Raw genomic sequence first — 71,311 nt, 5'->3', positions numbered from 1 at the left:
TGGGTGCGTCATCCGAGGAAGCCCCCCTGTCCTTGTCCGCTTGGCCCCGTTCCTCTGATAGATTCTGGAACAGTGCACGGTGAAAGGGGATCGACGTGTTGGGTGCCTCCCCGTACGTGCTGGTCGACTTCTTATTCTATCCCTGAACAGATGCATGTTCCGCTCGGTCTCCATATCCTGCTTGGTGCCTAGCCGCTGATATCGCGGGTTCCTGCGCTTGGCGCTCAGCCAGCGCTTGTTGCTGTTGCTGCTCCACTATCCTTGCCGCTCGGGCTTGTATAAGCATATCGAGCTCCTCCTTTGTCAGCGTCACTGTGGTGAGTCATCCATCGTCCTTTATCTTCTCATTTCGGATGCAGGCTACGTTCCCACAGACGGTGCCAAAATAATCCTATCCAAAAATGGGAGGGTGGAAAGCTGGGGATGTGGTTGCTACGCTAACTGGCTGGATAGTCTATCGGTCGGGACTCCTCCGCTCTGTCGACTTCAGAGAGATGACAAGGGTCCCATTGCTTGGCCGAGCGAGGTAGCCGCTCGGCTGGGATCCCTCCGCTCTGTTAACCTCTGTTGCTCTTCCTGCGGTGACTGTGTAGTCGCATGCCCTCCTGTTACGGAACCGCAAGTGCACGGTTACGCCATCAGTAATATAAAAGATTATCGATCCCGCAGGGACTATTGATTAAGCACTAGTTAACTTCACACGATGAATTATTTAGACAATCTAAAGTTGTTAACAAACGCTTAAGAGAAAGAGAAGAGAAAATAGAGAGAGTAAAAGTGTAAGTGAATGAAGAGGGATGATAGATACTAGGACTTATATTTCATTGCGATGCTAGTTAATTCCCCTATACATTGTTCATTTACCTAACTCCATACTTACACTCATGTAGGAGTTTTGACTAAAGTCTGGTATAATCCCGTGAAGATTGCACAGAAAAGTTTACCCAAGTTTTACCTCCATTAAGTAGAAGAGGTAATTTAGAAAGTCCGATTATACGGAACATCCTTCTGTCACAAGGGTCCACAGTCCACATTCCTAAATTACACAGATCATTTCCTAACGGTAGATTAATGCAATTAAGTAGAAGAGGTAATTTAGGAAGTCCGATTATAGGGAACATCCTTTTCACACAAGGGCTCATAGTCCACATTCCTAGATTACACAAGTCACTTCCTAACATTAATTTGGGAGAACCCTTTAAACTCTAATTGGTTTTCCTAGTAGGGAGTCGATCCCCATTTCAAGGAACTGCCATAGAAAGTAAGGGATACCTTCTGTCACAAAAGTCACATAATCTTACATTCCAAGACTCTTCCTCTACATGGTGATCTAACCCCTACATCTACATGGATTTACCTCACATACATTTCGTCAAATGCATACAAGGCATAGCACACATAGATGACGATATAAACACTTCATTGCATAGGAAAATATCTAAATACATAGTTTATGCATTCACAATCACATCATAGCTACTTCCTACATCCTACGTCTAAAGATCTACTCCATAGCAAAGGAAATACAACCAAAGACGAAGAAAGAAGCAAACTACAACCTAATACAAAGAAGTAGAGAGAAGAGAGTACTTATCCTTGAAGCGTGGCCTCTTTGGAGACGTTCCCTTGCTCTAGAGGTGGACGGATCATCGAAGATATGGTTTTTAGGGTTCCCCCAAGGGAGAGAACCCTCCTCCAAGGAATGGGGGTGAGCTCCAAGCCAAAGATAAGTGAAAAGGGGAGAAAACCCCCTTTTATAAAGTAGGGCATGGGCACTACATGGGTCGTGCCACGGTTGTGTGGCTCTCACACGACCTCACAAGTTTTGTTCTCGGCCAAGGTGACACGGCCGCGTAGATCTACATGACCGTGTTCTGCTGCATCTCTGGTTGGCCTACACGGCCGTGTGGCTCACACGGCCAGACCATTCTTTACTTCTAGAAACCTTGCACGGTCGTGCGACACACATGGCCTGAGCTTGATTTCATTCTGGAATCATTGCACAACCATGTAGATCTACACAGCCGTGTGCTAGAAAAGCTGTTGGGATGACATGACCTCTGGAGAAATGGCACGACCGTGCCATTTAGCACGACCTTGTCTTGCTTTGCCTCTGGATTGCTGGCACGGTCGTGCCATTTGGTACAATCGTATGCTACCTGGTCACGGGGTGATTGGCACGGTCGTGTGGGTCACACGACCGTGGCATGATTTACTTCAGGATGGCCACACGGTCGTGTGGTCTACACCACCCAAGCTTGATTTCTTTCGTAATTACTCCCGTGTGTGTTTTTACTCCATTTTCACTCCAATATGCATCCTTTCAATCAATACATACAAAGAGCAGATCTCTGAATAGAATATAACGAAAGTATGACATTATAATGAAATAGGGTGTAATCAGTATACATTATATCCATGAAGTACAAGTAGATGTGCGTAAAAGTATGCATAAAAGTGTATATAATCTACGCACATCACCTCCTCGTTAGGACAAATTCTTCGGTCTCCTTAGTATCCTGCTGCTTCACACTGAGCGCCTGGCTATCTTGCCATATTATCTGAGCTAAACGGTTAGCTTGCCCGGACAATTATTACCCGACCGACCTTTGTAGTCTCTTGCCAATCAGACCTTGATTGCCCTGACCGACCGTTATAGCCGACCTCTGCTCGACCACCGTAGGCGAGCCTTTTGACACCTTGGCATTGACCACGTTGACTTTGACCTCCACCTCAACAGTTGACCCGTGCTGGGTGGGCCCCCTTTATCATTGCATCAATTCTCTTTTTAATTTGTCTTCCTCTACTATTAAATTATAATATGAGTACTCCTAAAGGTATGAATTCATAGATAATTTATATTTTTAATCTTCGATAATTTATCAAATGGCATACACGAAATTTTGAATTTATCAAAAGACATATTATGATTTTGCATTTATTAAAAGACATAGTAAAATATGTGAAGCTCCCCTTCTATACCTCCCACCAATCTCCTCTTTCACTATCTCATTTTCTAAGGCATTCGAACCATATTTTTATTCAAAAATTATTTCTATGGTTCATATGCACGTGGTCTCACCCTTTCTCTCCTTGGACCTTCTCCCTTCTCTTATAAACACGAAACCAGACCTCCTCTTGCAGTTTGGCAGGATTGCAAAAGAGTAATTAGAGTGGGATATTGTCATAAGGGTTTCAAGAGGCGACTTCAAAGGACCAAGAACAACGTCGTTGAAGAACATTACCGGTGAAGGAAAAATTTCAAGTAAGAGTGAAATTGGTAGAAGAAGACAAATATATATTTAGCGATGTACGTATCAATTTACTACTACAAAATTGGTTTGTAGTGTAATAAAAAAATAGTGTACACTTTTATAGCAAAAGGTAATTACAAAAATAGTTTTTATACTGTCAATGGATGTATGGGGAAGAATTATGGAACAACACCTACAATATGGTGTCCTCAATTACTTAATCGGTTTGTGAGGTGCTCCATTGTGATGCTAGATTTCAGCTAGATTTTGCTCGTGAACATTTGGCTAATATGGTAGATATTAGCAAGTTGGGTCTGATATGCAATTATATCAGACTCACTTTGTTCCTTGATCAATACTTTGTTTTGATATCATATCTATCTTCTTCTCGCTCAACCCTTTGTAGTGATTGAGAGTTTACATAAATCCAAATACATAGGTCAATCAGTGGGTTTTAACCAAAATCCACTGATAGACTTAGACATGTTTGATTGCACCCATTTGAAGTCTTGTAAGTTTCTGGTGTTGCAAGGACTCAAATGGTACTATCCATTATTTATTTAAAGCTCTCCAGAGGTGCTCCAACATTATGATAAATTTTAGCATGAATGTGGGTTTGATATAATCCCATATCAGGTCCACATTGGGTTTGATATCCATATCAGGCCCAACATGGTATCATTTGAGGCATATTTAATCCTTGGTTACAACTTTAGTTTTACACCATATATACTTTTTCCTCAGCCAATGAAGCGATTGAGATTTTGCTAAAATATAAAAACCGTAGGTTCATCAGTGGGATTCTGTCAAAACCACTAATAAATTATGAAAATCTAGTATGTGCACCATATCTATCGTTACTTGCTCTTTGAATTACAACACCACTTGATTATATAGTTGTAACTTTTCTAAATTAGTTTGTAATTTATTTCTCAGGGATAATCATATACCTGAATAAATTCTCTCTGAGATATGGAATACGCTTAATACAAATTATGCCATGGGACATGAAGTTAATGTAGTATATTTATCCAGAATAATATTCCATCATCTTCTAAGTATAGTGGTGTGTAGAATACAAATAGAAATATAAGCAATTTGATATTTGATCTAAATGAAGAACTATCCTAGAAGATGAGGTTTTGAATCCTTCCACAACACTTGTTGAATACTTTAAGCCTACTTGGAGTGAGGAGAAAGAGTATTATATCCGAATTGTAGAGGAATTATAATGTAATACAGATGTACAAGAATTCTTAGTTGATGATATGCAGATTGAACAATATAAATTTCCCTAAGAATAATACAATGACTTAGAGGAGGAGTTCCTAATAGCTGATGATCTATATATTTTGAATTCTAGATTGCTACAAAGGTCAATTGGAGATGCAACAGATGAGCATGAATTTTTTATTGGACAGAATGTTTCATCTCGACAAGAGTTCAAGAATGCACTTATGAAATAAATCATGGTTAAACATATGAGATATGACCCACTTGACATCCGGGCAAATAGAGTTAAAGCAATCTGCTTCAATCAACCATGTACATGGAGAGTAGTTATCCGGGGGGATGCCGAGTTCATTGTTATGAAATATATACAAGAACACTAATGTGACATTGTTAGGGAAAGTGTTGATTATCAAATATGCTCTTTCTCATTTGTAGCGTCTTTTGTTGAAGAGAAATTTGTTTATAATGAATAGTACAAATTAAATATGATTATATCAGATATAAAAGCTAAGTTTGGAGTAATCATATCATATAGAAATGCATACATAGCCCGGGAGAAAGTGATGAAGAAGGTCGTTGGAGATTATGACCAAGCATATAGAGATCTTCCACTATATCTAAGTGAGTTATGACCAAGATGACTTGTATACCTCAAGTAGAAGGAAACTTGCACTCGTGCTACAGTAAGAATTTCACAGACATATCTATATATATGTAGAGAACCATATGAAGTCTTACAGTGAGTCACTCCAATGAACTATTTACCATAACCAGCATCCACGTTTAACTCTTGATATCCCAATGTCTCCAGCCAGTAAAAAAATAGCTACGTAGCCGAACCAAGGAGTATAACCTGTGCTAGTCTTACAGAATTAATGATGTCCGAATGCATCAATTCGACGACTAGGGAAATTTGAATATATTCATAATTACACATATAGAGATAATCACTAGTTGTAATCCAATCACAAATTCTCTCATGTTATGAATTATATTACGGACATTCAATAAATGAGTTTAAAACAATCAAACATATAATATGCACTCAAATAGTGAATCTATACTTATCAAATAAATAGAAAAAAATCGTAAAGTGATTGTCTTAGGACATTCCTCAAATTCTAACACAGGGTGCCTGAACGAGCGCCTCGACACTGTCGATCAACTTCTGGGTCTATGTCAGCAATGGTCTGGGTGCCTAGAGCAGATTCGGGTGCTCAAAGATGGATAAAACATTATCACTTGGCCATTATATTACATAGCTGTTACATGGAGATTGAGTTTTCCCATGCTATGGGTGCCCGGAGAGTGTACGGGTGCCCAGATCATGCCACATTATCAAATAGTCAAATTCGACCAGTGAGTTATACATAGAGCCATGATCTTCTTCATTTTGAATAACACACTTGTATACTTCGAAATTCGTTCTATTTTTCATTTCTAAGCTTCATTTTCATATATTAGGCTTCTCCACCTCCGACATTTTGTTCGAGAAGGAGATCTTCATAGTGAGCCTACTTTTCTTCGAGTAGTAATCCTCTGATTGTAAACCAAGTAAAATTATTTGTCTCATACTCTTTTGTTTTTATTATCTCTTTATTAAATGTGTAATTGTTTAAGCCCAAGAGTTTGAGAAAGGTATACTTGTTTTTATTGTGCAGGGAAATTCACCCCCTCTTGCCAGCCGCACAGGACCTATAATTGGTACTAGAGCTCAACTGCTTCAGAAGGATTAACTATTGACCGAAGCACCAAAGACGATGGCCGAAGCAAGTGTCCACCCGCCTAAGTTTGAGGGAGACTTCATCCACTGGAAAAAGAAAATATAGGTATATTTCAAAATCGATTTCGATATCTTTCTTATTTTAAAAATTATAGTACCTGCCAATAGCAACGATGAGCTAAAGAAAGAGGAAAACTGGATAAAGAAGGAACAAGCCAAATTTATGGTCAATGGAAAAGTAAAATTCTATCTGCTAAGTGCGCTGCCACGACAAGAGGTCAACAGGATCGAACTCTACAAGTCTGCAAAAGATCTTTGGGAAACATTCCTAGAGCTTCATGAAGGAACCTCCACCACCAAGCTCGCAAGAAAGATCTACTTCAGAACTAACTAACAAATCTTTGATTAAGGGAGGTGAAACAGTCCCTCAACTGTACGCTAAGCTAAAGGAATTGATCATCGAACTCACGAATCTTGAAGAAAAGGTAATCAACTGAGATTCACTAAGGTATGCACTTAACGCTTTTCCAAGAACACCAGAATAGTCAACTCTAATAGATGCATATTACATCTCTAGGGACTTAGAGGTAGTAAGTAATTTAGAAGAATTATTTTTTACCTTTAAAATTCATGAATCTAGATGTGCAGATCTAAAGAAGGTGTAGAAATAAAACATTACTTTAAAGGTAAAAATGGACGAACCAGATTTTGAAACATCTCTTGAAGATGACAAAACGACATTTATAGTAAGATTTTTTTTTAAAAAAACAATCTAATAAATTCAATCAAGTGAAGCCCAAGAAAAGAAAAAGGAAAGTGAGATGCTATCACTGCAAAGAAGAAGGGCACGTCAAAGATAACTATCCAAAACTGAAGAACAATGACAAGGACAAAAGACTGGCCCAAAAAAAATATAAAAATTTAAAGGTGACGTGGGACGAAATATCGTCAAAGTCGGAGATTGAAGCCCATGCCGAACTTATGCTGATAACAAGTCACCAAGAAGATGACAAAACAAGCTCATCTGAAATGAGCATCAAGAACATCTATGAAAGGGACACAACGTTAGAGGGAAACAACACTATAGGAGGAAAGTGAGATGCTATCACTGCAAAGAAGAAGGGCACGTCAAAGATAACTGTCCAAAACTGAAGAACAATGACAAGGACAAAAGACTGGCCCAAAAAAAATATAAAAATTTAAAGGTGACGTGGGACGAAATATCGTCAAAGTCGGAGATTGAAGCCCATGCCGAACTTACGCTGATAACAAGTCACCAAGAAGATGACAAAACAAGCTCATCTGAAATGAGCATCAAGAACATCTATGAAAGGGACACAACGTTAGAGGGAAACAACACTATAGGAGGAGCATCAGATAACTAGAGTGTCAAGTACTGTCTCTACCTCATGACCAGTTATACAAGTTTATTAAAATGCTATCAAAAAATTCCTGTCACTTAGAAAATGATAAAAAAAAATTATTAAAAGAAAACAAAGAGCTAAAAGAAATTTTAGCAAAATCTTGTCGATTAGAAGATTTCGACAAGATGAAAATTGAAAATGAAAAATTGAAAGAATAAATAGAAAATTTGAAGAATTTTGCATGTTCTAATTTTTCTACTTCATATTATCATAGACTAAATTAGCATTTTAGATATCATAAGAGTCAAATTAAAAAATTATCATGAAAATTTATTGCTAGAAAGTATCTAATTAATCCAGTAGATAGAAACTTATATTGGATTCTAAAATTATGCCTAAATTAAATTTTTATGCATGTTTTATTTTTTATTTGATTTAATATATTTTTCCTTTTGTTTAAAATTGTCTAACTTTTTCAATAAATTATTTCATAATTTTATTTTTATTTAATTTTCTACAAAATTCTTATTAAAATAATAATTTTTAATATTAAAAATTCTTAAAAATTTTATTTTTTTATAGATAGACTCTCTGTTTTACCCATTGTGAAAAAGTTGTAAAAATTTTAGAGCTTAAAATTTATTTATTAAGTATTTTCCTTGTAAAATACATATCTCTATATATAATAATTAATTATTGCATATACTAATGTTGTTTATCGGTGAAATTTTTATCACTATTTTGGATATACTTGTTTAACCATTATAATTTTTTTTTAGATTTTTTCAATAATCAAATATAATTTTAAAATAATTTCTTCCAAAACTAGTTTATAAATCGCAAAAATTGAGATTTTTAAAATATAAATTTCATAATTTTTCTAAATATTAGTCACTATTTTGTATCCTTAGAATTTATTTCAAAATTATTTTTAAATAATACCCCTACTTTTAATTTATCAAAGTGGGAGAATTATAGATTAAGTTTAGGGGGAGGTACATTTTGATTAGTTTATTAATTACAAATTATTTATCTTTTATTTTACTATTTTTGTTTTATTTTACCCTAACTTAACTTGAATTGCTCACATTAAAAAGGAAAAAATTGTAAGTACCCTATGGTAGTTTTGATGTGATCAACCAAGTCAAGTTAGGTCCTGTTGTGTTTGATCCTTGTGTCTAAGTATGCAAAAACTTAGGAGTGCAGGAAGTCAAGCGAAAAATGCAGCTAGGGAGAAGGATGTCATGGGAAAGAGTTGACAAGCTCGGTGCATCCGAGGGGTAAAGTGCTGCGGAAGAGTAAGCTGGCGGACGAGAAAGAAGTGTGTGACGTTTCCAAGGGACGAGAAGGCAGAGCAAAAGACTGCTCAAGGAGAAGGCCAGAAAATGGGTTCGGGTGAGCCCAATTTCGGATGGCCGAAATCACCCAAGCAACCGAAGAAGGCGTCAGACCAGTCAACCAAAGTTAACTGATCCAGGCGCCCGGACCACCAGGGTACCCGAATGGGCACCTCGACGCTGCGGATCAACTTCTGGGTCCACGTTAGCAATGTGTTAGTTGCTACTCAGAATGTCGTTCTAGTTCCCCTGTACAAAAATTTGTACAAGCATAGAGCTATCCTAGCTACCCATGTGCTCTACTGAAGTTAAATTTGGATTGCAAATGATGCCTAACATTATTAATCCAAATTATCCTTCAGAAATTAAACTTGGATTGGAAACGATACTTAATATTTTTACTCCAAGTTTAACCGATGTGTTCTTCATAAGTTAAACCATATTACAGAAGTTAATTAAATATCTATTTCAAATATCGGTTTCTAGGTTAAACATGGTGAGGCACTAGGCCTTCTTGGGTATGAGATTATCCACCACTTCCTAGACAAAGTCTTTCAAAAAAATCAAATATTTAACTTCTTACAGTAAACTAGGTTTAACTACAGAGACCTCAATAGAAGCACAATATCAAAAACATGAAATCAAAAAATAAAATCGATAACAAAACGATAGCCTAAAACTAATAACCTCTTATGTTTGGTTTTTCAAGATCTATACAAAAGGATGAGCTAGTCATGATGCGAAAACAAATAACTAGTTATACCTTTTGTAGCTTATAGACCTCTTGATCTTCTGTTGTATTCCTCTCCTTCTCTTGGACGTTGTGTGGCGACGATCTACCAAGATGAAATCCACCCAAGCTTCTTCTTTTGTTTCCAAGTTTTGGCCACCTTCCACCAAAGGATTCTAGGATGCAATACCTCCTTCACTTCTTTCTTCTTCTTCTCCAAGCAATCGGCCACCAATGTCTCTCTTGATGCCGCCGGCCACAAAGAAGAGGAAAGGGAGAAGAGAGAGAGAGCCGACCATAAGGAATAGAGAAGAGGAATAAGAGATGTGTGTTAAATCATAAGGCACCACCTCCTCTTCTTTTATAATCCTTGGTGATTGCAAAAAAAGGAAAGTTTTATAACAAAAAATAAAACTTCCTTTTCTATCATGGCATGGCCGGCCACAAGCTTGTGCTCTAAGCAAGGAAAGATTTTAAACAAAATTAAAATCTCTCTTCTAAAATCCTTTTTGTGGATAGCTATAAAAGAAATGTTTTATAAATTAAAATTTCTCTCTTTTAAAACCTTTTATGGATATCTATAAAAGAAAAGATTTTAAATAAAACTTCTCTTTTAAAACATGGTTACAAAAAAGAAAAGTTTTATCAAAAAAATAAAATCTTTCTTTCACATTATAGATAACTACAAATAAGGAAAGACTTCAAATCTCTCTTTTTAATTCTTTGTAGAAAAACTATAAAAGGAAAGATTTTAAAATTTAAAATTCTCATTTAAAATCATGTGGATGACATCATAAAAGGAAAGACTTTATCAAAATTTATTTTTTTTAATAAAACTTCCTTTTCTCTTATGATATGGTCGGCCCCTTGCTTGGGCACCCAGCAAGGCTTGGCCGGCCCTAGCTTGAGCTCCAAGCTTGGCTTGGCCGGCCCCTTGTTTGGGCTCCAAGCAAGGATGTGGTCGGCCCTTAAGCTTGGTTAAGAAGCTGGGCTTTGTGTAGATATAAGGCTTTATAAATAAGAGACTACAACAGGGACCGAGAGGAGGAATTGGTTTTGGTCTCTCGATGAGCTTGAGCTTCCCATGTTCACCCCGAATACCCAACTCAAGTTCATCAATAATAACTCATACCACTAAAGAGTTATTATTACACTACCGCACCAATCCATATTACAATATGGGCTCTTTCTTATTGTGAGTGCGTTAGTCTCCCTATGTTTAAGATATCGAATGCCCACTAATTAAATGAGTTACTGACAACTCACTTAATTAATATTTATCTCCAAGAGTAATACCACTCAACCTTATTGTCATGTCGGACTAAGTCCACCTGCAGAGTTTACATGACAATTCTTATGAGCTCCTCAAGGGGACATCATCAACCTAGATCACTAGAACACAGTTTCATTCTATAATCAACAACACACCATATAAATAATATCATTTCCCAACTTATCGGGCCTATTGATTTAACGAACTAAATATCACCCTTTGATAAATTAAAGAAATAAATATTAAGTATACGTGCTTGTTATTATATCATGATTAAGAGTACGCACATCCATAATAACAGAGGTCTTGTTCCTTTTTACAGTCAGTATAAAAAGAACAACCTCAAATGGTCCTGCTCAATACACTCAGAGTGTACTAGTATAATTTTATAGTCAAGATAAACTAATACCAAATTATACTACAATCATTTCAATGGTTTGTTCCATTCAATCTTGGTTGTGAGCAACTATTTATAATTTAGAAGGAATTGATAACATGATCTTCTGTGTGACACCACACACCATGTTATCTTCAATATAAATTAAATGAATAACTACATTTAGTATATAAATGTAGACATTTGACCAATGTGATTCTTATTTCAAAATAAATATTTATACAAAAAGCTAGACTTTTAGTATACATTCTAACACAATGGTCCGGGCTTCCAGAGATGGATAAAACTTTATCACTTGGTCGTTGCATGGAGATAGAGTTTTTCCATGCTGGGGCTCCTGAAGAGGGTCTGAACACCCGGATCATGCCACGTCAGCCAACTATTAGATTCGACCAGTGAGCTATAAATATAGCCCTGATATTCTTCATTTTGATAAACACACTTCTGTACTATGAAATTCGTTCTATTTTTCATTTCCAAACTTCATTTTCGTGTATGAGGCTTCTCCACCTCCGATGTTTTGTTCGAGAAGGAGATATTAATAGTGAGCCTAGTTTCCTTATAGTATCAATTCTCTGATTGCAAACCAAGTAAAATTATTTGTCTAGTACTCTTTTGATTTCATTATCTTTTTGTTAAGTGTGTAATTGTTTAAGCCCAAGAGTTTGAAAAAGGTATACTTATTTTTATTGTGCAGGGCAATTCACCCCCTCTTATCGGCCACACGGGACCTACATACACAACCTACACGACTGTGAAAAATACAATCATACAAGATAAATTGACAAGATTGTGTACCAATACAACTTACCACATCAAGTACAAAATCAAATAAAAGGGCACCATAAGTCCAAAAATCCACACAGAAGATACATATTACATGTACAAGTTCAAAACTAATAAAGCGAGTGAAAGCAATAATGGAAGAAGACACTTAATGCGACATGGGACGGCAGACAGGATCTCCAGATGACTCTATAAATCCTCTCCCCGCTCTCTAGTGAAAGGAAACTAGTAAAATGTATGGTGAGTGTGGGTGACTCAGCGGGTAATAAACATAGACAGTGCATACTCCTGAGTCGTGCAAGTGGATAGTTTGCATAGTAGCTAACTAGCTACATAGCAACAGGGTCCCTATTGCTTACCACTGCAGCTACCACTACCCTTAAGTAAAGTGAGTGGAGCACGACAGGACAAGCTGCACTCACTCCAGGCACACTACCCCAAGCATCCAAATGAGCAGCAATGACCGACAACTCACTCAACCACAAGGGAGACATAGTTATCAACATGCATACAATGTTATGATGTGCAAGATGAAAATAATCATCACCACATATATATATAGCAACCAACTATGCAATAGTAATACCAACATGCTTAACAGAGTACATGTATAAAATGCAATCAATGCAGATAAATAAGATATCATGTATCTACCACATATCTTGGATGACAACAAGAGACAGTATAGATAACAAATCGATCATCTCAAAGATCAAGAAGACAAGTATTAGACTCAGGAAGAATATGAATAGAGTCAAGGTAAATACAACAACTATTCGAAATATAGTTCATGTACTAAGATTAAAGTACTAAAGAAACACGACAAGAAGTACCCGCCTTAATGTGGATCACGCTAAAACTATCCTCACATCATAATGCTTATCTCATATTAGTGTCCTGCATCACATGATATATATTATAACTAAGTTATACATAGACGCATTAGATAACCCTAATCCTAAACCAAGTAGCACTGGATCATTTATCCAATTAAGCTCAATTAACCAATTCATTAATCCAATTAATTATGGATTATCCACATACTCACCGAATCCATCAATTAATCAATTCAAACAAAACATGAATCAATGGTTCACAAAAACTCTCAACTAATAGATCATCCAAAATGGAAATCAAGGAGGGGAAAACACCGAAAGAAACTTACCTGATGGATGGAACAATGATTGGGTGCCTATGTCTTAATAAGACTTAAATTCGTGGATACCCCCAACCTATCAATCAATCAATCAATTACATCCAAAGGTTAATTCAGATTCTATTTCACTAATAGAAGCAACCAGATTTACAGAACCCTAGAAGTCGAGGTCAGAATTTACCCCTTTCTGACCACTCCTCCGACGATGGATCCCTGTGTTGGTCCCTGGGCGGCCTACAAAACAGGGGTGAATTGCCTGAAATTATAAAAATATTCTTTCCCGATCTTTGGGCTAAGTTAGACAAACACTTATTAAGAAAACAAAAGTTAAATGCATAAAATAAAGAAAGAGGCAAGAATATTTACTTGGTTTGCAATAAGAAGATTGCTAATCCAAGGTAAATGTAGTTCACTAAAATCTCCTTCTGCCAAAGGCGGAGTAGCCTCTTACAATGTTGAATACTCAGAAAAGTAAAAACAAAATAGAACTAGAAACTAAAGTACAGAACTCGTTTACAAGTATTGTGTTAAACTACTGAGACAAGGGCTTTATTTATAACTTGCTGGTCGAATCTAACCATTTGCTGATGTGGCTTGGTCCGGACCCCCGAACGACCGAACCCTATCCGGATGCCCCCAGTGTGGCAAACTATATCTCCATGCAACGACCTTCGCAATGGTGCGAAGATAATTTTTTATCCACTCTCGGGCGCCTGAACCCTCTCCAGGCGCCTGGACCATTGCTGACGTGGACCCAAAGTTGGTCCACTATATTGAGGCACCCTTTCGGCACCAAAGTGGTCCGGGCGCTCGGATCAGTCAGCCATGTGTAGCCATCCGACGCCTTCTTCGGTCACTGCCTTCTTCTCCGGTCACTTGGGTGATCCTCTGGCCTTCTAGAATCGAGCTCACTCGAATCCAACTCTGGCCTTTACTCCTTGCACCAACGTTTTTCACTCCTCGAAAATGTCATGCGCTTCCTTCGTGTCTGCCAGTGTATTCTTCCATAGCACCTCGTCCTTCGGACGCATTGAGCCTGTCAACTCCCTTTCTGTGCCATCCTTGTCGCTAGCAGTATTTTTCGCTCAAGTTCTTGTGTTCCTAAGATTCTGTACACTTAGACACAAGGATCAAATACACAGGATCTAACTTGACTTGATTAATCACATCAAAATCATCATGGAGTACTTACAATCTCCCTCTTTTTTATATGGATTATTAACCCAAGTTAAATTAGGGTAAAGTAAAATTAAATGAATATGCAAATTAAAGCATTAAATATGTAAATTAAAATAATAAAAAAAAATATGTCTACCCCCTAGAGTTAACCTTTATCTCTCCTCCTTTGATCATATTAAAAATAGGGATAAAATATCAAAAAATATATGGAAAAAATTTCCAAGGATTACACCAACAATGATGAATACTTAGAAAATTATGGGATATATTTTTTGAAAATCTAAATTTCTACTATTTAAAAACTCATTTTTTGAAAAAAAAATAAATAAAATTGTTTTCATTCTTTAAAAAATTCTAAAAACGTTTATCACCATTAAAGATAGATAATCCAAATATAATAAAATTTTCATAAATAACGGTAATAGATATAAGTAATAATAAATCATTTTATATAAATATATGTATTTTTTAAAAAATAGTTTAAAAATAAATTTTGAGCTTGAAAAATATTATAAATTTTTCTATGTATATAAAATTGAAATCATATATGTAGAAAAAATAAATAAATTTTTAAAATTGAATGTTAGAGAATTTTTAATATTAAAAATTAGTATTTTGATAAAAAAAAATTCATGAAAAAATAAATATTATTCAAAAAAATTATTTTATAGAAAACATGATCTTTTATCACAGAAAAATAAAATTTTTAAAAATAACTTTATAAAATAATTTTAATTTTAAAAAAATATTTTTTGTTAAAAAATTTATAAAAAATAATATATCGATAAAAAAAATTTAAAATTTTTCCTACAAATAAGTAATAAAATATTTTTTCACGGAAAAATTAAGATCTAATTAATTTCGAATATAAAGGATTCAAAAAAAATTTATTTAACAAAGTTAGACAATTTTAAGTATGTATTGAAAATATTAAAGAAAATAAAATTAGAACATGCATGAAAATTTAACCTAAGCATGATTTTGGAATCCAATATAGGTTTCTACCTACTTGATTAATCAGAAATTTTCTTGGTATATATTTTCTTGTTACATTTCTGATTTTCCCTTATGGAATCTATAATACCAATTTAGCCCTTGATAATTTCTTAAATTTGAAGTATCAAAATTTGAACATGCAGAATTTTTTAAATTTTCTATTTATTCTTTCAACTTAGCATTTTCAATTTTTAATTTATCGAAATCCTCTAATAAATATGATTTTGCTAAGATTATTTTTATTTCTTGATTTTCCTTTTTTAATTTTTTATTTTTGTTTTGAGTTTACACATTGATTTAGACATGGATTTTATTCCAAAGTATAATTAACCAGGAGGTAAGAGACATACCTCACCATGTCAGATCTGAAACTAGATTCTCCCCCTATATCACTGCATTCATATGATGTGGCTCCCCTTTCATCAATGCTAACTTTAGAGTTGGTTCTTCATAACTAACCATCAGTGCTAGTCCATCATATGCTTCTATTTTAGATTCGGATGATGAACTTTCATCCCAAGTGACCTTGAGATTCATGTGCTTGGTTCGCCTTGGCCCTTTGTCTTTCTCCTTCTTAAGCTCTAGGTAGTTCTCCTTATGTGTCATTCTTTTTGGCAATTTTAATATCAAACCTTTCTTTTGTTCTTGGATTTTTTCTAGTCTGCATTTTTAAATTTGTTAGATTTTAAAAACTTTTTAAACTTCCTTACCATATAAGCTTCTTGGTTTACATCTAGATATGAGTCTAACTCGAGTTCATCCTTCTTATTGGCTTCCAATGTCAGATTCTGACTTGACTCTTTTATTGTACCTACATCTAGTTTCATGTAATTCTAATGTTGAGAAGAGTTCTTCTAAGATACTTACCTCCATGTCTTTAGAGATGTAATAGACATCTATTAGAGGTCCACTCTAGAGTTCTGGGAAATGCATTGAGTGCATAGAGGACTGAGTCCTGCTTGGTTACTGTTTCGTTGAGATTGATCAGTCCGGTGATCAACTCCTTAATCTTTACATGTAGTTGAGCCACCTTCTCACCTTTTTCTAAGCGGAGGTTTGTTAGCTTGCTCCAAATAATATCCCGTCGTGCAAGCTTTGCTTCAGACGTGTCTTCATGGAGCTCTAGAAATTTCTCCAGAGTTCTTTGGCCGAGGTGTAGATTCTGATACAATTGACTTCTTAAAGCGGTAATACACTTAGTAAGTGATATTCTGCTCTGCTGTTGGCTACGAAGTTACTTTGTTCCTTCTTCGTCCATTGATTTTCTTCTTTCTCTTCTCCTTGTTGATCCTTGGAACTACAAAAATGTACTTTATTATTAAAAGAATTTCAAAATCTACTCTTAGAAATACCTCCATTAAGCGTTTCTAGTATGCGAACTCCCCCTCGAACTTTGGCGAATTAAGGCTTGGTCTGACAATCAATTTCTTTGCTTCGGTCAGCAGTTAGTCATTTTGAAGCATCCTTGCTCTGATATCACTTGTTGGTGGCCGACAACAGAGGTGAATTGCCTGAAATTACAAAATACCCTTTCTCAATGTTTGAACTAAGTTAGATAAACACTTGTTAAGAAACAGAAAGTTAATTGCATAAAATAAAGAAAGAGGCAAAAATATTTACTTGATTTATAATTAGAAGATTGTTAATCAAAGGAAAATGTAGCTCACTAAAATCTCCTTCTACCAAAGGTAGAGTAGCATCTTACAATGTTGAAAGCCCAGAAAAGTAAAGAGAAGAACTAGAAACTAAAGTGTAGAACTCAGTTACAAGTATTATGTTGAACTACTGAGACCAAGACTCTATTTATAACCTGCTGGTCGAATCTGATCATTTGCTGACATGGCTCAATCCGAGTGCCCGTACCCTACCTAGACGCCCCTAGCATTGCAAATTCTATCTCCACATAACAACCTTCATAACGATGCCAAGATAATTTTTTATCCACTCTCGGGTGCCCAAGCCCGGTCCTGGCGTACGAACTGCTACTGGCATGGACTGAAAGTTGATCCACTGTGTCGAGGTGCCCTTTTGACACCAAAGTGGTATAAGCAGCCAGATCGATCAACCATGTGCTGACCATTTGGTGCCTTCTCCGGTCGCTACCTTCTTCTCCAATCACTTGAGTGATCCTCTAGTCTTCCAGAATTAAGCTCACATAAAACCAACTCCGACCTTCACTCCTCGATCGCAGTCTTCCGCTCTGGCTTCTGGTCCCTTAGAAACATCGCGCACTTCCTTCTCGTCCGCTAGCGTACTCTTCCACAACACCTCATCCCTCAGATGCACCAAGCTCATTGACTCCCTTCCCATGTCATCCTTCTCACTAGCTGTGTCTTCCGCTCGACTTCTTGTATTCCTAAGCTCTTGCACACTTAAACACAAGATCAAGTACACAGGACCTAACTTGACTAGATTGATCACATCAAAATCACCATAGGGTGCTTACACCCTGGTGGCGGGTGTCCTGTAGTGGTGCAAGGAAGGGAAGCTATGGATTTGCTACTGATGACTCCTAAGATGGCAGCAACTACTGCTCCTATCCTCAAGTAAGAGGGAGGGTAGCTCTAGACCACCTCGTGTTGTTTCCCCCTTCTGACGATGGCGACACCAAGCGATCGACCAGTGATGGTAGCGATTGAGTGAAGGTGGAGGCGCTAAGATGAACAAGGGAGTCAGGACTATGAAGAGGAGGAAATGTCATTTGGAGGGGAGCAAGGAAACTTCGCCGGCAGTGGACCGTAGAACCAGGTGACGTGCGCGACAATGCCAAACAACTATGGCTGGTAGGCAAGGCACCGACAAAGGGAGGAGGAGCGCACATGTGTCGGCCGTCGGCTCATGGCAGCCGGTGGCAAGATAGCAACAGTGGTGCTCGCAATAGGAAGAAAGGGGACTCGGGAGAGTGCGATTAGGGCATGAGCAGCTGGCGCATCGATCGGCCTCTTGTCGAGACCATTGTCTAAGGAGGAGACTGTAGGACCGTTGGGTCGGCTAGAAGGGGGTTGAATAGCCCTGCAAAAATCAAAACGCAAACACCCTTCTCGAACTCTTAAACTAACACTTGTAAAATAAGAGAAATAAATAAAAGCAGAAAAGTAAAAGGCACACCGAGATTTACTTGGTTACAACCGGGAAGGTTGTTAATCCAAGAAAGCGTAGCACTAGTATCTCCTTCAGGCGGAGAAGCCTTTTACAGCAATGAAGCGCACAATAGAAACCTAAAACAGAAAAGCGTACAAGTGTAGAAAGAATGCTTGAGTTCTCAGTTGATTTACAGCTTCTGGACCAAGGCTATATTTATAGTCTTGGTCGGGGCGCCTGGAAGGGTTCCGGGCGCCCTGGGGGGATAAAACTTTATCCCCCAACGTTCAGAATGTGAAAGAGGCGTTCTGGTCAAACTTCACGTTCCGGGCGCCCCGGAGCAAAAAGTCAACTCTGGTTGACTTTTGCGTCCGGGACCTCTGCTCCGTTTTAGTCCCGCCTCGGTCCGGGTCTTCCGCTCCGGATCCGCTTACTTGGGTGATCTCTGCCATCCGGAAAAGGGCTCACCCGAACCCAACTTCCGGTCTTCTCAAGCGGGCTTCCCTCCGGCTTCTCGTCCCTCGGAATTACCGCGTGTTTCCTTCTCGTCCGCTAGCGTACTCATCCGTAGTCTTCGTCCCTCGGTCGTCGACCTTCTCGCTAACTGCGTCTCTTGCTCCCCGAGATATCTTCCGCTCCGGCTTTCGTCCCTCGGAACCACCGCGCGCTTCCTTCTCGTCCGCCGGTGTACTCTTCCGCAGCACCTCGTCCCTCGGACTGCCGTCCTTCTCGCTAGCTGCGTCTTCCGCTTGACTACCTGTGTTCCTAAGCTCCTGCACACTTAGACACAAGGTTAGAAACAACGCAGGACCTAACTTAATTTGTTGATCACACCAAAACAACCTTGGGGTTCCAACAATCTCCCCCTTTTTAGTGTGATCAACCCAAGTTAAGCTAGGGTCAAAACTAGACATAAAATTAAAACAAGTTATTGCAATAATGTGCAACTAAATTAAATTTCAAAAAAATTTTAATTTTCAATTTCTACCTCCCCTAGACTTATACTAATTCTTCTCCCCCTTTGATCACAAAAAAATGGGGTTTAAAAAGAACTAAGGGTTAAAGACTTAGAGTAAAAAAAATTTCTTAAAGACTTTAAGCAGAAATTTTCAATTTCAAAATGGTCTTTTAACTTAAACAAAATTGTCTTATGAAAATTTTTCTAAATTAACAAAAAATGAGAATTTTTCTAAGTAACTTAAGCAGAAAATTTTTCTAAGTGAAAACTTTGAGAATTTTTCTAAGTGAAAATTTGACTTTGGCAAAAAGTATTTTTCTAAGTATAAAAATTTTGAAAAAGTGTTTTTTTTTTAAACTTTGAAAGCATTAATTAATTCTAATTTTAATGCTTTTACAGAAAGTTAATTAAACATTTATTTCAATATTTTGGCTTCCAGGTCGTGGCGAGGCACTAGGCCTTCTTGGTTATTGGAGCAACAACCACTTCCTTAGACAAAACCTCATAGAGAAATTCATTGTTTAATTTTCTCACTGAAAAGCGCTAATTTTAATTTTAATTTTAAAACTTAGACTAAGCAAGATTTAGGAACCCAATAAAGGTTCCAGCCTACTAGATTGATTAAAAATTTCTTAGGGACATATTTTCTAGAGATATTCTTAATTTGTCCCGGGTGATATCTATAATACCAATTTAAATTTTTAAATTTTCTAGAATTAGATGAACATGCATGGTTTTTCAAATTATCTACTTGAATTTTCAAATCATTATTTTCAAGTTTCAATTTTTCATTTTCCAATTTTGATTTATCTAATTCTTCTAGAGGGTAGGATTTAGCTAAGATTATTTTTAAATTTTTTATTTCTTTTTCTAATTTACAGCAGTCTTTAGTTAATAACTTAACAAATTTATAAAGTTTATCGGGAGGAAGTGAACGTACCTGACTTACCTTGTCGAGTTCGTTTTCCGTGTCTCCCCCTGAACTACTGCTTTCATCTGACGAAGCTCCCCCTTCATCGATGCTCTCGATGCTCATTTCGGAAGAGCTTGACTCGCAGTCGTCGTCTTGATGACTTGCCATTAGAGCAAGTTCGGAGAATGCCTCGACTTCCGACTCCGACGACGTATCATCCCACGTCGCCTTTAGGGCTTTTCGCTTTTAGATAGGCTTCTTACCCTTTTTCTTGTTCTTGTTCTTCAGCTTGGGGCAATTGTCCTTGACGTGCCCTTCTTCGTCGCAGTGGTAGCAGCAGATCGTCCTTTTCTTCTTCCCCTGTGGATGGTTAGTAGATCTGGATTTACAAAGCTTCTTGAATCTTCTTACCATCATTACCATTTCCTCGTCATCGAGAGAGGATTCCGACTCTGGTTCGTCTCTCGAAGCTTTGAGGGCGACGTTATTATTGGGCTCCTTCATTCCTGCACATCTTGACTCATGCACTTCAAAAGTAGAAAAAAATTCTTCTAACGAGATCTTTTCTAAATCTTTAGAAATATAAAAGGCATATACTAGTGATGCCCATTTTGAATTTCTAGGAAATGAATTTAGTGCGTACCTTAGCGAATCTAGGTTACTTACCGTTTCTCCGAGATTCGATAGTCCGGTGATGATCTCTTTGATTCTCGAGTGCAAGTGCGCGACTGTCTCATCTTCCCCAAGTTGCAGGCTGGTGAGCTGATTCCGAAGCAGATCTCTTCTGGCGAGCTTAGCTTCGGAAGTCCCTTCGTGCAGCTCGAGGAACTTTTCCCAAAGTTCCTTTGCCGAGTGGTATTGTCCGATTCTGTTGACTTCTTGAGGTGGAAGAACGCTTAGCAGATGGTATTCTGCTTTGCCGTTCGCCACGAATTCAGCCTGCTCCTTTTTTGTCCATTTACATTTTTCCTTACCTTCTGGAGCTACAAAACCGGATTCCATTGTTAAAGTTAATTCAAAGTCTGTGGTAAAAAAATACCTGCATCAGATTCTTCCACGTAGCTAAATCTCCTCCATATTTCGGCGGGTGGATGCTTGGTCCGACCATTATCTTTGCTTCGATTGGCGGTTAGTCCTCCTGAAGCGTCTTGGCTCTGATACCACTTGTAGGACCTTTGGGCCGGCTAGAAGGGGGGTTGAATAGCCCTGCAAAAATCAAAACGCAAACACCCTTCTCGAACTCTTAAACTAACACTTGTAAAATAAGAGAAATAAATAAAAGCATAAAAGTAAAAGGCACACCGAGATTTACTTGGTTACAACCGGGAAGGTTGTTAATCCAAGAAAGCGTAGCACTAGTATCTCCTTCAGGTGGAGAAGCCTTTTACAGCAATGAAGCGCACAATAGAAACCTAAAACAGAAAAGCGTACAAGTGTAGAAAGAATGCTTGAGTTCTCAGTTGATTTACAGCTTCTGGACCAAGGCTATATTTATAGTCTTGGTCGGGGCGCCTGAAAGGGTTCCGGGCGCCCTGGGGGGATAAAACTTTATCCCCCAACGTCCAGAATGCGAAAGAGGCGTTCTGGTCAAACTTCACGTTCCGGGCGCCCCGGACTGTTCCTGGCGCCCCGGACAGTTCCGGGCGCCCCGGAGCAAAAAGTCAACTCTGGTTGACTTTTGCGTCCGGGACCTCTGCTCCGTTTTAGTCCCGCCTCGGTCCGGGTCTTCCGCTCCGGATCCTCTTACTTGGGTGATCTCTGCCATCCGGAAAAGGGCTCACCCGAACCCAACTTCCGGTCTTCTCAAGCGGGCTTCCCTCCGGCTTCTCGTCCCTCGGAATTGCCGCGTGTTTCCTTCTCGTCCGCCAGCGTACTCATCCGCAGTCTTCGTCCCTCGGTCGTCGACCTTCTCGCTAACTGCGTCTCTTGCTCCCCGAGCTATCTTCCGCTCCGGCTTTCGTCCCTCGGAACCACCGCGCGCTTCCTTCTCGTCCGCCGGTGTACTCTTCCGCAGCACCTCGTCCCTCGGACTGCCGTCCTTCTCGCTAGCTGCGTCTTCCGCTTGACTACCTGTGTTCCTAAGCTCCTGCACACTTAGACACAAGGTTAGAAACAACGCAGGACCTAACTTAACTTGTTGATCACACCAAAACAACCTTGGGGTTCCAACAGAGACGTCTTGCTTGAGGCTGGAGACGAGCTGGCGATGATGGGTCACGTGACGTTAAGCAGCAGCTTGAGGAGGCCAGGAGAGGAGAAATCGGGGAAGATAGGGGAAATAAGGAGATAGAACTTAAGTTTAATTTATATGCCTAGATTAATTAAATTCAACTTTATGTTAATCAATATAATCAACTCCCACTTAAATCGTGTACTCAAAACAAGCTTTCTCTAAGTCTAATCGACTTATCCCCTTAAAATGTGTCATACGACCTCTACTTAAATCTCAAAAAAATTATAAAAATTCTCAGAAAATTCTATAAGTTTATTTCTCTAATAATACTTATTATTTAATTATTGTATCTTCCAACAACAGAGATATGGTGTGAAGTTTTAGATATCGAGATCAAAATCTTACCTGTGATCAATGAATAAAGTGACCAAGGAGGAATCATATAAGGCCCACGTTGGGCCTGATATGGGATAATATCATTCCCAACATGGGCATAATATGAATGATATCAGACCCACGTTTATGCTTAAATTTATCGTCACGTTGGAGTACTTCTAGAGTGCTTTAAATAAGTAATGGAGAACATCGTTGGAGTTCTCGCAATACCAGCAACTCACAATGCTTGAAATGGGTGCAGTCAGACTTGTCTAGGTCTATTAGTGAGTCTTGACTGAAACCCACGGATGAACTTAGGGTATTTGGATTTCTTCAAATTCATAATTACTAGGAAGGGTTGAGCGAAGAGAAGCTAGATATGGTGTCAAAACTTAATTCTAACCACTAAAAATAAAGTTCTTGTGGCGTGCCAGTTGACACTGAACAGTGCACCTGATGAATTTCTATGAACAACAAACTCTATCAAATTTTATTTTACAAAAATAATAAGAACCATTTTGTTAAAATCATAACTTAATTTTAGTTCAAACTAAATTTATAAGGCTTTTTTATATTTCTAAGTTCACCTTGTAGACTTAAATCCAACGGTTAGACTTAGCCTATTTGAATTTCTGACAAAAATCGCAACCACTACCAATTTTTAGTTTACACAATAGAGATATGATGTGAAGTTTTAGATATCGAGATTAAAATTTTGATTGCGATCAATGAACAAAGCAGCTAAGGAGGAATCATATAAGGTCCATGTCGGACATGATATGAGATAATATCAGGTTTAACGCGAGCCTGATATCATTCATATCAGGTCCAACGTGAGCTTGATATCATTCATGTTAGGCCCGCGTTCATGCTAAATTTATCGTCACATTGGAGCACCTATGGAGAGTTTTAAATAAGTAATGGATAACACTATTGGAGTCCTCGTAACACCAGCAATTCATAATAATTAAAATGTGTACAATCAGACATATATAGGTCCATCAGTGGATTTGATTGAAATCCACTCATGAACCTAGGGTATTTAGATATCTTTAAATTCACAATTACTAGAAAGGGTTGAACTAGAAGAAACTAGATATGATGTCAAAACTTAGTTCTAACCATTAAAAATGAAGTTTTTGTGGTATGCCAGTTCGCACGGAACAGTGCACCCGATGGATTTTTATGAATAACAAATCCTATCAAATTTTATTTTACAAAAACAACAAAAATGATTTTATTAAAATCATAACTTAATTTTAGTTTAAATCAAATTTACAAGACTTTTTTATATTTCCAAGTGTACCCTATAGATGTAAATTTAACTATTGAATCTAGTCTATTTGAATTTTTGAAAAAAAAAATCGTAACTACTACCAAGCTTTTAATTTACCCAACATAAATATAATGTGAAGTTTTAGATATCGGGATTAAAATTTTTATTATGATCAATTAACAAAACAGCCAAGGAGGAATCATATTGTTGGGATCCTTCGTACGGAGGCTAGAGAGGGGGGTGTGAATAGCCGACACCAAATCGTTCGTTTCTACAAACTTGGTTAGCGCAGCGGAAAATAACACGTAGAAACGAAGGAAAAGAAGACAAACCTCAAACAAACCGATGTAACGAGGTTCGGAGATTAGGGCTCCTACTCCTCGGCGTGTCCGTAAGGTGGACGAGTCCAGTCAATCCGTCGGTGGATGAGTCCCCGGAAAACCGGCTAAAAATAACTCCTTATGGGTGGAGAAACCTCGCCACAATACCCTTGCAACAGCAAGATGAATGTACAAGAAATACAAGAAAGCAGAAGACAATACAAGTATAAAAACAATCTTGCCTTCTCGTCGACTGGAAGAAGCAACAGCTCCAAGCGCCTACAGCAGCAGGTGATCCAGCCGGAAGCTCACGCGAAGCTTTGGAGAAGCTCAACAAAACTCAAGCACAACAGCACTTAGGAACAGGAAGAAGGAAAAAGAAGAAGTAGCACCAAAGCCTTGATCTCCTTTTATAACCTGGGAACCTGCACAGTGAAGACAGAAGCCAGCGGAAAAGACGGAGCGACCCGTTGTGACTCAACGGTCGAACGTGGACCGATCAGGCTCCACCCTGATCGGTCCAGGACCCTTCTGATCGGTCTGGGGACCGATCAGGCCCTGGGCTGATCGGTCCCTAGACCGATCAGAATGCTTCACAGAAAGTTGCCCAACTTTCTGTTCGTTTCCTGATCGGTCTGTGGACCGATCAGGACACAGCTGGATCGGTCGTGGAGACCGATCAGGCTTCATGCTGATCGGTCCCCAGACCGATCAGTAAGCTTACAGAACTGATGCGCTTTGCCTTCTGTTTGTTATCTGATCGGTCACCAGACCGATCAGATACACAAACGTATCACTGGATCGGTCTGGAGACCGATCCAGAGCTTGGTTTTTTCCCAAACCAAGTCCCAAGTCTCCCACACCAACATCCGGTCAACCTTGACCTGTTGGTACATCATGCTTAGCATCCGGTCACTCCCTTGACCTGCTAAGACTCTCCACCAAGTGTCCGGTCAATCCCTTTGACCCACTTGGACTTTTCTCTTCGTGTCAAGTATCCGGTCACTCCCTTGACCTACTTGACCTTCTCAACACCAGATGTCCGATCATCCTTGATCCATTTGGATTCCCTTGCCCGGCTTCACTTACCAGGACTTTCACCTAGTTTCACTCACTAGGGTTTTCACCTGGCTTCACTCACCAGGATTTCCACAACTGCCTGGCTTCACTCACCAGGACTTCCGACTGCCTGGCTTCACTCACCAGGACTTTTCCCCGCGCCAAACTCCCTGTTTGGACTTTTCCCGTGCCAAGTCTCCATACTTGGACTTTTCGCGTGCCAAGCTACCTGCTTGGACTTTTCCCCGTGCCAAGTCTCCGTACTTGGACTTTTCCAGTGCCAAGTCTCCATACTTGGACTTTTCACCGAATCAGGTCAACCAGGTCAACCTTGACCTATGGTTGCACCAACAATTTCCCAAACATCTATTCTTGTCAAACATCAAGAATAGAACTTCTCTTCTCGTCAAAACATCGTCAAACATCAAAATACAACTCGAGTCAGGTCAACTCGAGTCGGGTCAACCAGGTCAACCTTGACCTAAGGTTGCACCAACAATCTCCCCCTTTTTGATGTTTGACAAAATTCATAATCAAGTTAGGTTAAATCGATAACCTAACTTAGGTTTTCCAATTCCAATGTTCTCTCTGAACATTCTCCGGGCATTCTCCCATTCTCCCCCTTGGGACATCTCTCCCCCTTTTTGACATACATCAAAAAGAGGGAATCAAAGTCAAGAGTTTCTTCCCAATGAAAGTCTCATACCTTTCATTGAAACCCTTAATTTCCCCCTTTATACTAAACACAACAATCAACTTAGTGGCAATCCCATATCACTAATCCTCAAAAAGTCTTAAGGAGTAAAAACTCTCCCTAAAAGTCAACTCCCCCTTGACAATTAGTTAAGACCCCCCCTAAAGGTCAACTCCCCCTTAACCATTGCACCAACAATGTCTTGGAGAGTTTCAAACCTTTAGAAACCCGAAACTCAACTCCCACAGCTGAAATTTCAGACCACAGTCGAAATTCAGCAAATTCAGCGCGCCTGATCGGTCACCGGACCGATCAGGACCCCTCTGGATCGGTCCCCAGACCGATCCAGCCTTCCCTGGATCGGTCCAGTGACCGATCCAAGTTCAGATCAGGCGGTTTCTGATTTCTTCTCTCCCGAAATTCAGAAACTCACAACAAATTCCAGAAAATTCGAAAAATTATGAAATTTTGAGGATACATTCCTCATACCATATACTATCAAGGAAAAATAGTTTTCTATGAAAATAACTTCCATTTTCAAATCTTGATACAAAGTTCAAAAGTCTTTGAAATAGTTCAAAGTTAACTCATCTTTGTATCAATTTGCTCAATGATGAATGCTATCACTAGAAAAGCTTCATCAAGGTTTTTCAAACCAATTTCAAAATGATTTTAAACCTTTTAATTTAGGACCACAATCTTAGGGCTATATGTACATGACTTGTACATAAGCTTTCCCTATGATCCCCAATCTCTTGAGTTAGGCTCATCTAGGTACAAGAACTATGTACCTTGATCCTAACTCATGATCCTAATATCTCACACACATCTAAAGTGTATCAAACACATCCAAGTCAATTTTGATGTGAGATATGAGTTTAGGTTATCTTAGGCTAAGTTCTCATGCATTTTCTAAACACCAATTTGATCTCAATATCAAATTGTGTTTTTATCCTTAAATCAATTTCATTGATTATTAATGCAAGAGAGGATGACTTGGCATGAAATAATATCATAAATGAAAACATGTGCCAATGTCATGATGTTATGGCATAAAGTATGAAACTTAACTAAAGCATGACATATAAAGAACCTAAGCTTTATCATGACATATCAAATGATAACATTAACCATGGTGTCATGACATGTGAGGCAAATAATCATGGCAAGATTTAGCATGAATAAGACATACCTAGATTACCTATCTAAGTATCCTTAGCCTTAGCTAATACTTAAGCTTTAACCCTTGATTGCCCTAATATGTCAAAATCCTAATTTTGACACTTCTTGAACTCTAGATTCATTCATGCCACTTAAAGATCAAATTTATCCTCAAATCTTGGCATGTTTCGTTTTTCCTCAAGAGTTCTCTAGATTTTCCCAAATTGTGCCAATTGAAATTAACATCATCATTTTCCATGATGGCACATTTTACTCTTCCAAGGAGTAAATATTCCATTTCATTTTCAAAGGTTCCCAAAAACCTTGAAAATGCTCCTTGAGTGTCAATTTCCTCAAAGTTGGGCTAACTACCCTTCTAATCGGAGTTGATACTCTCTAACCCATCTATGGGGTAGAGAAGATGCTCCTAGGAACCCAATACCTATTTGAGCTCATTGGGTTCACTAAATATTCACTAGGGATAACTTCCCTAGCAACCCTCCTAATGACCCTCTTAGGCTTTAAAGCCTTGGTCATTTGGGACTCATCAAGATCAACTCTAGGGGTGACTCCCCTTGTGACCTTGGTGGTGGTTTTCCTAGCCCTAAATTTTGTTCCATAATTGAATAGAACATTATGATAAGTGGGCTTGACCACTTGGAACTTAGGTTTGTGACCCAAACCTTTCTTGTCCTTGGACATTGGTTTTTGACCCTTAAACCCTAGAGTCAAATCCTTAAGAGCCTTTTCTAGAGAGTCAAGTCTTGACCTCAAGACTTGATTTTCTTTCTCTAATACCTCAAATTTTAATTTATCATTCTTCTTTGAGGTGTTCCTAGGCATATGTCTAGTTGTCTTGGGGTTTCTACCTAGGTTCTCCTTAGCCTTAGATGAGTTAATCCTAGGGTTGGCCTTCCTAGTGTTATCCTTATCTAGGCTTACATGTTTGGCTCCTAAGCACATATATTGATTCCTAAGATTATCATGCTTATCATTCTTGACAATTGCAATAAAACTACTAGCATGAGTCTTATTATTATTGTAAGAATGTGCCTTAAATGTTACCTTAGGGTTTGCCTTAGCTCCCCCTATCGACGTGCTCGGTCTCTTGTCCTTGTGAGATTGTCTCCCCCTCGGACATTGACTCCGATAATGTCCCCTTCACTTGCATTGAAAGCACACCACGTGCTCTTTGCCTTTGCGTATCGGGACTCCGGCTTTCTTGACCTTTGGCGCCGGTGGAGTCTTCCTAACCCTCTTTGGACACTTACTCTTGTAGTGCCCAAATTCCCTACACTCAAAGCACATTATGTGTAATTTGCTAGAAATTAAAATGCTTGAGTTACCTAGGTTTGAGGATGGATGAACGCTCTCTCCTTCATCCCTTCCGGAGGTAGAAGCTTCTTCTTCTTGCTCCGAACTTGAAGAAGAACTCTCCTCTTCTTCTATAGATGTTGAGTGGCCCTCAACTTCTAAATCCATTCCTCCATGATGTGAACTCCTTGGCTCACTTGACTCCTCTTTATGACTTGAAGTGGAGTTCTCCTCATGGAACTTTGCCAAGTTATTCCACAACTCCTTGGCATCGTTATATCCACCTATCCTACACAAAACATCATTAGGTAAAGAGAATTCAATGATTTTCGTTACCTCATCATTGATGGTTGATTGGTGGATTTGCTCCTTGGTCCACTCCTTCTTCTCTAGGGTTTCTCCTTTCTTGTCCATAGGAGGCTTGAAACCTAATTGAACACAACTCCAATTTTCAAGGTTAGTCATAAGAAAATACTTCATTCTTACCTTCCAATACGCGAAGTCGCAGCACTCGTAGAAGGGTGGAAACGTGATGTCTTCTCCGAGTCGATCCATTCTCTAGCTTGTGCTCTCACGGGTGTTAATCCGACGAAGAGCGCGCCTCGCTCTGATACCACTTGTTGGGATCCTTCGTACGGAGGCTAGAGAGGGGGGTGTGAATAGCCGACACCAAATCGTCGCGTTTCTACAAACTTGGTTAGCGCAGCGGAACATAACACGTAGAAACGAAACGAAGGAAAAGAAGACAAACCTCAAACAAACCGATGTAACGAGGTTCGGAGATTAGGGCTCCTACTCCTCGGCGTGTCCGTAAGGTGGACGAGTCCAGTCAATCCGTCGGTGGATGAGTCCCCGGAAAACCGGCTAAAAATAACTCCTTATGGGTGGAGAAACCTCGCCACAATACTCTTGCAACAGCAAGATGAATGTACAAGAAATACAAGAAAGCAGAAGACAATACAAGTATAAAAACAATCTTGCCTTCTCGTCGACTGGAAGAAGCAACAGCTCCAAGCGCCTACAACAGCAGGTGATCCAGCCGGAAGCTCACGCAAAGCTTTGGAGAAGCTCAACAAAGCTCAAGCACAGCAGCACTTAGGAACAGGAAGAAGGAAAAAGAAGAAGTAGCACCAAAGCCTTGATCTCCTTTTATAACCTGCGAACCTACACAGCGAAGACAGAAGCCAGCGGAAAAGACGGAGCGACCCGTTGTGACTCAACGGTCGAACGTGGACCGATCAAGCTCCACCCTGATCGGTCCAGGACCCTTCTGATCGATCTGGGGACCGATCAGGCCCTGGGCTGATAAGTCCCTAGACCGATCAGAATGCTTCACAGAAAGTTGCCCAACTTTCTGTTCGTTTACTGATCGGTCTGTGGACCGATCAGGACACAGCTGGATCGGTCTGTGGACCGATCAGGACACAGCTGGATCGGTCGTGGAGACTGATCAGGCTTCATGCTGATCGGTCCCCAGACCGATCAGTAAGCTTATAGAACCGATGCGCTTTGCCTTCTGTTTGTTATCTGATCGGTCACCAGACCGATCAGATACACAAACGTATCACTGGATCGGTCTGGAGACCGATCCAGAGCTTGGTTTTTGCCCAAATCAAGTCCCAAGTCTCCCACACCAACATCCGATCAACTTTGACCTGTTGGTACATCATGCTTAGCATCCGGTCACTCCCTTGACCTGCTAAGACTCTCCACCAAGTGTCCGGTCAATCCCTTTGACCCACTTGGACTTTTCTCTTCGTGTCAAGTATCCGGTCACTCCCTTGACCTACTTGACCTTCTCAACACCAGATGTCCGATCATCCTTGATCCATCTGGATTTTCCCTTGCCCGGCTTCACTTACCAGGACTTTCACCTAGTTTCACTCACTAGGGTTTTCACCTGGCTTCACTCACCAGGATTTCCACAACTGCCTGGCTTCACTCACCAGGACTTCCGACTGCCTGGCTTCACTCACCAGGACTTTTCCCCGCGCCAAACTCCCTGTTTGGACTTTTCCCGTGCCAAGTCTCCATATTTGGACTTTTCGCGTGCCAAGCTACCTGCTTGGACTTTTCGCGTGCCAAGCTACCTGCTTGGACTTTTCCCCGTGCCAAGTCTCCGTACTTGGACTTTTCCAGTGCCAAGTCTCCATACTTGGACTTTTCACCGAATCAGGTCAACAGGTCAACCTTGACCTATGGTTGCACCAACAATTTCCCAAACATCTATTCTTGTCAAACATCAAGAATAGAACTTCTCTTCTCGTCAAAACATCGTCAAACATCAAAATACAACTCAAGTCAGGTCAACTCGAGTCGGGTCAACCAGGTCAACCTTGACCTAAGGTTGCACCAACACATATAAGGTTCACGTAGAGTATGATATAGGATAATATTAGGTCCAATGTAAGTCTGATATTATTCATATTGGGCCCAACTAGGGATTATACAGTCCATCCACTGCCGGCTGCCTCCGATCGCCTGACTCTATTTAAAATTATAACCTAAGTGGAAAAGTGAATTCAGAAAAAAATCATAACCAATTTTAAAATTATATATATATATATATATATATATATATATATATATATATATATATATATATATATATATATATATAAAATATATTCGAATCCAAAAAAAAAATAATTTTCTATAAAATAATAGGATAATATTATCCTTCTCTGGGACTCCAGATGGATGCTTCGTGTGTACCGAACTATTTTTTTGCTTTTTTAATTAATTTATTTAAATATTATTTAAATTTAATTCAAATAATTGTTGAAGCCGATCTCAAATAACTACTAAATGCCATTACAGTAATTTTAAGAATTTGATTTTTTTTTAAAGTGATGTGATTAAATTCAAAAATACTAATCAAGTTATAAATAATTTTTATATAAAATTATTTTATATACAGTATATTTTGATTAAATTGAATTTAAAAATAATTTATTTTTAACTCATTATAGCAGTTATATCCTAGCAGCTATATCATAGCTGTTAAGCATATTTTTAATACAAAAATATAGTAAGATGCTCTTTTAATTTTATTTTTTTAAATGATGTGTTTTTTTACTATTGCCTTTGAACTTTTTAGGATACATAAACTAATTATGGAAAATGTAGTTCATAATTTGATAATTCATATGAGTAAATATAAAAATGGTAAAATGGGCATGGAATATTAAAATGTTCTAAATATTATTAAAAATTATTATTTGAAAACTTCATTACATTCCAAATTTCATATTAGGGAAATAGACAAAAATAGCAATAATATAATAGAAGGTCATTATATATATAATCACATAAAGGCATTAAATAAAATGTAAGGATTTTTAATTATTTGTTGCATTTAAAATGGAAATGAATGAAAAATTGAAATTAATTAATTATAATTTATGGTCAACTAATGGAAAAGGGGAAAGAAAAGGTTTTGAAAATTATTAAAAGATACGGAAAATATTTAACGATGCAATACAACAATAGAATGATAATAGGAAACTGTCAATAACAATGGAAGGATTAAAATAAAAATTAAATCAACATGTTTTTTATATATATATATATATATATATATATATATATATATATATAATTGATATGCTGCGGATAAAGCAGTGCGGACCGCTGCGGACATGCCTTCCTGATCGGTCACCAGTCCGATCAGGGAACCTCCTAATCGGTGTCTGGACCGATCAAGGAACCTCCTGATCGGTCTGTAGACCGATCAGAAAATGATCAGAGTCCCTGATCGATCAGGAGGTTCTCTGATCGTTCCAGAGACCGATCAGGAGGTTCCCTGATCAGACTGGTGACCGATCAGGAAGGCATGTTCGCAGCGATCCGTACGGCTTTGTCCGCAGCATAGCAATTATATATATATATATATATACAGAATTGATCTGCTGCGGACAAAGCCCGTGCGGACCGCTGCGGACATGCTCCTGATCGGTCTGGTGACCGATCAGGGAACCTCCTGATCGGTCTCTGGACCGATCAGGGTCCTGATCGGTCACCAGATCGATCAGGACGCATGTCCGCAGCGCTCCGCACGGGTTTTGTCCGCAGCATATCATTTCTCTATATATATATATATAAATATATAATAAAAAGTTAATTATAATTATAATAAAAATGTGGAGTCGCTGTCGATTTATTTAGATAATAATAAATATTCGAATATTTAAGGAATTCTTTACTTTACACGACAGCTTTTGGAAACTAATTATAATTATAATAAAAATGTGGAGTCGCTGTCGATTTATTTAGATAATAATAAATATTCGAATATTTAAGGAATTCTTTACTTTACACGACAGCTTTTGGAAACCGCCGCCCAGACTAGTACCCTGTAGGGCCCGCCACGGTAGGCCATCAGAATAGCTCGAAGACTTTGTGTCTGGGACGAACAGGAGGAATCTTCTGCGTTCACACCTGGTCCCATTGGCTCCGTTTCAGCCGTCGATATGGCGGAGATCGCAGTCGACGGTGGAGAAGCGACAACGGCCCCGGGTATCGTGCTCCACTCTTCGCTGTGGCTATAAAAGGGAAGAGTGATGGCAGAAGGCGATGAATCGAAGAAGCGAAGCGGCGAGATGGCGGTGAAATCGTATCCGGAAGTGAGCGAAGAGTACAAGACGGCGGTGGCGAAGGCCAAGCGGAAGCTCCGTGGCTTCATTGCGGAGAAGAGCTGCGCCCCGCTCATGCTCCGCATCGCGTAAGCTTCATTTTGATCTCTTTCTTCGTCTTCTTCGTCCTCTTCTTCTCTTGTTCGATGCTGATCTGTTGGATCTCAGATGGCACTCGGCGGGGACGTACGATGTGAGCACGAAGACAGGAGGGCCGTACGGGACGATGAAGTTCCCGGAGGAGCAAGCTCACGGCGCCAACACCGGCCTCGACATCGCCGTCAGGCTTCTCGAACCGATCAAGGAACAGTTCCCCATCCTCTCATATGCTGATTTCTACCAGGTTCTCTAGATCTGCCTTGATCCTTGTGCTGATCTCAAATAAATCGTTAGTTTTGAAAATGTTTAATTACTTGGCAGCTCGCCGGTGTTGTTTCCGTCGAGATCACTGGTGGGCCAGAAATTCCTTTCCATCCCGGACGGGAGGTGTGAATCTATCTCCCTAATTTCGTTCTCAAGTATAAAAAAAAATATCTTAGTTGTTGATCAGGTGAGACGCATAGTTATTCGATTTAGGGGTTTGGCAATGGTTTGATTTGTCTCTGTGGATTAGGGTCATTTGGCCAATGAATGAATAAATTCCATGAATAACAACATTTCCATGAATGCTAATTTTATGTCTAGCAATTGCCTACAAAACCCAATTATGGCAATATAAGATTTTCTCAATAAATATTGCTTATGAAGATTAACCAAAATATAGTACCAATAGAATGGAAGTATGGACTTTCTGCCATGCCTTTATCTCTATGCCGCGCCCATATATTTTTGTCACAATGTGCTCACTTCGAGTAATAAAACTACTATGCATATATGAGGCAGTTTTATTTCATCTTGCGTTATCGTTGGGACTTGTTTGCATAGTTAAGGTATCTCACAAAGTATGAATAAAGTTTTCTTAGAAATTAGTTGGTGAAGGCCACCATTAAGAGATTTCAATAGCAATTTGCACTAATTGTGTGCTTGTTTTTCCTATTTCAGGACAAGCCGCATCCTCCTGAGGAAGGGCGCCTCCCTGATGCCACAAAAGGTATGTAGTCCAAGGCTTGTGTAGACATTCTCAAGTCAGATACATCGTAGGTTTTGTTCACTTGTCGATGTCCGTGACTTTTAGAAAAATAAATCTGTGTCAATTTTTCTTTGGCATTTGTCTGAATGGTCTGAACAAAGTTCCTGTCTATATTTTCTTGAGCATTTTCTATTCAGACAATCTTCTCGAGTAGATTCTCTTTCAAAATTGTTCTAATGACATTTGCTCATTCAGGTTGCGACCACCTCAGGCAGGTGTTTGGTGGGCGAATGGGTCTTAATGATCAGGACATAGTTGTACTCTCTGGTGGCCACACTCTGGTACCTTTCGCCTCAATATGTCGGTGATTACATCCTATTAATCTATGAACTTTGTTTGCTAAGGCACTTTCAACTCCCTTCAGGGAAGATGCCACAAGGAGCGTTCTGGATTCGATGGACCCTGGACCACCAATCCCCTCATCTTCGACAACTCCTTCTTCAAGTAAAGACCTTTCTCCCTGAGATAAATACATATGCCTTTTCACTATGGTGTTTTTATATTTTCAATCGTAGGGAGTTGCTAACTGGCGAGAAAGAGGGTCTTCTCCAGCTGCCTTCCGATAAGGCTCTTTTAGACGATCCTGTCTTCCGTCCCCTGGTTGAGAAATATGCTGCTGTATGCCTTCTCATATTTCCGAATCCTCTTCTCTTACAGTTGATCCAACAATTTGCACTAAAACATTAAAACAACTTCCCTTCAGGATGAGGATGCTTTCTTTGCTGACTATGCCGAATCACACTTGAAGCTTTCGGAATTAGGGTGCGTGTTCTCACTCATCCATAAACAAAACTACAAATTTTGCAAACATGCTTATCGTTTAACCTTGTTTCTGATCATAGATTCGGAATTTCGGCTTGAGGAACTCGGTCAGTTATTTCTGAATGAATTGACGTATGCGCAAGGATTCAAGGTTCTTTTTAATAAACGTTTAGCAGATAGTAAATGTTCAGGTTTTGGCTTTACTTCTCTACCAAGAACAGTTGTTGATTTGATTTCGTATGAATGCCGTCCATGTTGCTTTATCATATGAATGTTTCTGGTTTGAATAAGAGCATGGGTTTTCGCTATAGCAAGAGGATTAATCTTACTTCTCTCACGTTTACTAAACAATAGTGTAGAAATGGCGCGCGATTAAAGATTCACTGACCGAAAAGGTAAAAGTAACGATACACTGAATCTTCATCTACTCGCCTACTCTTGTTCGATATCTAGACAATGATAATCCGTGTCTTCATCTGCTACCCTACTCACGTCTGATATCTGACATCCATCTGACTGATGAAACAAATAAAAGTTATGATTTGCTGCTTGTATACGTTACAGATGAAATAAAAAGTCACAATTCTCTAAAACATACCAATGACCAGCAACCATAAATAGTTAAGCCAACAGAAGGAGCTCACTGTACTATTAATATAATTACAACATACCCTAACTGATTATGTAGTAGCCGCGCAAATAAATATTGCACAATGAGAACGATATACCAGTACAAAGAACTAAAATCGGCCAACGAGAAAATGGAAAAAATCTAGAAGAGCTAAGTATGGTCATCCAGAACAGCGTACCCATCATCTCATCCATGGGCATCGGCACACATCTCGTCTGAAATAACTTCGTTCTTGTGAACTGAACAATCATGGATGATAATAAGAACACGATAAGAACAACAACGAATGATCACACAACGACCATACCTGAAAAGGTTGTGTCAGGTTCAGCTTCAGAAGGCAAGGAGTCTTTCGGTGAAAACTCTGAGGACCTGTTACTTGGATTTAACGAATTACCCTCCGAATTCATATCCGAAATTTGTTGTTCAACAGGTTGCTGCTGCTTCTTTTGCTTCTTCATTTGTTGTTCTTCGGTGTCCTGCCCATTGGATACTGATTTTTCATCCTCACTAACTGCAGTGCCTGCTGGACGCATCTCATCTGAGGAATTTTCATTTGAGACGCTATTAGTTTCTCGCATAGACTTCTTCTGTTTAAGGATAGCACTGCTGCCCCGTTTTCTACGGGTCACTTTAGATGAACTTCTACGAACTGTTTCACCATTAGGCTTCAGCATAGGAGGTGATCCCGTCATCTGCCCTGCTACCCGGCGCATCAGTTCCCCGAACTTGGACTGTTGTCTAGAACTCGAAGTCTGTGATTTGGACACGAAATCTCCTAATGCGTCGAGTTTTTTCTCCTTTCCCTTCCCTATATCATCGACATCAAAATCCTCCACTTCCAGTTTTCTGTGAGATGAACGTGAAGTACCTTTGTCATCATCTGAACCCTGAAGATCACTCTCTTCGATCAGTTTTGACACGCTCTTCCTTTTCCTACCACACTCAACTACATGTCTCTCTGTGCCAACAGAGCTCCACCGGCGTACTGACTTTGTCTTTCTCGAATCAGTATCTGGAGAGGGGTCAAAGAATCTTTTACCTGATTTTTTCAGTTTGGATGGTGGACTCTGCTCCTGTTTGCCGATCAGCTTAGAAGTTTGATTTGGGCGATCAGCAACTTCTTTGCCTGATCTTTTGTTCTTAGATTGCGAACCCTGTTTCCCTCTGTTAACTGAACCCCCATTATCTCTTGACTTTCTCTTCATAGAACCTTCATCAGAAGAAGTCGAACTTAAGAGGCCTGCAACTTCTTTACCTGATATCTTTTCCTTAGATACTGAACCAAGCTTCTCTTTGCCAACCGAGCTCCCTTTGTCGCCTGACTTACTCTTCTTCCTAGAAGCACTATCTAAAAATTTTGATAGAGAAGCCTCAATGTTATCCTCTAGTCCTGCCCCAACAACGAACACAGGAAGTTCAGAATACCCTTTTGAGCGATAGAAGGCTTTCAACTGAGATTTGAATATTACGAGCTCCAACTTGTCTACCCCTTCATTCAGTGACCGTGCCAATGCTCGGATAGAACCAATTAACCTAAGAGGATCAAAGGAGCTTGCGATCCAGGACCGGTCAACAGCATAGTTGGTAGTTCCTTCTCGTACACCAGCATTCTCAAACTTCGAGTCCCGAAGTCTAGCATAACCTTCATCCCTAAAACAGGGGCATGCCATTCCCAAATCAACACGCCGTGAAACCTCCTGAAGCGCGGCATTCTTAGCGATTAGAAACACGTCCATGCTGTTTTGGTTTGCCAACTGCGAAAAGTGTTTCTGGAAAGGCTTCAACTGTGAATCATCGCACCAAGCGAAGGTTTTGTCTCCGAAATAAGCAACTAGATAGTGATCCTTTTTCCGATTGTTCGATGCCATCTCGGAGGCATCAAAAGGATCGAATATTTGAGCCGGCCACCATGGGTGGCTCCTCACCTTACCCCAAACCAAATCAGAAACTGCAAACACAGTCTTGTTCTCATCCTGAAAGGGGCAGCAACAAGAATCATGCTCATCGAGAACCGCAGCAGATTTCCGCCGCCTTCCCTTCTTTCGCTTTGCACTGGATCTCACACTTCGGTCCTTCGATTTCTCATCGACCACATCATCGTCTGCCTCCGTATCTTCGGCTTCCACGGTAACCTTCTCGGTTTCAGCTAAACCGCCGCCTCCGGAGTCCGTCCGGTCATCGTGTTTGCCAATCGCCGCCTCAGCTTGTTCAGCTTCCTCCGCTCCGGTTAGGGTTTCCGGCTGTTCTCCAGCAGCGAAGTTGAGGTCGAGGAAGCCATCTCCGGGCTTAATCTCAGAATCCATGTGGCCTGGACAGGTAAAACCCTAAGAAAGTCTGAATTTTTTTCATCGAATCGCAAACCCTAGAAATCTTACAACATTCTCGGAGATCGAAAGACGCGATCAAACACCATGAATTCAAGAAAAAAAAAACGAATAATTGAAGAGAAATTGGACAGAAAGTCAACTTATTGCAGCTTACCTCGATCGTAATTTCTTGCTGTTTCCAGATCGAGAAAAAAATGGGGAATGGAACTCGACGAGAATAAAGGGGACGAATGGGGTTGGATTTGGGGGACGAGGTCAACTCACGGTTCGGTAAGTTCACCGGGGCGGTTTTTGAACACTGAGCGCCAAGTAGTCTCGTGTTCGAGAGCGGGCGACAGCCGGGGGTATTGTTCACTGGCCGGTGGCGGTAAGCGGCATTCAAATCCCCTGGCATACTGTAGGCCGAGACCGCCCACCGCCAACGGTTTGGGCCTCCTGTTTACTTGGAGAGAAAGTAGAGAGGAGAAAAGATTTACGAAGGAAGGGAAGAGGGGAAGATAGGTTTTATAAGTTTTGCTAATTACTCGGAGAGAAACTATGTGGGGGTGTGGAAGGTTAGAAATATTACAACACGTTCATCAATTTTCTTTCTTCAAAATCTAAAAGAAAGCGAATTTTATTCATTTTTCATTTTAGGTCTCTTTTAATTTACAGACATATGAATTCTCCTTTTAAATCTCGTTTTTTCACATGATTGAATTTGTTTGTGTTAAAATTGCATGATTGAATTGCTTATAGCAGAGTATTGACGATAGATATTAGGGCATTCTTCCCTATTTTCCATCATCCCTAGTAAACAACCCTTAAGAGTTTTTTTTCCATATTCACTATTATATAACTTGTAGGATAATCCCGATGGAACATCATATTGTATTTAAGATAGAGAAGCTATACCGTGTTCTTAGTTGGTTCGACTAGTACTTTAGACTTGCCTAGTCGAATCATATAAATATTCATATTTTTCGTTAAGCTCTAAAAATATCGATACCGGTAATAACCATGTGAAGAAAAAAATACTTGACACTTTTAAGTGAAAAAAAAAGAGACAAATCACTAAATGGAGGTGCAATACAAATCAAATTGCAAAGACTTATTTACATGTAAAATTCCAATCACCACTTGGGGCCTCATCTACTCGTAAGTCAAGTATACACTAATGTCCATTTTCGATCTAACTCTAGCCATACCTTATCTACTTAGGGTTTACCCAAATTTGTACTCATTAGTGACTAAGATTTCATCGTTTACTTTTGCATACACCTTGAAGTGAATTAGGTTGTTGTCGAGAGTGTGTTCATCCTTAGAGTTGGTGTACAGTGACAAACCCTATAATCAGAACTATAGCGCATGCACTAGGGGGGTGTGGAAGGTTGGAAAGATTACAATACATCGTCAACTTTTTTTCAGAGATTTTTACTTTTATATCTTCAACCTCTTTTAATTTTACAAACCTATGGATTCTCCTTAAACTCCCGCTTGGTTCTCCCACAGCATTGAATTTGTTCGTGCTAAAGTTAAATGATTGAATTGCTCATAGCATAGCAACTTGACGATAGATATTAGGGTCTCCTTTCCTACTTCCTATCATCCCTAGTAAACAACCCCTAAGAGCTTTCTTCTTCTCTATTATATAACTTGTAGGATAAGATCCCGATGGAACACTACCATATTGTATTTAAGGGAAAAGCTAGCAAATATATATCGTATCCTTAGTTGGTTTTGTTGGATCGTGAAAGTCAATAGAGGGGAGATAAATATCGATCGAAAATGTTCGTAGAGAGTACGCAGCAAAAAAGAATAAAAGCAATGCTAACAAGAACCAATTTACTTGGTTCGGAGCCTTAGTTGACTCATACTCCAAGTCCCGCACTCGTCGAATGCTTTCGTTAGACAATTCACTAGCAATTCGAAAAAAAATAATTACAAAATTAAAGTACAGGAATGCTAAATAGATGAAATACCGACAACAATTAAGGAAAAAGAAAGAAGCACGTTGTCGGAGAAGCTTCGCAGTGTCGCAGGAGCACAACGTTGTATAACAAGAGTTGGAAGACGTAGTTGTGAGTTGTATTTTACTTTGGGGCGAGACCTCCTTATATAAGATGCTCCGGGCGCCTGGATCCCTTCCAAGCGCCCGGACTGTGACGTAGGTCCAGCCAATCAGCGCGCTCCCCATGACGACAGGATAGAATTTTTGCCTTCGGGCTCTCGGAACAACTTCGAGCGCCCGGATCTCTTCCGGCCGCCTGGACCACCTTTCTTTAGAATGTCCTCCTGCAAGAAAGAGTTAGTCCGAGGCAAAAACAATAGTTTAAACTACCCTGCAAAACATACGTTAGCACAATAGAAAAAGAATAGTAATTAGTAATTAGATTCCATCTCACAGAGACCGGAATCTAGTCAAGATCTCAACTTAGAGTTCTGAAATGGTTTTAAGTTGAATCGGCGCCTAAGTTCCCTAATCGGGAACGCGTCCTCACTAGGTCACTCCCCTCCAGTGACTTACCTTAACTTACCTGTCAGACGTCCGGTCAGCCCGTCGACCCGTCTGAGCTTCGTGCCAGCTATCAGGTTAGCCCGTCGACCTAGCTGGACTTTTTTCCAGACATCCGGTCAGCCCGTCGACTAGTCTGGGCTTCGTGTCAACTATCAAGTCGACCCGTTAACCTAGCTGGATTTCGTGTCAGACATCCGGTCAACCCGTCAACCAGTCTGGGTTTCTCCTGCACACTTAGTTAAAGTGTTAGATCACAATGAAACTAACTTAACCTACTTTGTCATTCATCAAAATTTAGGTTAGACCATTAATGCTAACCGTACCGACAAATTCAACCAGGATGGCCCTGGAGGAGGGCCACACTAAGCGATGGCCCTGGGCCCAGAATTTGGGAGGGCCCAATTTTTTTTTTTTTAGTATTATGTATTATAGATATGCAGTTGGGGCCTTGGGTAGTTGGGCCCAAATTCATATTTCAGAACTTTTGATATTGTCTTTTCCTTTTATCCTTTTAGGTTGAAATTTCTAAGTGGTAAACAAATGAAAAATTAGGGATTAGGGGCTGCCATGAAATAATTGGAAGATATAATCTTATATTTTTAAAAAGTATAGGAATGATGGTTTTATTGCAAGTTTGACTATTTCTAAAAGTCTTACATTATATATGAACATAGAACCAATATTTACAACAAAGCATCGTATTTTTAGGAAAAATAATTTAATGAAAGAGAGGACGATGAAATTTCACTATCAGAGTCCTTTAGAATTGATTATTTTGTTGCTGTTATGAACATGACGATTGTTGCTTTAAAATGTAGATTTGAGCAAATGAAAACTTTTGAAAATATATTTAGTTTTTTATTTAATTCAAAAATGTTAAGAACTTTGGACAATGATGAATTGTGAAGATATTATGTCAATCTAAAATCTACTCTAACTCATAATAATTCATCAAATGTTAAGTTAAGATGATTTATTTACTGAATTAAAAAATATTACAAATGACTTTACCAAATGTAATAATGTCTACAATTGATATTCTTGAATTCGTTCAAAGTATAAATTATTATCCAAATGTTGCAATTACTTATAGAATCTTGTTGACTACGTTTGTGTTGGGGGCGAGCGTATTCGCCTTTTGCCATCTTGTTGACTATGCTTGTTATGGTATCTTCGATCGAAAGGAGTCTTTTAAAATTAAAATTATTGAAAATATATATGAGATCGTCAATATCTCAAGAAAAATTAAATGGATTGATAATTTTATCTATTGAGAAAAATATTTTGAAAAATTTTGAAACGGATAATATTATAGACGATTTTGTAAATAGAAATAATAAAAGAAATTGTAGATGAATTGTATATTATTAAAAAATTATTTTGGATCTCATTTTATTTTTTCATCCCGAGCCTCTTGAGTCGAAGGACCAGGGTTGGGTTCAACTAGTGCACTAGACTAATTAGCTTGATCGAACCACATAAATACTTATATTTTTGGTTAAGCTCTTAAAACATCGATACCTATAATAACCATGCGAAGAAGAGGAATTCCAAATGAAATGATGGTGGAAAAAACATTAACAACTAGTAGTACTTCTAAGTGGAAAAATAAAGAGACAAATCACTAAATGGAGGACTTCTAAATTGTCTCGTGCCATACAAATCAAATTGCAAAGACTTGTTTACATGTAAAATTCCAATCGCCACTTGGTGCTTCGTCTACTTGTAGGTCAAGTATACACTAGTGTCCATTTTCGATCTAACTCTAGCCTTACCTTATCTACTTAGGGTTTACCAAAATTTGTACTCATTAGTGACTAAGATTTTATCATTTACTACTTTCGCATGAGGGCAGATCCTCTGGACCTTTTTTTACGGTCCAAGGGATGATCCCTTAGTATGGATTGGTGAAATGAATGATCCCCATTCATAAAATAGGTGGGGACCATTCATCCCCACCAATCCATATCAAGGGACCATCCCCTGGATCGCAAAAAGCGATCTAGAGGATCTGAAATACTTTCGCATACACCTCGAGTGAATTAGGTTGTTGCCAAAAGTGTCTTCATCCTTAGAGTTGGTGTACCACGACAAACCCGATAATCGGAGATGTGACAACTAGTCATATATAGTCTTCTTCGAAGTTACATTGAGTATTGATTGAATACCATATAAATGGGAAAGGCTCCAAAAAAATAGTTTTTTTTTTTAAAAAAAAGAGAGTATTTATTAATCATTTGATTATTATGACATAAACAAATTATCCTCTGCCTCACTTAATCATGATTATCTAACTAATTAAAACGATTAATCCATAGCTAACTCTATTAGTCGTCGCAGTGATCACGTCCAAAGCGGCGCCGCTCCCTGAGCGGCACCACGGCAGGCGTCGTCGTCGTCGAGGAAGAATGAGGGCTCCTCGTCTAGGAAGCAGAGTGGAGTTGTCGCCGGCGGCGAGGCCGCGACGATGGTGGTGGTGGCCGAGTAGCGGCACGTCGTGCGCCGGCGGCGAAGGAGGGCGACGAGGTTGGCGTTGTGGGTGTGGGCGTTGATGGCCTCCGCCTGCGCGCGCGCGAGCTGAGTTCGGAGCTCGTCCACCTTCTTCTGCAGCCGGAAAACAGAGCCGGCGCTGCCGTACACCGGGTCCCGGACTCGGGCGTCGGCCTCGTACGCCATACTGCTCACGGCGTCCGCCCGTTGACTCAGGGGAATTTCCTGTCATATGATCAGTATAGAAAACATTCGACGAAAACCCAAGTTTAAAATCAAACAACAAATCTCGCGGAGCAAAAATTGTTAAAATATAAATCAATCGTTCGACTAAGAGAATAAAAACACTCGGAGCGGAAAAAGTTATAAAGAGTTGATCGATTGAAAACCTGTAAAACTTTGATGATATTGCTTGCACCAAAGATACGATGGACATTAGTGAACTTTTGAAGGTCCGAGGGCGAAAAGTAAGGGGCGAGCATACACTTGTCCGTACATCGTCGACGTAGGAGCTTACAGGCCGCGCAAGGGCTAAGCACGATCGCGGACGAAGGCGAAGGAAGGGACGACGAGGCGGAGAAGGTCTTGTGACTTGAGGCCATGAGAAGGAGTAGGCGTTACTTGGTGAATGATGATGAGGAGACAAATCGACATATATTTCAATTTTGGGTGGGGCTGCGTTTTATAGCGGCCACGTTTTCTTATTTAATCAAAAGAAACACCTTAATTTTAAATTTATCAAAAAAAGCACCAAAACAATATTATTCCCTTCCTAGCATTCATCCCAATCCCTTAAATCTCACACTACTTTTCAATGCATTGCATGGACTTGATATAAAAAAATATCAGACGATTTGATATTGGATCATATCAGATCTAACGTGAACCTCATAGGTCATCTAAGATGATAAGTGGTGGTATGCTTATCACATAAGGTCGTGGAGTCGAATCGTAGAGCTATCGGGGCATAAATCTCTGGACCCTGTGCAACTCACTCCACCACCACTTGCCCTCTCGGCTGTCGTGATTTACCCCCCTCGTGATGGCCTGGGGTCGGGTGCGATAGGGGCGCTGGGGGCGAGCGATTTCACCTTTTACCACATATCAGGCCTAGCGTGAGCTTAATATTTTTCATAGCAAACCCAACATGCATGATATGAGAAAATATTAAGCCCAGTGTGGACCTGATATGAAAAATATCAAGTCAAGACTGAGTCTGATATGAAAAATATTAGGCTCAAGCTAGACCTGAGAGTATGTCTAATATGGGAAAATATCAAATATAATTGACCGTGGGTCTGATATGAGACCTCCTTTTTAATCCTGGAGAGAGGATTGTATTGAAAAATGATGAGAAAGAGAGGGGATTTAGGAGGTTGACGGGAGGGATACTAAGAAAATAACAGTATTTTTTTGCTATGTTTTTTTTGATAATTTTAAAATTAGGATGTTTTTTTACGTAAATAAAGAAACATTACCTCTCCTTTTGGTAAAAAACTGAATTTTCAAAGATGTAAAATTAATAGTTTAGTCCTAGACTTTATGAATTTTACACCATTTATCTTTCTATTCCTAGGCTTCATGAATCTTCTTTATTATTTGTGGCTGAGAGATAACTAAATAGAATATACGAAACGAAATAATCTAAAATTAGGCTAGTGTTATGGTCATTTGCTTCGCTAATAATATCATTCGTATCTTTCTTATCACAATAAGATGTCTCCCAAACGCATCCATTAGGCCTAACGACGACTCGAACCTAAACCTAGAACAAATTAAATAATGGACATGTGATGATTAAATTAAGCTCCCTCATATTTTGTTGCCACATTCCCCAAATTGTAGTATCAAACCCTAAAAGTTTGACATCAACCTAATCAACTTGGTGGGCAATATCTCTTGAAAATCTAGGGATAAATGAACCTTAAAAGGACAACAAGGACATGTCATTTCATTTCATGGGTGTCACATCAAAAATAGAAGAAATTTTTTAGAAAGTTTAGCACTTGCATTGGGGTGGTCATGTGCTTGGATACAATTTGCAAACCTAACCAAAGAAGGTATTGGAGTGCAGTACGGAAAACAAAAAAATTAGGTTATTTTGGACCTCTTTCCCCAAATTAGGTCATTTTGGACTTCCTATACAATCCTTAGGTTTTAGTATAGGATGCCCCTACATCAAGTTCCCCAAGCTTAGATATACAGTAATTTTATTTCAAGTTGATGTTTAGTATTCTTGGAATTTAGATCCTCTGTCCTCAAATTTTTCTGTCCTCGTGTCCCCTTACCGATCGGCCGGATCAGATTATATCTCAAAGATACCTTGCATATCACGAAAATACTGCACACATCTTAAGAATGTCATGATGTCTTGAGATGTAATTTGATCCATCCAATCGGTAGGGGACACGGGGACAGAGAAATTTGAGGACAGAGGATCTGAACTGATATTCTCGAGTAAGGTCTAATAGTTAGCTCTTCCGGATGGATTATGGATTATTATAACTCTTCTCGAGTAAGGTCATCGATTGTCATGAAATCAAAGTAAACTAAATTCTAATATATATCGAATTTTCAATGCCTTACGATGAAGAAGTAAAAATAGAAGTAGACGAAGTATTATTTGGATTGTATTTTTAGGTATATCTAATATTGTCGGTTTTGCGTATAATGAATTCAAATTCGAACCGATCGAATCAAGTTTGTTAATACAATTGGGGGATCGATACGATGAATCGATACATAAGCCAGCTTGAGACACCCTAAAATTAAGCAACAACGTTAAGGCGGTTGAGGTTGGTTGGTTCATGTTTGCAACCAAATTAAACCCACCACCTTATTAAGCCGCCGCCCCGCCCTCTCCGCCGCCCCGCTTGGCCTCCTCCTCCTCCACCACCACCTCCGCCGCCGCCGCCGCCGCCAACTTCACCACCGGCTTCTCCTCCTCCTCCATCTCGAGATGGAGGCCGGAAACCAACTCGTGCCCACCGCCCCCATCCGCTCCGCCAGCGAGCCGATCCTCTGCACCCGCGTCGACTCCTCCGGCTCCGGAAGCGGCCGATGGAAGCGCGTTGTGGTCGTCGGCGGCGGAATTTCGGGATCCATCGTCGCCAAGTACCTTCAGTTCCACGCCGACGTCGTCCTCATCGACCAGTACGTCATGATTACTCTGCTTCGAGATCAGAATTATGCGTGTTCGATCGGTTGATCTTTGAATTGCTTGATGAGCAGGAAGGAGTACTTTGAGATTCCGTGGGCGACGATGAGGACGACGGTGGAGCCGGCGATCGCCGACAAGGCCGTCATCAACCACGCCGATTACCTCGTCAACGGCAATCTCGTCGTCGCGTCGGCGGTCGGCGTCACGGAGACGGAGGTCGTGACGTCGGACGGCGGGCGCGTGGGATACGACTACCTCGTCGTGGCCACCGGCCACTCCTACTCGTCTCCCGGTTGCCGGCGAGAAAGAATCGAAGAATTCAGAGAAGGCATTTTCCATTTCCACCATTTTAGTTACCGAATATGTTAATTTTGCCCACAGGAAAAATTATCATCCCCCACAAGTTTATAAAATTACCTCTTCCTCCTTTCTTTTCCTTAAACAAATCTATTTTAACTTATTTTCGCTAATACTATAATAGAATGCATAGTTAAGATTCCTAAGAGAAATGAGATACATAACTTTTTTTTCTTGCCTTTTTTTGGCCTTGTCTTGCTTCACTATCTCCTTCAATCTTTTTTCGTTGAATTTTATCATTTTTTTATTTACCCCATGAAGTGAAAGTTTTTTATAAACTCAATGTGAGAAAGGACCAAAGTGAAATTTTGCTAATATTTGAGTCGTAGTTGATTGGAATTTATCCTCTCTTTTTTTTCAGCTAACTTGAAGATGAGGTCTTCTAGCTCCGTTCTGATCATCGGCGGCGGGCCGAGCGGCGTTGAGCTCGCTTCCGACATCGCGTCGAACTACCCGGAGAAGAAGGTCACTCTGGTCCACAGCGGCTCGAGGCTTCTGGGGTTCATCGGCTGCAAGGCCGGCAACAAGGCCCTGGAGTGGCTGCGGTCCAAGAACGTTGACGTCCTCCTCGAGCAGACCATCGATCTGAACTCCCTTCCCGACTCCAACGGAATCTACATCACCTCCGCCGGCGAGGCCATCGCCGCCGACGTCCACTTCGTCTGCGTCAACAACCCGCTGGGCTCGAAGTGGCTCCAGGAATCCGTGCTCAGCGATCGTCTCGACAAGCGCGGCCAGCTCATGGTCGACGAGCACCTGCGAGTCAAAGGCCGGAGCAACATCTTCGCCGTCGGAGACATCGTCGACATTCACGTAACTCTCCGATCGCTTAGAATAGTCAATCGCTCTTCACGAACGGAAGCAATTAAATTACTAATTGACCGGTGCAATTTTTAGGAGCGGAAACAGGGGATACTGGCGCAGAGGCACGCGGCGATCGTGGCGAAGAACTTGAAGGCGATGCTGAAGGGGGAATTGGCCGGGAAGGAGGGGAAGGAGGTGAAGCTGGGCAAGTACAAGCCGTCGGTTGCTATCGCGATGGTGTCGCTGGGGAAGAAGGACGCGGTGGCGCAGCTTCCGTTCACCACCATGTCCGGCTTCCTCCCCGGGCTGATCAAAACCAGGGAGGTGTTCCTGCGCAAGACGAGGAAGTTGCTGAGCGTGTGAAGAAATTGACGGCGATTAAGTGTACATAAAGGAGTTGAAATGGGGGAAGAACAAGGATGAATCAAATGCTCTTTTATGTTGGGTTTGAATGGTAGGAATTATAATGGTTCAAATCATCGTAATGACGTTTTTTTTTAAATTTTATTTGTATCAAATGGACGTCCACCTCCGTCCCTTTGTAAAATTACATAATTATCCTTAAATATGGTATTAGGTCAGCCAATTTTAAAATTAAATTCTGAATTAATCGACTTGTTCAATAAAATTTATGTTATAGCAATTACTATAATTCACATTAGAAGAACATAGATACTCTATTTAAAAGTTTTATCTTAAATTTTAAATAGGATAATTAAAAATATTTACTTTGACTATCTTATCAATTTCTTAAATTTTGTATTTATAAACAATACAGAAATAGAAAAAATAATATATGATATATTGAAAAACAGATATCTAAATTTAATAAAGTTAATTTTTTATTCTAAATTATGTATTTTGAATAGAAAAATTGATATGAATACTCTAATAACTACGAAACTATAACTACTATAACACAAACTTGATCATGCTTTAAACTTAAAAATAGTTTGCCAAAAAGTCAAAATCTATGTAATTTTATAAGTGGTGTAGTGGGATGATGCATCCTTTTGATTAAAAAAAATTAAAGAGGACATCCTTTTATGTTTGCCCTTCTTAGTAAGATTGTATAATTCCACATTAGTGCCATTGGGCTCAGGATGTTGATACAACATCAAAACCATATTGTTCTAGGCGGGATACCCTAGCTCAAAACCGTATTTTAAACTACTGTGTGATCAAAGGATGCATGACTCGGAAAGAAAAAAAATGAAATATGGTAGCTCGAATTTTAGCCATCTAATCTCATCAAATACTCTTGCAAAACAACAATATGCAAGGAAGGCAAAGAGAATGCAACTTGTAGTTCAAAGCAAAAGTACATAATAATGAATTATCCATAGGAAATAAATAGACAAAAAAAAAATGTAGTAGGTAAAATTCGTTCCATGATCAGTGGAAATGAAATGAAATGGATGAGGGCACTTTCAATCCAAATCGATTGCAGGAGTGGACTTTCTTGGATAGTTTCAAAGTGTCAGCGAATTGTTATCAGTTTGTAAACTTTCTATAAGTTGTACTGCAATTGTCTCATCTTGTGCAAGCATTGAATGACCAAGACAAAATGTGTAACTAAAAGCTGGTTATCTACTTCTTGTGCGGTCCCTGGACGAATTAACTGATATTGGACAATCGGAGACAAAATCACAGAACTGACATTTCCATTTCTCATCTTCTGACACAAAGCTTGCTTCCCTGTGTCCCAACCAAAACTCAAGGCCCTTGTTGATCTGTGTCTTAAGCCAATTAGAATCATAGGGAAAATAGTATTCTTCTAGTAATGACTGATCGGATTGCAACTCATATCTGCATGAACAAAACAATGTACTCCTAAGTTTGTCATTTAGTTGAAAGAAAACACTTCATTGTAAGTCCATCTTGTGGTTGTTACCTCAGGAGGAGTTGTTCATCGGATTGGGATAGCAAACTGGACGTATATCGGAAATGAGATAATACATCATCAAGAGTCTGTAGGCAATAAATAAATGGGATCACAAACAAGAGTACTACGAAAAGCCAAAGCCTCAGCTTCCTATACTTTAACAAGGAAAAATAAAATCATTTAAAGAAAGTTATAGCTGAAACGCCGGTGTCTATTTAAACAATGCCATGCATCTTGTAATAAGCAATTAACATAGGAATCTGATCTAGAATACAAAACTGTAATGCATCTACCTTTAAGTCAAGTCCAAATGAATCGATGTATTTCTTGATGTCTCCAGTCAGTGTGTATTGGCGATTCAATTCAAAGCGACGAAAGAAATGTTCTGTGGGGAAGGTATTGGTCACCAAATTGTCCCAGAGGAATTTGTAGCACATCAACTGAAGCCTGAATATTACAAATAAAAAATAGGACTAGTCATGTTATGTGATTATAAGAATCTCATCGACAAAAGCATTATTATGTACCTATGAGCATATTGATTTAACAAAATATCGTATTTAATATTTTAAGATGTTCACACATATTAACCAAAGAGTTCCTAATGAGAATACATAGAAGAAATGTTGAACCAGAAATGATATTCTTGAGTATCCACTATTGGATGAATATTTCAATGGACCTGGGTAGATGCAATATTATCTTCTTGAGATATAAATTTAGGCAGTATCATTAATTCTCATCCTTCTTTTCTTCCTTCCCTAACTAAAAGGAATTGCATAAGCTTAAGCTGGCACATTATGTCTAAAAGAGCTCTGATACTGATTTATCTAGAACAACTAGAAACCAAGTGGACATTCTTCAAAGAAACAGAAAAACAAAACGTTACAAGACTCAAATTGCTAAGTATGTGGTAGATCAGTGTTTTTACATTAGCCCTTAGGACTAATGTCAGTAACATGGTAATTTTACTCTTGTATTCTCAACCTCTTTCCAGAAAAAAAAAGGAAAAAAAATTGGAGTAGGACGACAGATAGTTCTAACAACAAAATCCCTTTTTGTCCTAAAGCAGGTGACTAGATTAGAGCTTCATTATCCTCTATTGGCAACATTTCCCATGTGAATATGTGTCATGAGTTTGCAAAATCTTTTTGAAATTGGACATTTACAGAGCTAGGAACGTCTTCAAGATAAGTCAATTTTACAAATTGCAACTTGTTCATACGAATTTGATATAATAATTTACTGGACCAGTTAGATTCATGGTCCAAAGTTTGCTGCTGGATATCTAACTCACCTATCTTTGTGAGAACATAGAAATTTCACAACATTATTAACTAGACAATGACTGAAAACATGCATACACAACTTCTTCATGGGAATAGTGAAACAACCTTCTTTGAAAACTGCTGATGACAGTTACAAATGATACAGAATTCCTAATACATGTGAGATTAGTATCAGCAGATTAAAAAAACGAAGTATATACAAAAGAAAAAATTACCTTCCATTTCTCTTTTGTGCTGCGGAAGGTATTGTTGCTTTAAGACGTGTCTTTGTATCCACCAACAAAGGTAAACCAGCACCTCCATCTCTTGAGATCCTAATTTCATCAATTACTCCCACCATCCATACACCTTCAATAACTCCAACTCTGATATAAGGCAAATCATGAGTCAAATATGTTGGGACCGAAATGTAGTTAGAGAGGGGGGGTTAATAGCTCGTCGCGTGCTAGGTGCTCGTCGTTGCTTGTTTCTTCAGAAATATGCAGTGGAAAATACAGAAACAAACCACACAATGCTAACAAGGAGGGTTTACTTGGTATCCACCTCACAAGAGGTGATTAGTCCAAGGATCCACACCCACTCACGCACCCTCCACTAAGAAATCACTCCTTTTCGGTAACTACCGAAGCCGGAGAAGCCCTACAAGCTCACAGTACAAGAAGAAAGAAAGGAAAACCAATACAAGCAATAGCTTACCGGTTTTACAACTGAAAACCTTAACCCTAGCTTTCTTCTTCAGCTGTAGATCCGCCTCTTGACTTGGAAGACCTCCAAGAACCTTCAAGAACTGGCGATCTGAACTTTGTGGAGAAGCTCTGGGAGTACAATGAAGATCTGAGATGAATGCCGTGAGTTCTGCCGAAGGAATCGAACGCCTGCGGCTTTAATCGACGCTAACGGTCGGATCCCAATCGATTGGATTGCTCCCAATCGATTGGGGAGGCTTTGGATTGATTGACTGATCGATTCAGAGCGCCTTTGTGCTCTCGGGAAATGCCTGGATCGATCGGCTGATCGATCCAGGGCTTATCGCGCAGAATCGCGACTCCCAATCGATCCACTGATCGATTGGGACCTCTGGATCGATCGCCCGATCGATCCAAAGGGATTCTGTTCGCACGACACTCCTCCCCAATCGATCCACTGATCGATTGGGAGGATGCTTGTCGCGGGGACTCACCCGATCGATCAGCTGATCGATTGGGCATGAGCCAATCGATCGGCTGATCGATCCAACTCTTGGTTTTTGCCCAAAACCAATTCCCAAATCCCCCACACCAACATCTGGTCAACCATGACCTGTTGGTACATTATGCCTAGCATCCGGTCACCCTTAACCTGCTAGAACTCGCTCACCAAGTGTCCGGTCAATCCCTTGGACCCACTTGGACTTTTCTCCTCTTGCCAAGTATCCGGTCAATCCCTTTGACCTATTTGGACTTTCACCAGATGTTTGGTCAATCTTGACCCATCTGGATTTCCCCGTGCCTGGCTTCACTCATCAGGTCTTTCACCTAGCTTCACTCACTAGTGTTGGTGCAACCTTAGGTCAAGGTTGACTTGGTTGACCTGACTCGAGTTGGTCAAGGGTGACCTGACTCGAGTTGTATTTTGATGTTTGACAATGTTTGACGAGAGTAGAAAAGTTGTATTCTGATGTGTTGACAAGAATACAAACTTGGGAGATTGTTGGTGCAACCGTAGGTCAAGGTTGATCTGGTTGACTGAAACAATCTGGAGCTTGGCTGGAAAAGTCCAAGTATGGAGACTTGCATGGAAAAGTCCAGGGAGCTTGGCACGCGAAAAGTCAAGTATGGAGACTTGGCGGGAAAAGTCAAGTATGGAGACTTGGCATGAAAGTCTGAGTGAGTGAAGCCAGGCGGTGAGAAAGTCCTAACTGTTAGGCGGTTGGAAAGTCCGGTGAGTGAAGCTAGGCGGTGAAAGTCTTGCGGGATGTTGGGCGGTGTGGAAACTAGGGAGAAGGAAAGTCCCGTGAGTGAAGCCAGGCAGGAAAATCCAGATGGATCGGGGATGATCGGACATCCGGTGTAGAAAAGTCCAAGTGGGTCAAGGTTGACCGGACACTTGGTGGAGAGTCTTAGCGGTCGAGGGACCGGATGCTAGCGTGATGTACCAACAGTCAGTTGACCGGATGTTGGTTTGGGAGACTTGGGACTTGGTTTGGGCAAAACCAAGCTCTGGATCGATCTGCAGATCGATCCAGCGATACGTTGTGTATCGATCGATCGGTGACCGATCGGATAACAAAAGGGTTAAGACATCGACCGTGCAGACCGATCGGAAAGAGTTGACGAGGACACGCCCACCTCTCGTGCGAGAGGGAGGGATCGGTCCGGGGACCGATCGGGTCTGATCGGTCCCGTGACCGATCGGCGAAGCTGATCGGTCCGGGATCGATCAGTGCCTTAGAGTTGGGCGACTCGTGCTCTTACGATCGATGCAGGGACCGATCGATAGACTGATCGGTCCCCACGATCGGACCCCGATCGGGTGATGCAGATCGGTCCACACCAGCCGTTGCACAACGGCTAGATTATGTCTTCTTCGCAGTGCGGTATAAGACCTCTCAGGAAGCGAAGATAACAACTCTCTTCCTCACGACACTGCGATTTGAGTTCTTGAGCTCCTTTGAAGCTTGGCGTGAGCTTCGTCTTTGGTGTTCAGCTTGGCATCCGTGCTTTATCAACGGACTCAGGGCAGAAGGCAAGCTTGTTTGTTTACATTCGTATTGTTCTTGCTCTTCTTTGTATCTCTGTATTCTTTTGCAAAAGATTGTGGCGAGGTTTCTCCACCCATAAGGAGTTCTTGTTAGCCGGTTTTCCGGGGACTCATCCACCGACGGATTGATAGGCTTCGTCCACCGAGCCTCGTTACATCGCGAGTTATATGGTTTGCTTTCTCCTTGTCTTTCTATTGTTGTATTTCCGCTACGCTAACCTAATCGTAGGAAGAAGCGAACGATTTGGGGCGGCTATTCACACCCCCCCTCTCTGGCCGCGATCAAGGATCCTAACAAGTGGTATCAGAGCGAGGTCGCTCTTCGCCGGATTAACACCCGAGGGAGCACAAGCTAGAGATGGATCAACTCGGAGAGGACATCACGATTCCACCCTTCTACGATCGCGACGACTTCGCGTTTTGGAAGGTAAGAATGAAATATTTTCTTATGACTAATCTTGAGAATTGGAGGTGTGTGCAAGTAGGTTTCACTTCTCCGGAGGATGAAGAAGGAAAACCTCTCAAGAAGAAGAAGTGGACGAAGGAACAAATCCACCAATTCACAATCAACGATGAGGTAACGAAAGTTTTAGAATCTTCTTTACCTAATGATATTTTGTGTAGGATAGATAGATACAACAATGCCAAGGAGTTGTGGAACAACTTGGCTAAGTTCCATGAGGGGAACTCCACTTCAAGCCATGAAGAGGAGTCAAGTGAGCCAAGGAGCTCATTTCATGGAGGAATGGATTTAGAAGTTGAGGGTCACTCAACATCTAAAGAAGAAGAGGAGAAGAGTTCTTCTTCAAGTTCGGAGCAAGAAGAAGAAGCGTCTACCTCCGGAAGGGATGAAGAAGAGAGCTCTCATCCACCCTCAAACCTAGGTAAATCAAGCATTTCAATTTCAAATAAATTGCATATATTATGCTTTGAGTGTAGGGAATTTGGACATTACAAGAGTAAGTGTCCAAAGAGGGTTAGGAAGACTCCACCGGCGCCAAAGATCAAGGAAGCCGGAGTCCCGATACGCAAGGGCAAGGAGCACGTGGTGTGCTTCCAATGCAAGCAAGGGGACAATGTCCGAGGGGAGGCAATCTCACGAGGACAAGAGATCGAGCACATGTATAGGGGGAGCTAGGGCAAACCCTAAGGTAATCTCTAAGGCACATTCTTGCAATTCTAGTAGGATGCATGCTAGTAGCCTTATTGCTATTGTCAAGAATGATAAGCATGATAACATTAGAAATCGATACACATGCTTAGGTGCTAAACATGTTAGCCTAGATAAGGACAATTCTAGAAATGTTAACCCTAGAATTAACTCATCTAAGGCTAAGGAGAATCTAGGTAGAAATCCCAAATCAACTAGACACATGCCTAGGAATACCTCAAAGAAAAATGATAAATTAAAGCTTGAGGTATTAGAGAAAGAAAATCAAGTCTTGAGGTCAAGACTTGACTCTCTAGAAAAGGCTCTTGAGGATTTGACTCTAGGGTCTAGGGGTCAAAAACCCAAGTCCAAGGACAAGAAAGGTTTGGGTCACAAACCTAAGTCCCAAGTGGTCAAGCCCACTTATCATAGTGTTCCATTCGATTATGGAACAAAACCTAGGGCTAGGAAGACCACCACCAAGGTCACAAGGGGAGTCACCCCTAGAGTTGATCTTGATGAGTCCCAAATGACCAAGGCTTCAAAGCCTAGGAGGGTCATTAGGAGGGTTGCTAGGGAAGTCATCGCTAGTGAATATTTAGTGAACCCAATGAGCTCACATAGATATTGGGTTCCTAGGAGCATCTTTTCTACCCCATAGATGGGTTAGAGAGTGTCAACTCCGATTAGAAGGGTAGTTAACCCAACTTTGAGGAAATTGACACTCAAGGAGCATTTTCAAGGTTTTGAGAACTTTTGAAAATGAAATGGAATTATCATTTACTCCTTTGAAGAGTTAAATGTGCCTAAAGATTGGAAATTTTATTTTTAATCTCAATTGGCACAATTTGGGAAAATCTAGAGAACTCTCGAGGAAAAATGAAACATGCCAAGTTTTGAGGATAAATTTGATCTTTAAGTGGCATGAATTAATCGAGAGTTCAAGAAGTGTCAAAATTAGCATTTTGGCATTTTGGGGCAATCTAGGATTAAGTTTGAAGTTAGCCAAGTGGTTAAGGATACTTAGATAGGTAATCTAGGTATATTTATGTATGCTAAATCTTGTCATAATTGTTTGCCCTCACATGTCATGACATCATGTTTAGTTTTATTATCATTTGAAATGTCATGATAATGCTTAGGCTAGTTTATATGTCATGTTTATTTAAGTTTCAAACTTTATGTCATGACATCATGACATTGACACATATTTTCATTTATGATACCATTTTATGTCATGTCATCATCTCTTGCATTAATGATCAATGAAATTGATTTAAGGATGAAAAACACATTTTGATATTGAGATCAAATTTGTGTTTAGAAAATGTATGAGAACTTAGCCTAAGTTGACCTTAATCCATATCTCACATCAAATTGACTTGAATGTGGTTTGATACACCTTAGATGTGTGTGAGATATTAGGATCATGAGTTAGGATCAAGGTGCATAGTCCTTGTACCTAGATGACCCTAATTCAAGAAATTGAGGATCATAGGGAAAGCTTGTGTACAAGTCATGTACATCTAGCCCTAAGATTATGATCCCAAATTCAAATGGTTTTAAAAGCGTTTTAAAATTGATTTGAAAAACCTTGATGAAGTTTTCCTAGTGATAGCATTCATCATTGAACATTGTGATACAAAGTTGAGTTAAACTTGAACTATTTCAAAGTTTTTAAACTTTGTATCAAGATTGAAAAATGGAAGTTATTTTCATAGAAAACTATTTTTCCATGATAGTATATGTTATGAGGAATGTATCCTCAAAATTTCACAATTTTTCGAATTTTCTGGAATTTTCTAGGAGTTTCTGAATTTCGGGAAGGAAATTTCAGAAATCTGCCTATCAGAGTCTGGATCGGTCTGGGGACTGATCCGGTAAGCCTGGCACGCAGACCGATCCGAAAGCGTGGATCGGTCTGCGGACCGATCGATGAGATCGAGCGTGGATCGGTGCGGGGCCGATCGGTCGTCCGATTCGATTTTCATTTGTTGGTGCGAAATTTCAGTGGAAGTTGGGTTTTGTGAATTTCTAAAGGTTTGAAACTCTCCAAGACATTGTTGGTGCAATGGTCGAGGGGAAGTTTACCTAGTCAAGAGGGAGTTGACTTTTAGGGGAGTTTTACTCGAAATACTTTTGAGGATTAGTGATATGGGATTATCACTAAGTTGATTGTTGAGTTTAGTATCGAGGGAAATTAAGAGTTTGATGAAAGGTATGGGACTTTCATTAGGAAGAAACTCTTGACCTTGATACCCTCCTTTTTCTTTTTGATGTGTGTCAAAAAGGGGAGAGCGTTCATTGGAGAATTATTGGAGAACCCAAGTTAGGTTATCGGGTTAACCTAAGATAGGGGAAGAATGTCAAGGAATGTTCAAGGAAGAACATTGGAATTCTTTTTGATGTGTGTCAAAAAGGGGGAGAATTATTGGAGAACCCAAGTTAGGTTATCGGGTTAACCTAAGGGGAGAATGTCCAGAGAATGTTCAAGGAAAGAACATTGGACATTGGAAGATGGTTGGAAAACCTAAGTTAGGTTATCGGGTTAACCTAACTTGATTATTGGAGAACCCAAGTTAGGTTATCGGGTTAACCTAAGGGGAGAATGTCCAGAGAATGTTCAAGGAAAGAACATTGGACATTCGAAGATGGTTGGAAAACCTAAGTTAGGTTATCGGGTTAACCTAACTTGATTTTGGATTTTGTCAAACATCAAAAAGGGGGAGATTGTTGGTGCAACCTTAGGTCAAGGTTGACTTGGTTGACCTGACTCGAGGTTGTCGAGGTGACTGACTCGAGTTGTATTTTGATGTTTGTCGAGAGTAGAAAAGTTGTATTCGATGTGTTGACAAGAATCTGAACTTGGGAGATTGTTGGTGCAACCGTAGGTCGAGGTTGATCTGGTTGACTGAAAAGTCAAGCGGGGAGCTTGGCTGGAAAAGTCCAAGTATGGAGACTTGGTTGGAAAAGTCAGCGAGGAGCTTGGCGCGCGAAAAGTCCAAGTATGGAGACTTGGCAGGGAAAAGTCAAGTATGGAGACTTGGCACGGAAAGTCTGGTGAGTGAAGCCGGTGAAAATCCTAACTGGGATGTTAGGCGGTTGGAAAGTCTGGTGAGTGAAGCTAGGCGGTGAGAAAGTCTAACTGGGATGTTGGGCGGTGTGGAAATCACGGTGAGTGAAGCCGGGTGAAAGTCCCGTGAGTGAAGCCGAGCAGGAAAATCCAGATGGATCGGGGATGATCGGACATCCGGTGTAGAGAAAAGTCAAGTGGGTCAAGGTTGACCGGACACTTGGTGGAGAGTCTTAGCGGTCAAGGGAGTGACCGGATGCTAAGCATGAGTTGACCGGATGTTGGTTTGGGAGACTGGGACTTGGTTTGGGCAAAACCAAGCTCGGATCGATGCGAGATCGATCCGATACGTTGTGTCGATCGATCGGTGACCGATCGGATAACAGAAGGATTCTAAGACATCGGCGAGACCGATCGGAAGAGTTGACGAGGACACGCCACCTCTCGAGAGAGAGGGATCGATCAGGGGACCGATCGGCTGATCGGTCCCGTGGCCGATCGGCGGAGCTGATCGGTCCGGGACCGATCGAGTCTGTGAGAGTTGGGCGAACTCATGCTCTATTCTGATCGATGCGGGGACCGATCGGCATAAACCCGATCGGTCCCCACGGCCGTCGGACCCGACCGATCGGTGATGCTCGATCGGTCCACACTGCCGTTGCGACCTGGCGGCTAGATTACTCGTGTCTTCTTCGCAGTGCGGTATAAGACCTCTACGAAACGAAGAAGATAACAACTCTCTTCCTCACGACACTGCGATTTGAGCTTTCTTTGAGCTCCTTTGAAGCTTGGCGTGAGCTTCGTCTTGGTCACCTGCTGTTGTAGGCGCTTTTCAGCGGACTCCAGACGAGAAGGCAAGCTTGTTTGTTTTACATTCATATTGTTCTTGCTCTTCTTTGTATCTCCTGTATTGCTTTTGCAAAAGATTGTGGCGAGGTTTCTCCACCCATAAGGAGTTCTTGTTAGCCGGTTTTCCGGGGACTCATCCACCGACGGATTGATAGGCTTCATCCACCTTACGGACACGCCGAGGAGTAGGAGTTCATCTCCGAACCTCGTTATATGGTTTGTCTTTCTTCTCTTGTTTTCTTTCTACGTTGTATTTCCGCTGCACTAACCTAATCGTAGGAAGAAATGCGAAAGTTTGGGGTCGGCTATTCACACCCCCCTCTCTAGCCGTACAAAGGATCCTAACAACTAGGACTTCTCTTCTGCCTGGCTTCACTCACAGGTCTTTCACCTAACTTCACTCACTAGGATTTTCACCTGGCTTCACTCACCAGGATTTTTCTCTGCCTGGCTTCACTCACCAGGACTTTCACCTAGCTTCACTCACTAGGATTTCCTCCTGCCTGGCTTCACTCACCAGGGCTTCCTTTGCCTAACCTCCAAGTTAGGACTTTCACCTGACTTCACTCACCAGGACTTTCCAGTCAAATATCCGGTCAACCTTGACCTACTTGACTCTCCATCACAATCTCCACACATGAACAATTGCACCTACAATCTCCATATGTTGTCTACATGTATTGTCAAACCATCAAAACATAACCATTAAGACTCGAGCTTGACCCAATTCAGGCTCAGTCAAACTAGGTCAACCTTGACCTGGGGAATATTGCACCAACAATCGCCCCCTTTTTGATGTTTGACAATACCACATTTAAATTAGGCTAATCCCATAGCCTCAACTCCCTTCATGCCATTAGATAATGAAGACGTAAGCTAAACCCCACATTCTCCCCCTAAGAGGGCAAACTCCATCTTCGATAATGAAGGCCTAACTTAAACCCTTTCATTCTCCCCATATTGGCACACATCAAATCCCTACATGCCTCATCTTTGGGCACATAACAAAACAAACTCTTCTCCTGAAGAGTTACCCTTCGTTGTTCACAACTTCACTCGTTGTTCACAACATAATAACGAAGGTCTCATACCCTTCATTATTCTTAACGCTCATCCTTGAGCATATACCACTTGGTATATTCACTTGTGGCATATAACTTCACTCGTTGTCTGCACACACGATTCAAATGAAGGTCTCATACCCTTCATTATCATCAAATGCTCATTCATGAGCATATACCACTAAACAATGAAGATATCCACTCTCCATTGTAGTCAAATGCCCAACCTTGAGCATTTTCACGAAAGAAGGTTAACCACCTTCCAAGGTGTATGAAAAATAATTTTCATGTCCTTAAAGAGTAACTCCCCCTAAAGACATGGTCGTGAACTTCTATCATTGCACCAACAATGACTTGGAATCCCTAAAACTTTAGGAAACCTAAATTTAAAAGTTTTGAGGTTCAAAAATTCAATATTGAAACCAAACCTCAACCTAAACTTCAATTTAGTCTTCCTCAACCAATTCATCCTTGTTTTCAACATGAAAACACCCTTTTTATGTATACAAATGCATTTTGAGGGGTGAGGAATGGTTTCTTAGACTAAACTTGGTTTGGAATGCTGAAATCAGGCTTTCCCAGCCAAAATCAGCTTCCTCAATTGATTGGAGTTGGTCCCAATCGATTGAACCAGCTTGAATCGATCCACTGATCGATTCAAGAGGGCTGGATCGATCGGTGGATCGATCCAGGAAGCTTCTGTTCGCGAGAAGCTTGCTCTCAATCGATTGCCCGACCCTTCAATCGATCGGGTGATCGATTGAACGCCTGATAGTTCTGAAATTCACTTGCGGTGAGTTTCAGAAACTCCCCGAAAATTCCCTAAAATTCTAAAAATCATGAAAATTTGTGTAGACACTATTTAGGGCATATATTATCATGGAAAAATAGTTTTCTAAGAAAATACATCATATTTTCAAAGATGGACACAAACTTGAAAACTTATAAAAACTTTAGTGTTTTCTTCAAGTTTGTGCCTAACTCTTCAATGATGATCACTATCAAAAGATAGTCTTCATCAAGGTTTTCCAAAAGCATTTTAAAATGATTTTCAAAACTAATATCCCACCATGTTCCTTGGGCTTAATGCACATGACTTGTACATTAGCTTTCCCAATGATGGGAAAACACATAACTATGTATTTTGATGAACTTAAAACTCAAAAGAATGCACTAAATCAACATCTTGAGTTTTGTTCATCATCCTAACATCTCACTTGTATCTAATGTGCACTAAAACACATACAAGTCACCTTATGGGTCTTTGTGAGATGTAAATTCTTGGTTTTGCCCTAATCTAGGGATCATGCATATCTATCTAGGCATTTTGAGATTATGAACATCCACCAAGGATGTAATTTGTTAATTAATGCATAGTCCTTAATAAACAAGGAATTTAAAATGATGCATGATAATGTTATGACATACATCAAAAAGAAATAATTTTCAAAAGAAAATATCCTATAACTACATGATGTATGTATGACATGACATGACATTTTTGTATTTTGCATAATAAAATGTGAATGAAAAAATAAACATGATGTCATGGCATATGATAGGCAAACAAAGCATGACAAGTTAACATAGATAAAATACCTAGATTACCTACCTAAGTATCCTTAACCCTTAGCTAACTTACGATTTAAAACCTAGATTGCCCACTATTTCCCGAGAAAATGCCAATAATCCAACTTTGACATTTCTTTTGCGTTTCCTAATTTGTGTCAATTTAAATTAAACATATTCCTCTAATTTTGGCACAAATTGCTCCTTTAAAGAGTAACCAATTGAGTTAAGGCTTAAATTTGCCTTTAACTTCCTAAGAACATACCAAAATCCCAACTTGGTAGTTCTTATGATTTTCCCAAGTTGTGTCACTTAAAATATCATTCAATTTTCCAAATTGTGACACATTTTACTCTTTCCAAGAGTAAACCCTTTATCCTTTTCATTTTCAAAGGTTAATAATAATCTTGAAAATGCTCCTTGAGTGTCAACTTCATCATGATTGGGTTAACTACCCTTCCACTTAGAGTTGACACTCTCTAACCCATCTATGGGGTAGAGAAGATGCTCCTAGGAACCCAAAACCTATTGGTGCTCCTTGGATGCTCAGGTACTCACTAGGGATAACTTCCCTAGATACCTTCATAGTGACCTTATTAGGCTTCTTAGAGGCCTTGGTCACATTTTCTACGTCAACTCCAGGGATTGCTTCCCTTGTGGCTTTCCTAGTGACTTTCTTGGACTTCTTAGAAGTCTTAGTCATATTTGTTGCAAAAATACTCTGAGGAATAACCTCCCTAGTATTCTTGACTTGACCACTAGACCTAGGGTTTGTTCCATAACTATATGGAACTCTATGGTAAGTAGGTACATCCTTTTTGGTTTTAGGATTGTATCCCAAACCTCTATGGCCCTTGGATGACCCTTGTTGTCCTAAACCTAGATTTTGCTCATTTTGCCCTTTAAGGATATTTTCCATCCTTTTTAGGGTCTTTTCTAGTTTGTCAAGTCTTGACCTCAAGACTTGATTTTCCATCACTAAGTCCTTAGTTTTTGGTTTTCCATTAAGTCCATGAGCATTTTTGTTTCTAGGCTTGTAGCTAAAATCCTTAGAGTTCTTGCCTAAAATTCCATCTACCTTCCTAACCCTAGGTGTGGTAGTTTTAGCATGGAGAGCCATGTGTTTTTCCCTAATGCTATCATGCTCTCTTTTCTTATGGTAAATAGCATTAAAATGATAAAGACTTGACTTAGCATGCTTTTTACCATTGTTCAAGGGAGTAGGCTCAATAAATGATACCTTTCTTTTTATCTTGGAGACTCCCCCTTGAGGTGTGCTTCCTCCTTGAGCCTTAACCGCCTTCTTCCCCTTGGGACATTGACTCCGATAATGTCCCTTTTGATTGCAAGAGAAGCACTTAATGTGCTCCTTGCTCTTCTTTGTTCCGGGAGCAGTCTCCTTGGGCTTCTCTTTACCCTTTGGTGCCACTTGACCCTTCTTCTTAGCCAATTTGGGGCACTTGCTCTTATAGTGCCCTTTTTCCCTACATTCAAAACATATGATATGATTTTTATTAATAATTGACACAATTATACCTTTAGATGTAGGGGTGGCTTCTTCTCCTTTGGATCCGGATGTGGAGGCTTCCTCTTGATCCGATGATGATTCTCCTCCAATAGATTTGACTCGATTTGTGGAGGTGGAAGCTTCTTCATCCTCTTCTCTTTTTGACACGGATGTGAAGACTTCTCCTTCTTCTTGATCCAGTGTCATCAAAAGTTGCTCCCCCTGAATCCTAGAGGTGGAGACTTCTTCATCTTCATCTTGGACATGGAACAAGGAGTATGCCCTCTCCTTGCCATTTTCATTGCATTCCTTTGAAGATGAGGCTTCTTGGACTTCTTCTTTTTGAATTTGATCCACTGAGTCACCCTCTTTGGATTCTTCTTGATCTTGTACAGTGGAGGGGATCTCTTGTATTGTCACCAATTTGCTCCAAAGCTCCTTGGCATCTTTGAATTCTCCAATTTTCCCAAGAATGTGGCTAGGCAACAAATTGACCAAAAGCTTGGTCACTTTATCATTGGCCTCACATATTTGGATTTGCTCTTTGCTCCATTTGCTTTTCTTGAGGACTTTGCCCTTGGAATTTGTTAGAGCTTCAAATCCTTCCATTAGAGCAAACCATTGCTCTATCTCCATCATAAGAAAATTCTCAATTCTTGATTTCCAAGAATTGAAGCTTGTAGATACATATGGTGGAGGCACCCTTGTGTCGAATCCAAGTCCGTCTTGGAATTCCATTGAAGTTGAGCTTGATAAAATCTTTGACTTGTAGAATTGCTTCAACTTCTTCGCCCTCTAGCTTGTTGACCCTTTCGGCGATGATTCCGGTGAAGAGCGGCCTCGCTCTGATACCACTTGTTGTGCCCAAAGGATGTCCATATATCTCCATAATGACATGATATTGTCCACTTTGGGACTAGGCCCTCATGGCTTTGCTCTTGGACTCTCCCCAAAAGGCCTCATTCCAATGAAGATATCATGCATCCTTTTAACTCCCATGATCTTTACCAAATCTTTCCATGTGGGACTTTAATTGAACCTTAACAACCTCCCCTCAAACGAAGGACCATAATTACTCTCATGGTCTGGGACTAAGGACCACAATTACTCTCATGGTCTGGGCCTCCCCGCGAGTATCTGGTCACCCTGACCTGCCCTGGCCTCCCTGCACCCGGTCACCTTGACTTGCTCCGAGCCTATCTACGAGCATCCGGTCACCCTTGACCTACTTGCCTCCCCGCAAGTACCCAATCACCCTGACCTGCTCCAGGCCTCCCGTGAGTACCCGGTCACCTTGACTTGCTTCGGGCCTCTCTACGAGCATCCGGTCACCCTGACCTACTTGCCTCCCCGCAAGTATCCGGTCACCCTGACCTGCTCCAGACCTCCCTGTGAGCATCCGGTCTCTCATGACTAGCTCCGGGCATACCCTCAACTTCGTTCAAGGTCACCCCACATTGCATTTGGTCTGGACCATGGCTCTGAAGATTGTTGGGAGATTGTTGGTGCAATATTCCCCAGGTCAAGGTTGACCTAGTTTGACTAAGTCTGAATTGGGTCAAGCTCGAGTCTTAATGGTTATGTTTTGATGGTTTGACGATACATGTTGACAATACATGTTGACAATACATGTAGACAACACATGGAGATTGCAGGTGCAATTGTTCATGTGTGGAGATTGTGATGGAGAGTTAAGTAGGTCAAAGTTGACCGGATACTTGACTGGAAAGTCCTGGTGAGTGAAGCCAAGTGAAAGTCCTAACTTGGGGGTTAGGCAAAGGAAGTCCTGGTGAGTGAAGTCAGGCAGGAGGAAATCCTAGTGAGTGAAGGTAGGTGAAAGTCCTGGTGAGTGAAGCCAGGCAGAGGAAAATCCTGGTGAGTGAAGCCAAGTGAAAATCCTAGTGAGTGAAGCTAGGTGAAAGACCTGGTGAGTGAAGTCAGGCAGAAGAGAAGTCCTAGTGAGTGAAGCTAGGCAGAAGGGAAGTCCTGGTGAGTGAAGCCAGGCACGGGGAAATCCAGATGGGTCAAGGTTGATTAGACATCTGGTGAAAGTCCAAGTAGGTCAAAGGGATTGACCGGATACTTGGCAAGAGGAAAAAAGTCTAAGTGGGTCAAAGGGATTGACCGGACACTTGGTGAGCGAGTTCTAGCAGGTTAAGGATGACCAGATGCTAGGCACAATGTACCAACAAAATATATACAATTTATTTTTTCAGGATAAAGGGTCACCTGATTAGATCACCATTATAGTAATAACTCCCCTATCTCATTCACCTAAAAGATAATAACCCCTCTCTAGTATCATCAAACCTTTAGAAATATACCTTCAAAAATAACTATTTGAGGAAATTAATGTAAGATATTCCTTTTCAGTCAAAGATAAGATGTTATCCTATGCAGGATTCCATGCTAAAGTTGCAGCCATCCATTATCTCCTATCACAAGCCCAACTAACCAAGGGTAGGAGAAACCGAAGCAAAAAGAACTGATAATAACTACTACATAAATGTCTCTTCTATCACTCTGACAACAGTGAATTACCAATAATAAAATGTATACATACACAGGAAGCTCACGGGTTATGCCTTCAAATAATAAATGGTTTGTGCCGACAATGAAGTTCATCAATCTTATTGCCCAAGAATCTTCAATAGTCTTAATATGAAGTTCAATCTTTTCTGACACCTGTTAAATCTTAAGCTAAAAAATATAAGTACCATTTCTTTTCATTAACTTCCAACACAAAAGAGACACAAACTAACAGATGGCAAATTGTAGAACTCTTAAAGTTACCATCTAATACACAAGATTCAGATTTAGAGCTAATAAAGTATAGTAGGTTGCATAAAAAAAGCAATTTAAGTATGTGTTTTAAAATTCATGTGCAAGTAAAGCAGCTATGTGTGTTTACTTAAAGCTCATCCAGACCGCAACATCCACAAATAAAAAAAATCAAAAACATCAAGTCTACTAATAAAATTATGGAATTAAAATTCCAGTTCTATACTTTTAGTGATTTTCTGCTTTGAGATGATAAACAACTTGGAAATTAGGACGCTAACAGTTAAAAGAATTGAAAATTTCAACTACAAAAAACATTGCCAGTGTTTCATAGATTCCTTAGATTCATCAGAAATTAGGGTTCTAACAGTTATATGCCTTCATCTAATTTACTTCTTTACATGATCTATAACATAACATACAACTATACAAGTATAATTTAGTGTTCTAGATTTGAAATTCCAGTTCCTATTCCCACAAACTAAAAAATTGATAAATATTCATGAGAATTCATTATACTTCAAAAATGAGATTAGGCATCTTAAATTTAGTGAATCAGTTTCACACAATTTACAAAAGAGGAATGTTGGGATTTATGAAAATTTTGCATGATCGTCTCTTTCAACGACTCACCTCCTTTTCGAGTTGGTTATGACGATCAGAACCAGCTTTCATAGCTTCAGTTCTCTTTGGCTTTCCCCAATGAAGCAAAAACTCCATTTGCTTTTCGCACCATTCCTGATATTAATAGCACTCCAGATAAGGATCAGTAAAATGACATCTCAAAAGACCAAAGAGAAATGAACATCCTATAGAATGGAATAGATGGATAGATGAACATAGGTGGAAACAAATTCATAAATCTTTAATCCAAAGTAGCTTAACAACATCGACAATTGAAATGGAAAGAAACAACATTTTGGGCAGATAATTGACGACGATCAATCTTACGAAACCTACCGTGGAAGTGAAGTCAGTAACGGAAAGCCCCCTTTTGGATCGAAATTGATCGAGAAGGGAGGGTCTAGGCGGGACGGTATCCTCAATGCCCGAAGACGTTGCGAAGGAACGAGACCCGGGGGAGGTCGGCGGGACGGTATCCTCAATGTCCGACGACGTGGCGAAGGAACGAGGCCCGGGGGAGGTCGGCGGAACGGAGGAGCAGGGGAGGATGGAGGTAAGGGAAGAGAAGAGGGCGAATCGGGAGGAATAAGAGGGGCAAGCGGAAGAGGCGAGGAAGGGGCGAGTGGAGGCCAGGGCAGCTTCAATGAACGCCATCTCTTCCTCGCTCACGATCTCCACTGGGATGTGCACGCCGCCGCCGCCGCTGGAGGTGGAGGTATATGTGGTGTGGGTGCTCGTGATGGCGAAGGAGGAGGAGGATGAGGAAGAAGACGAAGGGGAAGATGACGTCTCCATGAAGTCGTGCGAGTGCTCCACGGCGGGCGGACACGATCTGGAGCGAGCACGAACTCGAAGGGCCGCACGTTCGTCGTGCCCATCGCGCGCTCTAGTTTGGGAAACGGATAATTTTACGGGGAAAAATTAAAAGGACAAAAAATCATTAATTAAATTACTTTAAAATAATTAAAAGTATTGTAAAAGTATTACAGCAACTAAAATACAATAAATAATGTATTACAAGTTACAACAGTTAGATAGAAATATAATAGTTGCAAGTAGTTGTTTTTACTATTGTAACAATCATTTAAAATAATTTTATTAAAATTAAATCATATTTTAAAATTACTTTTTTTTAGAAATTACGTTGGAAATAAATAATAAACAGAGAGCATTATTTTTTTACCATTATTTTTATGTTTCTTTTTTAAAGTTACATTGGAAGTAAATAGAAACAGAGAACACTATTTAAAAAACTAGTAAACAGTAAAGAATAATAATGAACAATGAACAATAAATAGTAGAGTAAATAATAGAAAGAAAAGTATAGTAGTAGTGAATTACGGAATTATAGTAAATGGTAATAGTAATGTAATGATACAATGAATAATAAATAGTAAATAATAATAATGAATAGTAAAATAAATAGTAAAAATGAAAGTATAATAGTAGTGAATTGTAGAATTACAGTAAATGAAAATAGTAATGTAATAATGCAGTAAATATAATGATGCTATAAATTTTTACTTTTTTTTTTTAATGTTTACTCTGCTTTCTGTTCTTGTTTGTTTTCCAGACAGCCTCACATATTCAGGATCTCACCGTTTAATCAGTGCCCCGGCTTATGTGTAAGATTTTGAGTTAAGGATACCCTTCTTACTTAGCCCGCACAGGTCTTATATGATTTTGGTTATTCCTGATACAGTTACCGTTTACCTATTGGTTATTAGGATAAGGGCTGAGGAAAAGAACCAAGAAAAATAGATAGAATATCTTTGTTACAAAACTCAGTTTATCATCATAAAAATAAACATAGATCTTATTTAGCGGAGAATTTTATAGGGAATTGCAACCAGAAAACTGAGAGAGTTACATATTTGTACATAAAGACAGCTTACAAAAGAAAACTTGCAAAGAAAACACACTTGAAGAACACTTGGAGATTTTGGACAGTTGCGATGGCAGTGGGAGAAGTGGATGCCCCAAGAGGAGAGGTTTGGGGGCCTTTTATAGGCAAAGGAGAGAGTGCTTGCTTGGGGAAGAAGGAAAGCAGGGAGAGAAGAGAAGAGAGGGTCGGGAAAGAGGAGGTTTGGTGAAGGACGGGTGGAAAGCAGTAAGAGATGGGAAGAAGGAGGGTCTAACAAAAGGAGGCTTAGTGAGGGACAGATGACTGCATTTTAGTTGGGTGGACATACTATTGGTGGAATGAAAAAAAATATCATGGATGACATTTTTAGTAGATGTTGCTGTTGGTATTGTGTGAATGGAAAAGGATATCATAGATGACGTTTTTAGGGACAATGTTGTCATTTAAGTCTCCATTAGGTTGTCTAGGTTATTATCACTTGTCAGGTCCAGAGAAGGAGTTTGTGAGCTTCCGGTTAAGTCTGGCTACATATTTCTGTGGAGTGCTGCTTTGTATGCTCTAGCATAGAGGACTGAGCTGGCTAGTCGCTGTTGGAACCCCAAGGTTATTTTGGTGTGATCAACAGGTTAAGTTAGGTCCTGTGTGTTTTTAACCTTGTGTCTAAGTGTGCAGGAACTTAGGAGCACAGGTAGTCGAGCGGAAGACTCAGCTAGTGAGAAGGACGGCACGTGGTGCATCCGAGGGACGAGGCGCTGCGGAGGAGTACACCAGCGGACGAGAAGGAAACGTGCGGTGGTTCCGAGGGACGAGAAGCCGGAGCGGAAAACTGCTCGAGGAGTAAGAGACGCAGCTAGCGAGAAGGTCGGCACGGGGTGCGACCAAGGGACGAGAAGTTGGAGCGGAAGCCTGCTCGAGAAGACCGGAAGTTGGGTTCGGGTGAGCCCTATTCCGGATGACAGAGATCACCCAAGTGAGCGGAAGACTCGGTCTGAGGCGAACGGAACCGGAGCAGAAGACCCCGGCTGGAAAAAGTCAACAGGGTTGACTTTTCCCTCCGGGGCGCCCAGAGCAGTCCGAGGCGCTAGGAACAGTTCGGGGCGCCCGGAGCTGTCCGGGGTGCCCGGAATCCTTCCGGGCGCCCAGAGTTGACTTTTTCACAGGATTGAGTTTTGACTCGATCTGAACGTTGGAGGATAAAGTTTATCCCCCCAGGGCGCCCCGACAAGACTATAAATATAGCCTTGGTCCAGAAGCTTTTTCAACAATAACAACTCAAGTAATTCATTCTTTCTACACTTGTACGCTTTCTCTGTAGTTAAGCTTCTGTTTTCTGCGCTTCATCGTTGTAAGAGGTTTCTCCGGCTGAAGGAGTTTTTAGTACGATCATTCTCCTTGGATTAACAACCTCCCTGGTTGTAACCAAGTCAACTCCGGTGCCTCGTATTTTCTGTTTTAAGTTATTGCTTTTCGATTTTATGCAAGTGTTAGTTTAAGAGTTCGAGAAGGGTTTGCATTTTATTTTTAGGCTATTCAACCGCCCCTTCTAGCCGGCTGCCACGGTCCAACAAGTGGTATCAGAGCCGAGGCGCTTCAGGAGGACTAACCGCCAATCGAAGTAAAGATAATGGTCGGACCAAGCATCTACCCGCCGAAATTCCAAGGGGATTTCGCTACCTGGAAAAAGCGAATGCAGGTATTCTTTACAACTGATTTTGGATTAATTTTAATAATGGAATTTGACTTTGTACCTCTAGAGGGCAAAGAAAAATATCAATGGACGAAAAAGGAACAGGCCGACTACGTGGTGAACGACAAAGCAGAATACCATTTGCTAAGCGTTCTTCCGCCACAAGAAGTCAACCGGATCGGGAACTACGACTCGGCAAAGGAACTTTGAGAGAAGTTCCTTGAGCTACACGAAGGAACGTCCGAAGCCAAGCTCGCTAGACGGGATCTACTTCGCAATCAGCTCACCAGCCTGCAACTTGGGGAAGATGAGACAGTTGCGCATCTGCACTCGAGAATCAAAGAGATCATCACCGAACTGTCGAATCTCGGAGAAAAGGTAAGTAACCGAGATTTGCTAAGGTACGCTTTAAATTCTTTTCCAAGAAATTCAAAATGGACACCACTAGTAGATGTCTTTTACATTTCGAAAGATTTAGAAAAAATTACACTAGAAGAATTTTTCTCGACATTTGAAGTGCACGAATCAAGATGTGTAGGTATGAAGAAGCCCAAGAACAACGTCGCCCTCAAAGCATCGAGAGACGAACCTGAGTCGGAATCTTCTCTCGACGACGAGGAAATGGTAATGATGGTAAGACGGTTTAAAAAGCTTTGTAAATCTAGAACTACTAACTATCCACAGGGCAGAAAGAAAAGGATCATCCGCTGCTACCACTGCGACGAAGAAGGGCACGTCAAGGACAACTGCCCCAAGCTGAGGAACAAGGATAAGGATAAAGGTAAGAAGTCTGTCCAAAAGCGCAAGGTCCTAAAGGCGACGTGGGGCGATACATCGTCCAAATCGGAAGTCGAGGCGTTCTCCGGATTCGCATTAATGGATAGTCATCAAGACGACGACTGCAATTCAAACTCTTCCGAGATGAGCATCGAGAGTATTGATGAAAGGGGAGCTACATCAAAAGAAAACAGCAGTTCAGGGGGAGACACGGACAACGAGATCGACAAGGTCAGTGAGGTACGATCTCTTCCTCCCGATAAACTTTTTAAGTTTGTTAAGTTTCTAACTAAAGACTGCTGCAAGTTAGAAAAAGAAATTAAGAATTTAAAAATAATATTAGCTAAATCTTGTCCTTTAGAAAAATTAGATAAAGTTAAATTAGAAAATGAGAAATTGAAATCAGAAAATGAAAATTTAAATATTTAAGTAGATAACTTGAAAAACCATGCATGTTCATCTAATACAAATTTTAGAAGATTTAATAATTTAAATTGGTATTTTTGATATCATAAAGAACAGATTAGAAATATTTCAAAGAAATATATCCCCAAGAAATTTTTAGTTAATCCAGTAGGTTGAAACCTATATTGGGTTCCTAAGTCTTGCTTGACTTGAATTTTTAATCAGATTTAGAGCTTTCAGCGAGAAAATTAGACATTAAAATTTTTTTATGAGGCTTTGTCTAAAGAAGTGGTTGTTGCTCCAATAACCAAGAAGGCCTAGTGCCTCACCACGACCTGGAAGCTAAAATATTGAAATAAAATGTTTAATTAACTTTCCGATAAAAGCATTAAGGTGGAAATTTAATAATACTTTAAAAAGTCTTTTAAACATTTTTTTCAAAAAAAATTTTACTTAGAATTTTTTAAAAATTAAAATTGTCTAAGTTAAAAGGTCCTCTGAAATT

At 40.2% G+C, this 71,311-nt stretch overlaps 5 protein-coding genes across 5 annotated transcripts; 2 read left to right on the top strand and 3 right to left on the bottom strand.

Annotated features, from left to right (window-relative positions):
• The first annotated feature begins 33,299 nt into the window (after positions 1–33,299).
• Positions 33,300–35,587, top strand: LOC122014382 (L-ascorbate peroxidase 2, cytosolic-like). Its single transcript, XM_042570605.1, has 9 exons — positions 33,300–33,475; positions 33,555–33,729; positions 33,807–33,872; positions 34,428–34,476; positions 34,711–34,796; positions 34,880–34,959; positions 35,031–35,133; positions 35,219–35,277; positions 35,358–35,587. Exons 1-9 carry the CDS (start codon positions 33,315–33,317, stop codon positions 35,374–35,376), a joined length of 798 nt encoding a protein of 265 aa, XP_042426539.1. The 5' UTR covers positions 33,300–33,314; the 3' UTR covers positions 35,377–35,587.
• A 291-nt stretch (positions 35,588–35,878) lies between these two features.
• LOC122014381 lies at positions 35,879–38,647 on the bottom strand. The gene is made up of 3 exons (XM_042570604.1): positions 38,393–38,647; positions 36,216–38,235; positions 35,879–36,147 (listed from the first exon to the last, which is right to left on the bottom strand). The coding sequence occupies exons 1-3, from the start codon at positions 38,630–38,632 to the stop codon at positions 36,095–36,097; spliced, it is 2,313 nt and encodes a 770-aa protein (XP_042426538.1). The 5' UTR covers positions 38,633–38,647; the 3' UTR covers positions 35,879–36,094.
• A 4,328-nt stretch (positions 38,648–42,975) lies between these two features.
• Positions 42,976–43,850, bottom strand: LOC122017122 (LOB domain-containing protein 1-like). Its single transcript, XM_042574632.1, has 2 exons — positions 43,615–43,850; positions 42,976–43,450 (listed from the first exon to the last, which is right to left on the bottom strand). Exons 1-2 carry the CDS (start codon positions 43,825–43,827, stop codon positions 43,079–43,081), a joined length of 585 nt encoding a protein of 194 aa, XP_042430566.1. The 5' UTR covers positions 43,828–43,850; the 3' UTR covers positions 42,976–43,078.
• Positions 43,851–46,118: 2,268 nt separating this feature from the next.
• On the top strand, positions 46,119–47,948 carry LOC122017121 (apoptosis-inducing factor homolog B-like). The gene is made up of 4 exons (XM_042574631.1): positions 46,119–46,378; positions 46,457–46,713; positions 47,104–47,555; positions 47,640–47,948. The coding sequence occupies exons 1-4, from the start codon at positions 46,185–46,187 to the stop codon at positions 47,907–47,909; spliced, it is 1,173 nt and encodes a 390-aa protein (XP_042430565.1). The 5' UTR covers positions 46,119–46,184; the 3' UTR covers positions 47,910–47,948.
• A 907-nt stretch (positions 47,949–48,855) lies between these two features.
• On the bottom strand, positions 48,856–66,960 carry LOC122014235 (exonuclease V, chloroplastic-like). The gene is made up of 7 exons (XM_042570408.1): positions 66,410–66,960; positions 66,083–66,187; positions 65,232–65,353; positions 50,936–51,085; positions 49,725–49,878; positions 49,441–49,517; positions 48,856–49,355 (listed from the first exon to the last, which is right to left on the bottom strand). The coding sequence occupies exons 1-7, from the start codon at positions 66,866–66,868 to the stop codon at positions 49,133–49,135; spliced, it is 1,290 nt and encodes a 429-aa protein (XP_042426342.1). The 5' UTR covers positions 66,869–66,960; the 3' UTR covers positions 48,856–49,132.
• Positions 66,961–71,311: the final 4,351 nt, after the last annotated feature.

Source organism: Zingiber officinale, chromosome 8B (assembly GCF_018446385.1).
Source record: "Zingiber officinale cultivar Zhangliang chromosome 8B, Zo_v1.1, whole genome shotgun sequence".
NCBI classification, from domain to species: domain Eukaryota; kingdom Viridiplantae; phylum Streptophyta; class Magnoliopsida; order Zingiberales; family Zingiberaceae; genus Zingiber; species Zingiber officinale.
The sequence above is the reverse complement of the archived record's forward strand: the minus strand, read 5'-3'. Positions and strand labels throughout refer to the sequence as shown.

Excerpts from the sequence above, each read along its gene's own strand:
- LOC122014382 (XM_042570605.1), top strand. The coding sequence starts at position 33,315 with ATGGCAGAAGGCGATGAATCGAAGAAGCGAAGCGGCGAGATGGCGGTG. Across the intron at positions 33,730-33,806 it reads CATATGCTGATTTCTACCAG|CTCGCCGGTGTTGTTTCCGT; the intron begins GTTCTCTAGATC and ends ATTACTTGGCAG. Across the intron at positions 35,134-35,218 it reads TGGTTGAGAAATATGCTGCT|GATGAGGATGCTTTCTTTGC; the intron begins GTATGCCTTCTC and ends ACTTCCCTTCAG.
- LOC122017121 (XM_042574631.1), top strand. The coding sequence starts at position 46,185 with ATGGAGGCCGGAAACCAACTCGTGCCCACCGCCCCCATCCGCTCCGCC. Across the intron at positions 46,714-47,103 it reads AATCGAAGAATTCAGAGAAG|CTAACTTGAAGATGAGGTCT; the intron begins GCATTTTCCATT and ends CTTTTTTTTCAG. Across the intron at positions 47,556-47,639 it reads GAGACATCGTCGACATTCAC|GAGCGGAAACAGGGGATACT; the intron begins GTAACTCTCCGA and ends TGCAATTTTTAG.
- LOC122014235 (XM_042570408.1), bottom strand. The coding sequence starts at position 66,868 with ATGGAGACGTCATCTTCCCCTTCGTCTTCTTCCTCATCCTCCTCCTCC. Across the intron at positions 49,879-50,935 it reads GCACAAAAGAGAAATGGAAG|GCTTCAGTTGATGTGCTACA; the intron begins GTAATTTTTTCT and ends TGTAATATTCAG. Across the intron at positions 49,356-49,440 it reads GATGAACAACTCCTCCTGAG|ATATGAGTTGCAATCCGATC; the intron begins GTAACAACCACA and ends TTGTTCATGCAG.
- LOC122017122 (XM_042574632.1), bottom strand. The coding sequence starts at position 43,827 with ATGGCCTCAAGTCACAAGACCTTCTCCGCCTCGTCGTCCCTTCCTTCG. Across the intron at positions 43,451-43,614 it reads ATATCATCAAAGTTTTACAG|GAAATTCCCCTGAGTCAACG; the intron begins GTTTTCAATCGA and ends ATCATATGACAG.
- LOC122014381 (XM_042570604.1), bottom strand. The coding sequence starts at position 38,632 with ATGCCAGGGGATTTGAATGCCGCTTACCGCCACCGGCCAGTGAACAAT. Across the intron at positions 38,236-38,392 it reads AGCAAGAAATTACGATCGAG|GGTTTTACCTGTCCAGGCCA; the intron begins GTAAGCTGCAAT and ends AGACTTTCTTAG. Across the intron at positions 36,148-36,215 it reads ACCTGACACAACCTTTTCAG|TTCACAAGAACGAAGTTATT; the intron begins GTATGGTCGTTG and ends ATGATTGTTCAG.